The sequence below is a fragment of the Caloenas nicobarica genome, unplaced genomic scaffold (genome assembly GCF_036013445.1).
Source record: "Caloenas nicobarica isolate bCalNic1 unplaced genomic scaffold, bCalNic1.hap1 Scaffold_93, whole genome shotgun sequence".
Classification (NCBI taxonomy): domain Eukaryota; kingdom Metazoa; phylum Chordata; class Aves; order Columbiformes; family Columbidae; genus Caloenas; species Caloenas nicobarica.
The window spans coordinates 929,237-1,000,111 of NW_027017722.1; positions in this window are offsets into that span (position 1 = coordinate 929,237).

Sequence of the window (70,875 nt, forward strand, 5' to 3'; positions counted from 1 at the left end):
GGCTAAACTGAAGAATGCCTCAGCCTACTCCTGGCTACACTTGGGCTTGAGCTAATGCTTGTGAGCCTGGGTTCTGAAACAGAGTCACAAAGGGAAAAAAAATGACACGAAGAAACATCACATGAATTAACATCAAATCAAGAAAATTAATAAATTAACAACAAAATAAAATAAAATTCATTGTGTTATGTGTCCTTGAAATTGATTTTGGAACTGAAACCCCTCTGTCCTTTCAGGCAAACAGTCTCTTAGATATTGGACTGGCGGACAGGAGAGAAGAGGAGAGGAGAGGAGAGGAGAGGAGAGGAGAGGAGAGGAGAGGAGAGGAGAGGAGAGGAGAGGAGAGGAGAGCAGTTCTGCTCTGTCAGGCCTGCAGTTCTGCGTGACAAGCCCTGAGCGAGCCCTGAGGCCTCCATACATGATACTACAGGCAGTATTGCTACTGGAAGGAAGGCTGCACTGGCAACAAATCCACACTGTCTTTTTGCAAAAAAGGGACTCTATTAGGTTGCTTACTCCCCTATTTTGTAGCTACAGGGACTGATTTGGAGCCAGCACCCCAAAGGCTTCCTCCAAAGGGCTGCACATATGCGGCTGTGTCAGCCCCATGTCACAATGCCAGCACCCGGCAACGCAGTGGTCACCAGGCCCCACGCAGGATCCAGAGGAGCAGCCTCCCGTGTCCACTGCCAGAGCTGGCCCGGGGGCAGCCCCAGCACATCTCACAGGAAGCACTTGAGGAGCTGCTGGAATCACAGGCCAGGGGCTGAGGGAAGAAAACCTTGCATGAGGCTGCTGGAGGTTCTCCGCTGCAAGACAATCTGCTGGCAGGGCCACCTTCCAAGCTCGGCTCATGGATGCAAATCCTTTTCAACTGGATAGCAGTGGCAAGACCAAGGCAATTCCTTCTTGAGGAGCACTGCACAGCTCAGCATCCTCATCTCCTACACAGCAACGCTCAGGAGCCGTAAGAGATAGGATGTCGAGGGCTTGCAAGGGCTTGCAAGGGCTTGCAGTGCTTTGGAACACCCACTGGTGTCCTACACAGGGACAGCAAGGATTCTTGCCCACAAAGTCTATCAGCTCAGAGGCAGTTGGGCACTCTGGCAAGTCCGCCAGATAGCTCCAGCTCAAGGGAGGATAGGGCTTGGGCAGCTCCTGGGAAGCATGAGCAGCCTGTGGGACAAGGAGCCAGGTCTGGCTCACATGCTCAGGGAACAGCCCATGGCCAGCACTGGGCTCAGCAAGGAACTTTTTCCCCCGCGGCACATTGGCACTGGTCCCCGGCGGTTTTTTGCCTTCCTCTGCACTTCTCAGCACCGCCCCTTGCCACCATTTCTTTGGGCCATTTGGCCTGGGAGCCGGCTGCTCATGCTCCACCATGCTGGCAGCCGCAGCTGCCACTTCTCAGCTCTCCCTGCAGCTAACACAAGCGCCTGGCAGGGACCAGAGCGCTTCTCATGCATCCCTGCCCAAGAAGCACAGCAGCCAAACAAGTTGTGCAAGGCAAAAAGTCTGCTCGTCATCGCTACATGTCACGCTTTGGAAGAGATGCCACAGTACCACTCACCTCTTCTTCCTCTTCTTCCTCTTCCTCTTCTTCTTCCTCTTCTTCTTCTTCTTCTTCTTCTTCCTCCTCTTTTGTGCATGGTCAGTCCCACAAGTCCTTGTCAAGGTTCTCCCTCTGCAGGAACCGCGCACAGCTTGGCCTCTATTCCTGCTGCTGCTCTCTGCAGCTCTGGGACTTGCCTTTGCCAGCCTGCAAGGGATCTTTTCTCAGGCTAAACTGAAGAATGCCTCAGCCTACTCCTGGCTACACTTGGGCTTGAGCTAATGCTTGTGAGCCTGGCTTCTGAAATAGAGTCACAAAGGGAAAAAAAATGACACGAAGAAACATCACATGAATTAACATCAAATCAAGAAAATTAATAAATTAACAACAAAATAAAATAAAATTCATTGTGTTATGTGTCCTTGAAATTGATTTTGGAACTGAAACCCCTCTGTCCTTTCAGGCAAACAGTCTCTTAGATATTGGACTGGCGGACAGGAGAGAAGAGGAGAGGAGAGGAGAGGAGAGCAGAGGAGAGGAGAGGAGAGGAGAGCAGTTCTGCTCTGTCAGGCCTGCAGTTCTGTGTGACAAGCCCTGAGCGAGCCCTGAGGCCTCCATACATGATACTACAGGCAGTATTGCTACTGGAAGGAAGGCTGCACTGGCAACAAATCCACACTGTCTTTTTGCAAAAAAGGGACTCTATTAGGTTGCTTACTCCCCTATTTTGTAGCTACAGGGACTGATTTGGAGCCAGCACCCCAAAGGCTTCCTCCAAAGGGCTGCACATATGCGGCTGTGTCAGCCCCATGTCACAATGCCAGCACCCGGCAACGCAGTGGTCACCAGGCCCCACGCAGGATCCAGAGGAGCAGCCTCCCGTGTCCACTGCCAGAGCTGGCCCGGGGGCAGCCCCAGCACATCTCACAGGAAGCACTTGAGGAGCTGCTGGAATCACAGGCCAGGGGCTGAGGGAAGAAAACCTTGCATGAGGCTGCTGGAGGTTCTCCGCTGCAAGACAATCTGCTGGCAGGGCCACCTTCCAAGCTCGGCTCATGGATGCAAATCCTTTTCAACTGGATAGCAGTGGCAAAACCAAGGCAATTCCTTCTTGAGGAGCACTGCACAGCTCACCATCCTCATCTCCTACAGAGCAACGCTCAGGAGCCGTAAGAGATAGGATGTCGAGGGCTTGCAAGGGCTTGCAAGGGCTTGCAGTGCTTTGGAACACCCACTGGTGTCCTACACAGGGACAGCAAGGATTCTTGCCCACAAGGTCTATCAGCTCAGAGGCACTTGGGCACTCTGGCAAGTCCGCGACATAGCTCCAGCTCAAGGGAGGATAGGGCTTGGGCAGCTCCTGGGAAGCATGAGCAGCCTGTGGGACAAGGAGCCAGGTCTGGCTCACATGCTCAGGGAACAGCCCATGGCCAGCACTGGGCTCAGCAAGGAACTTTTTCCCCCGCGGCACATTGGCACTGGTCCCCGGCGGTTTTTTGCCTTCCTCTGCAGTTCTCAGCACCGCCCCTTGCCACCATTTCTTTGGGCCATTTGGCCTGGGAGCCGGCTGCTCATGCTCCACCATGCTGGCAGCCGCAGCTGCCACTTCTCAGCTCTCCCTGCAGCTAACACAAGCGCCTGGCAGGGACCAGAGCGCTTCTCATGCATCCCTGCCCAAGAAGCACAGCAGCCAAACAAGTTGTGCAAGGCAAAACGTCTGCTCGTCATCGCTACATGTCACGCTTTGGAAGACATGCCACGGTACCACTCACCTCTTCTTCCTCTTCTTCCTCTTCTTCTTCTTCTTCTTCTTCTTCCTCCTCTTTTGTGCATGGTCAGTCCCACAACTCCTTGTCAAGGTTCTCCCTCTGCAGGAACCGCGCACAGCTTGGCCTCTATTCCTGCTGCTGCTCTCTGCAGCTCTGGGACTTGCCTTTGCCAGCCTGCAAGGGATCTTTTCTCCTGCTAAACTGAAGAATGCCTCAGCCTACTCCTGGCTACACTTGGGCTTGAGCTAATGCTTGTGAGCCTGGCTTCTGAAACAGAGTCACAAAGGGAAAAAAAATGACACGAAGAAACATCACATGAATTAACATCAAATCAAGAAAATGAATAAATTAACAACAAAATAAAATAAAATTCATTGTGTTATGTGTCCTTGAAATTGATTTTGGAACTGAAACCCCTCTGTCCTTTCAGGCAAACAGTCTCTTAGATATTGGACTGGCGGACAGGAGAGAAGAGGAGAGGAGAGGAGAGGAGAGGAGAGGAGAGCAGTTCTGCTCTGTCAGGCCTGCAGTTCTGCGTGACAAGCCCTGAGCGAGCCCTGAGGCCTCCATACATGATACTACAGGCAGTATTGCTACTGGAAGGAAGGCTGCACTGGCAACAAATCCACACTGTCTTTTTGCAAAAAAGGGACTCTATTAGGTTGCTTACTCCCCTATTTTGTAGCTACAGGGACTGATTTGGAGCCAGCACCCCAAAGGCTTCCTCCAAAGGGCTGCACATATGCGGCTGTGTCAGCCCCATGTCACAATGCCAGCACCCGGCAACGCAGTGGTCACCAGGCCCCACGCAGGATCCAGAGGAGCAGCCTCCCGTGTCCACTGCCAGAGCTGGCCCGGGGGCAGCCCCAGCACATCTGACAGGAAGCACTTGAGGAGCTGCTGGAATCACAGGCCAGGGGCTGAGGGAAGAAAACCTTGCATGAGGCTGCTGGAGGTTCTCCGCTGCAAGACAATCTGCTGGCAGGGCCACCTTCCAAGCTCGGCTCATGGATGGAAATCCTTTTCAACTGCATAGCAGTGGCAAAACCAAGGCAATTCCTTCTTGAGGAGCACTGCACAGCTGACCATCCTCATCTCCTACAGAGCAACGCTCAGGAGCCGTAAGAGATAGGATGTCGAGGGCTTGCAAGGGCTTGCAAGGGCTTGCAGTGCTTTGGAACACCCACTGGTGTCCTACACAGGGACAGCAAGGATTCTTGCCCACAAGGTCTATCAGCTCAGAGGCACTTGGGCACTCTGGCAAGTCCGCGACATAGCTCCAGCTCAAGGGAGGATAGGGCTTGGGCAGCTCCTGGGAAGCATGAGCAGCCTGTGGGACAAGGAGCCAGGTCTGGCTCACATGCTCAGGGAACAGCCCATGGCCAGCACTGGGCTCAGCAAGGAACTTTTTCCCCCGGGGCACATTGGCACTGGTCCCCGGCGGTTTTTTGCCTTCCTCTGCAGTTCTCAGCACCGCCCCTTGCCACCATTTCTTTGGGCCATTTGGCCTGGGAGCCGGCTGCTCATGCTCCACCATGCTGGCAGCCGCAGCTGCCACTTCTCAGCTCTCCCTGCAGCTAACACAAGCGCCTGGCAGGGACCAGAGCGCTTCTCATGCATCCCTGCCCAAGAAGCACAGCAGCCAAACAAGTTGTGCAAGGCAAAACGTCTGCTCGTCATCGCTACATGTCACGCTTTGGAAGAGATGCCACGGTACCACTCACCTCTTCTTCCTCTTCTTCCTCTTCTTCTTCTTCTTCTTCTTCTTCTTCTTCTTCTTCTTCTTCTTCCTCTTTTGTGCATGGTCAGTCCCACAAGTCCTTGTCAAGGTTCTCCCTCTGCAGGAACCGCGGACAGCTTGGCCTCTATTCCTGCCGCTGCTCTCTGCAGCTCTGGGACTTGCCTTTGCCAGCCTGCAAGGGATCTTTTCTCCTGCTAAACTGAAGAATGCCTCAGCCTACTCCTGGCTACACTTGGGCTTGAGCTAATGCTTGTGAGCCTGGCTTCTGAAACAGAGTCACAAAGGGAAAAAAAATGACACGAAGAAACATCACATGAATTAACATCAAATCAAGAAAATTAATAAATTAACAACAAAATAAAATAAAATTCATTGTGTTATGTGTCCTTGAAATTGATTTTGGAACTTAAACCCCTCTGTCCTTTCAGGCAAACAGTCTCTTAGATATTGGACTGGCGGACAGGAGAGAAGAGGAGAGGAGAGGAGAGGAGAGCAGAGGAGAGGAGAGGAGAGGAGAGCAGTTCTGCTCTGTCAGGCCTGCAGTTCTGCGTGACAAGCCCTGAGCGAGCCCTGAGGCCTCCATACATGATACTACAGGCAGTATTGCTACTGGAAGGAAGGCTGCACTGGCAACAAATCCACACTGTCTTTTTGCAAAAAAGGGACTCTATTAGGTTGCTTACTCCCCTATTTTGTAGCTACAGGGACTGATTTGGAGCCAGCACCCCAAAGGCTTCCTCCAAAGGGCTGCACATATGCGGCTGTGTCAGCCCCATGTCACAATGCCAGCACCCGGCAACGCAGTGGTCACGAGGCCCCACGCAGGATCCAGAGGAGCAGCCTCCCGTGTCCACTGCCAGAGCTGGCCCGGGGGCAGCCCCAGCACATCTGACAGGAAGCACTTGAGGAGCTGCTGGAATCACAGGCCAGGGGCTGAGGGAAGAAAACCTTGCATGAGGCTGCTGGAGGTTCTCCGCTGCAAGACAATGTGCTGGCAGGGCCACTTTCCAAGCTCGGCTCATGGATGCAAATCCTTTTCAACTGGATAGCAGTGGCAAGACCAAGGCAATTCCTTCTTGAGGAGCACTGCACAGCTGACCATCCTCATCTCCTACAGAGCAACGCTCAGGAGCCCTAAGAGATAGGATGTCGAGGGCTTGCAAGGGCTTGCAAGGGCTTGCAGTGCTTTGGAACACCCACTGGTGTCCTACACAGGGACAGCAAGGATTCTTGCCCACAAGGTCTATCAGCTCAGAGGCACTTGGGCACTCTGGCAAGTCCGCGACATAGCTCCAGCTCAAGGGAGGATAGGGCTTGGGCAGCTCCTGGGAAGCATGAGCAGCCTGTGGGACAAGGAGCCAGGTCTGGCTCACATGCTCAGGGAACAGCCCATGGCCAGCACTGGGCTCAGCAAGGAACTTTTTCCCCCGGGGCACATTGGCACTGGTCCCCGGCGGTTTTTTGCCTTCCTCTGCAGTTCTCAGCACCGCCCCTTGCCACCATTTCTTTGGGCCATTTGGCCTGGGAGCCGGCTGCTCATGCTCCACCATGCTGGCAGCCGCAGCTGCCACTTCTCAGCTCTCCCTGCAGCTAACACAAGCGCCTGGCAGGGACCAGAGCGCTTCTCATGCATCCCTGCCCAAGAAGCACAGCAGCCAAACAAGTTGTGCAAGGCAAAACGTCTGCTCGTCATCGCTACATGTCACGCTTTGGAAGAGATGCCACGGTACCACTCACCTCTTCTTCCTCTTCTTCCTCTTCTTCTTCTTCTTCTTCTTCTTCTTCTTCTTCTTCTTCTTCTTCCTCTTTTGTGCATGGTCAGTCCCACAAGTCCTTGTCAAGGTTCTCCCTCTGCAGGAACCGCGGACAGCTTGGCCTCTATTCCTGCCGCTGCTCTCTGCAGCTCTGGGACTTGCCTTTGCCAGCCTGCAAGGGATCTTTTCTCAGGCTAAACTGAACAATGCCTCAGCCTACTCCTGGCTACACTTGGGCTTGAGCTAATGCTTGTGAGCCTGGGTTCTGAAACAGAGTCACAAAGGGAAAAAAAATGACACGAAGAAACATCACATGAATTAACATCAAATCAAGAAAATTAATAAATTAACAACAAAATAAAATAAAATTCATTGTGTTATGTGTCCTTGAAATTGATTTTGGAACTGAAACCCCTCTGTCCTTTCAGGCAAACAGTCTCTTAGATATTGGACTGGCGGACAGGAGAGAAGAGGAGAGGAGAGGAGAGGAGAGCAGAGGAGAGGAGAGGAGAGGAGAGCAGTTCTGCTCTGTCAGGCCTGCAGTTCTGCGTGACAAGCCCTGAGCGAGCCCTGAGGCCTCCATACATGATACTACAGGCAGTATTGCTACTGGAAGGAAGGCTGCACTGGCAACAAATCCACACTGTCTTTTTGCAAAAAAGGGACTCTATTAGGTTGCTTACTCCCCTATTTTGTAGCTACAGGGACTGATTTGGAGCCAGCACCCCAAAGGCTTCCTCCAAAGGGCTGCACATATGCGGCTGTGTCAGCCCCATGTCACAATGCCAGCACCCGGCAACGCAGTGGTCACCAGGCCCCACGCAGGATCCAGAGGAGCAGCCTCCCGTGTCCACTGCCAGAGCTGGCCCGGGGGCAGCCCCAGCACATCTGACAGGAAGCACTTGAGGAGCTGCTGGAATCACAGGCCAGGGGCTGAGGGAAGAAAACCTTGCATGAGGCTGCTGGAGGTTCTCCGCTGCAAGACAATCTGCTGGCAGGGCCACCTTCCAAGCTCGGCTCATGGATGGAAATCCTTTTCAACTGCATAGCAGTGGCAAAACCAAGGCAATTCCTTCTTGAGGAGCACTGCACAGCTGACCATCCTCATCTCCTACAGAGCAACGCTCAGGAGCCGTAAGAGATAGGATGTCGAGGGCTTGCAAGGGCTTGCAAGGGCTTGCAGTGCTTTGGAACACCCACTGGTGTCCTACACAGGGACAGCAAGGATTCTTGCCCACAAGGTCTATCAGCTCAGAGGCACTTGGGCACTCTGGCAAGTCCGCGACATAGCTCCAGCTCAAGGGAGGATAGGGCTTGGGCAGCTCCTGGGAAGCATGAGCAGCCTGTGGGACAAGGAGCCAGGTCTGGCTCACATGCTCAGGGAACAGCCCATGGCCAGCACTGGGCTCAGCAAGGAACTTTTTCCCCCGCGGCACATTGGCACTGGTCCCCGGCGGTTTTTTGCCTTCCTCTGCAGTTCTCAGCACCGCCCCTTGCCACCATTTCTTTGGGCCATTTGGCCTGGGAGCCGGCTGCTCATGCTCCACCATGCTGGCAGCCGCAGCTGCCACTTCTCAGCTCTCCCTGCAGCTAACACAAGCGCCTGGCAGGGACCAGAGCGCTTCTCATGCATCCCTGCCCAAGAAGCACAGCAGCCAAACAAGTTGTGCAAGGCAAAACGTCTGCTCGTCATCGCTACATGTCACGCTTTGGAAGAGATGCCACGGTACCACTCACCTCTTCTTCCTCTTCTTCCTCTTCTTCTTCTTCTTCTTCTTCTTCTTCTTCTTCTTCTTCTTCTTCCTCTTTTGTGCATGGTCAGTCCCACAAGTCCTTGTCAAGGTTCTCCCTCTGCAGGAACCGCGGACAGCTTGGCCTCTATTCCTGCCGCTGCTCTCTGCAGCTCTGGGACTTGCCTTTGCCAGCCTGCAAGGGATCTTTTCTCCTGCTAAACTGAAGAATGCCTCAGCCTACTCCTGGCTACACTTGGGCTTGAGCTAATGCTTGTGAGCCTGGCTTCTGAAACAGAGTCACAAAGGGAAAAAAAATGACACGAAGAAACATCACATGAATTAACATCAAATCAAGAAAATTAATAAATTAACAACAAAATAAAATAAAATTCATTGTGTTATGTGTCCTTGAAATTGATTTTGGAACTTAAACCCCTCTGTCCTTTCAGGCAAACAGTCTCTTAGATATTGGACTGGCGGACAGGAGAGAAGAGGAGAGGAGAGGAGAGGAGAGCAGAGGAGAGGAGAGGAGAGGAGAGCAGTTCTGCTCTGTCAGGCCTGCAGTTCTGCGTGACAAGCCCTGAGCGAGCCCTGAGGCCTCCATACATGATACTACAGGCAGTATTGCTACTGGAAGGAAGGCTGCACTGGCAACAAATCCACACTGTCTTTTTGCAAAAAAGGGACTCTATTAGGTTGCTTACTCCCCTATTTTGTAGCTACAGGGACTGATTTGGAGCCAGCACCCCAAAGGCTTCCTCCAAAGGGCTGCACATATGCGGCTGTGTCAGCCCCATGTCACAATGCCAGCACCCGGCAACGCAGTGGTCACCAGGCCCCACGCAGGATCCAGAGGAGCAGCCTCCCGTGTCCACTGCCAGAGCTGGCCCGGGGGCAGCCCCAGCACATCTGACAGGAAGCACTTGAGGAGCTGCTGGAATCACAGGCCAGGGGCTGAGGGAAGAAAACCTTGCATGAGGCTGCTGGAGGTTCTCCGCTGCAAGACAATGTGCTGGCAGGGCCACTTTCCAAGCTCGGCTCATGGATGCAAATCCTTTTCAACTGGATAGCAGTGGCAAGACCAAGGCAATTCCTTCTTGAGGAGCACTGCACAGCTCACCATCCTCATCTCCTACAGAGCAACGCTCAGGAGCCCTAAGAGATAGGATGTCGAGGGCTTGCAAGGGCTTGCAAGGGCTTGCAGTGCTTTGGAACACCCACTGGTGTCCTACACAGGGACAGCAAGGATTCTTGCCCACAAGGTCTATCAGCTCAGAGGCACTTGGGCACTCTGGCAAGTCCGCGACATAGCTCCAGCTCAAGGGAGGATAGGGCTTGGGCAGCTCCTGGGAAGCATGAGCAGCCTGTGGGACAAGGAGCCAGGTCTGGCTCACATGCTCAGGGAACAGCCCATGGCCAGCACTGGGCTCAGCAAGGAACTTTTTCCCCCGGGGCACATTGGCACTGGTCCCCGGCGGTTTTTTGCCTTCCTCTGCAGTTCTCAGCACCGCCCCTTGCCACCATTTCTTTGGGCCATTTGGCCTGGGAGCCGGCTGCTCATGCTCCACCATGCTGGCAGCCGCAGCTGCCACTTCTCAGCTCTCCCTGCAGCTAACACAAGCGCCTGGCAGGGACCAGAGCGCTTCTCATGCATCCCTGCCCAAGAAGCACAGCAGCCAAACAAGTTGTGCAAGGCAAAACGTCTGCTCGTCATCGCTACATGTCACGCTTTGGAAGAGATGCCACGGTACCACTCACCTCTTCTTCCTCTTCTTCCTCTTCTTCTTCTTCTTCTTCTTCTTCTTCTTCTTCTTCTTCTTCTTCCTCTTTTGTGCATGGTCAGTCCCACAAGTCCTTGTCAAGGTTCTCCCTCTGCAGGAACCGCGGACAGCTTGGCCTCTATTCCTGCCGCTGCTCTCTGCAGCTCTGGGACTTGCCTTTGCCAGCCTGCAAGGGATCTTTTCTCAGGCTAAACTGAACAATGCCTCAGCCTACTCCTGGCTACACTTGGGCTTGAGCTAATGCTTGTGAGCCTGGGTTCTGAAACAGAGTCACAAAGGGAAAAAAAATGACACGAAGAAACATCACATGAATTAACATCAAATCAAGAAAATTAATAAATTAACAACAAAATAAAATAAAATTCATTGTGTTATGTGTCCTTGAAATTGATTTTGGAACTGAAACCCCTCTGTCCTTTCAGGCAAACAGTCTCTTAGATATTGGACTGGCGGACAGGAGAGAAGAGGAGAGGAGAGGAGAGGAGAGCAGAGGAGAGGAGAGGAGAGGAGAGGAGAGCAGTTCTGCTCTGTCAGGCCTGCAGTTCTGCGTGACAAGCCCTGAGCGAGCCCTGAGGCCTCCATACATGATACTACAGGCAGTATTGCTACTGGAAGGAAGGCTGCACTGGCAACAAATCCACACTGTCTTTTTGCAAAAAAGGGACTCTATTAGGTTGCTTACTCCCCTATTTTGTAGCTACAGGGACTGATTTGGAGCCAGCACCCCAAAGGCTTCCTCCAAAGGGCTGCACATATGCGGCTGTGTCAGCCCCATGTCACAATGCCAGCACCCGGCAACGCAGTGGTCACCAGGCCCCACGCAGGATCCAGAGGAGCAGCCTCCCGTGTCCACTGCCAGAGCTGGCCCGGGGGCAGCCCCAGCACATCTCACAGGAAGCACTTGAGGAGCTGCTGGAATCACAGGCCAGGGGCTGAGGGAAGAAAACCTTGCATGAGGCTGCTGGAGGTTCTCCGCTGCAAGACAATGTGCTGGCAGGGCCACTTTCCAAGCTCGGCTCATGGATGCAAATCCTTTTCAACTGGATAGCAGTGGCAAGACCAAGGCAATTCCTTCTTGAGGAGCACTGCACAGCTCACCATCCTCATCTCCTACAGAGCAACGCTCAGGAGCCGTAAGAGATAGGATGTCGAGGGCTTGCAAGGGCTTGCAAGGGCTTGCAGTGCTTTGGAACACCCACTGGTGTCCTACACAGGGACAACAAGGATTCTTGCCCACAAGGTCTATCAGCTCAGAGGCACTTGGGCACTCTGGCAAGTCCGCGACATAGCTCCAGCTCAAGGGAGGATAGGGCTTGGGCAGGTCCTGGGAAGCATGAGCAGCCTGTGGGACAAGGAGCCAGGTCTGGCTCACATGCTCAGGGAACAGCCCATGGCCAGCACTGGGCTCAGCAAGGAACTTTTTCCCCCGCGGCACATTGGCACTGGTCCCCGGCGGTTTTTTGCCTTCCTCTGCAGTTCTCAGCACCGCCCCTTGCCACCATTTCTTTGGGCCATTTGGCCTGGGAGCCGGCTGCTCATGCTCCACCATGCTGGCAGCCGCAGCTGCCACTTCTCAGCTCTCCCTGCAGCTAACACAAGCGCCTGGCAGGGACCAGAGCGCTTCTCATGCATCCCTGCCCAAGAAGCACAGCAGCCAAACAAGTTGTGCAAGGCAAAACGTCTGCTCGTCATCGCTACACGTCACACTTTGGAAGAGATGCCACGGTACCACTCACCTCTTCTTCCTCTTCTTCCTCTTCTTCTTCTTCTTCTTCTTCTTCTTCTTCTTCTTCTTCTTCTTCCTCCTCTTTTGTGCATGGTCAGTCCCACGACTCCTTGTCAAGGTTCTCCCTCTGCAGGAACCACGGACAGCTTGGCCTCTATTCCTGCTGCTGCTCTCTGCAGCTCTGGGACTTGCCTTTGCCAGCCTGCAAGGGATCTTTTCTCAGGCTAAACTGAACAATGCCTCAGCCTACTCCTGGCTACACTTGGGCTTGAGCTAATGCTTGTGAGCCTGGCTTCTGAAACAGAGTCACAAAGGGAAAAAAAATGACACGAAGAAACATCACATGAATTAACATCAAATCAAGAAAATTAATAAATTAACAACAAAATAAAATAAAATTCATTGTGTTATGTGTCCTTGAAATTGATTTTGGAACTTAAACCCCTCTGTCCTTTCAGGCAAACAGTCTCTTAGATATTGGACTGGCGGACAGGAGAGAAGAGGAGAGGAGAGGAGAGGAGAGCAGAGGAGAGGAGAGGAGAGGAGAGCAGTTCTGCTCTGTCAGGCCTGCAGTTCTGCGTGACAAGCCCTGAGCGAGCCCTGAGGCCTCCATACATGATACTACAGGCAGTATTGCTACTGGAAGTAAGGCTGCACTGGCAACAAATCCACACTGTCTTTTTGCAAAAAAGGGACTCTATTAGGTTGCTTACTCCCCTATTTTGTAGCTACAGGGACTGATTTGGAGCCAGCACCCCAAAGGCTTCCTCCAAAGGGCTGCACATATGCGGCTGTGTCAGCCCCATGTCACAATGCCAGCACCCGGCAACGCAGTGGTCACCAGGCCCCACGCAGGATCCAGAGGAGCAGCCTCCCGTGTCCACTGCCAGAGCTGGCCCGGGGGCAGCCCCAGCACATCTGACAGGAAGCACTTGAGGAGCTGCTGGAATCACAGGCCAGGGGCTGAGGGAAGAAAACCTTGCATGAGGCTGCTGGAGGTTCTCCGCTGCAAGACAATGTGCTGGCAGGGCCACTTTCCAAGCTCGGCTCATGGATGCAAATCCTTTTCAACTGGATAGCAGTGGCAAGACCAAGGCAATTCCTTCTTGAGGAGCACTGCACAGCTCACCATCCTCATCTCCTACAGAGCAACGCTCAGGAGCCGTAAGAGATAGGATGTCGAGGGCTTGCAAGGGCTTGCAAGGGCTTGCAGTGCTTTGGAACACCCACTGGTGTCCTACACAGGGACAACAAGGATTCTTGCCCACAAGGTCTATCAGCTCAGAGGCACTTGGGCACTCTGGCAAGTCCGCGACATAGCTCCAGCTCAAGGGAGGATAGGGCTTGGGCAGGTCCTGGGAAGCATGAGCAGCCTGTGGGACAAGGAGCCAGGTCTGGCTCACATGCTCAGGGAACAGCCCATGGCCAGCACTGGGCTCAGCAAGGAACTTTTTCCCCCGGGGCACATTGGCACTGGTCCCCGGCGGTTTTTTGCCTTCCTCTGCAGTTCTCAGCACCGCCCCTTGCCACCATTTCTTTGGGCCATTTGGCCTGGGAGCCGGCTGCTCATGCTCCACCATGCTGGCAGCCGCAGCTGCCACTTCTCAGCTCTCCCTGCAGCTAACACAAGCGCCTGGCAGGGACCAGAGCGCTTCTCATGCATCCCTGCCCAAGAAGCACAGCAGCCAAACAAGTTGTGCAAGGCAAAACGTCTGCTCGTCATCGCTACATGTCACGCTTTGGAAGAGATGCCACAGTACCACTCACCTCTTCTTCCTCTTCTTCCTCTTCTTCTTCCTCTTCTTCTTCTTCTTCTTCTTCTTCCTCCTCTTTTGTGCATGGTCAGTCCCACAACTCCTTGTCAAGGTTCTCCCTCTGCAGGAACCGCGGACAGCTTGGCCTCTATTCCTGCTGCTGCTCTCTGCAGCTCTGGGACTTGCCTCTGCCAGCCTGCAAGGGATCTTTTCTCAGGCTAAACTGAAGAATGCCTCGGCCTACTCCTGGCTACACTTGGGCTTGACCTAATGCTTGTGAGCCTGGCTTCTGAAACAGAGTCACAAAGGGAAAAAAAATGACACGAAGAAACATCACATGAATTAACATCAAATCAAGAAAATTAATAAATTAACAACAAAATAAAATAAAATTCATTGTGTTATGTGTCCTTGAAATTGATTTTGGAACTGAAACCCCTCTGTCCTTTCAGGCAAACAGTCTCTTAGATATTGGACTGGCGGACAGGAGAGAAGAGGAGAGGAGAGGAGAGGAGAGGAGAGGAGAGGAGAGGAGAGGAGAGCAGTTCTGCTCTGTCAGGCCTGCAGTTCTGCGTGACAAGCCCTGAGCGAGCCCTGAGGCCTCCATACATGATACTACAGGCAGTATTGCTACTGGAAGGAAGGCTGCACTGGCAACAAATCCACACTGTCTTTTTGCAAAAAAGGGACTCTATTAGGTTGCTTACTCCCCTATTTTGTAGCTACAGGGACTGATTCGGAGCCAGCACCCCAAAGGCTTCCTCCAAAGGGCTGCACATATGCGGCTGTGTCACCCCCATGTCACAATGCCAGCACCCGGCAACGCAGTGGTCACCAGGCCCCACGCAGGATCCAGAGGAGCAGCCTCCCATGTCCACTGCCAGAGCTGGCCCGGGGGCAGCCCCAGCACATCTGACAGGAAGCACTTGAGGAGCTGCTGGAATCACAGGCCAGGGGCTGAGGGAAGAAAACCTTGCATGAGGCTGCTGGAGGTTCTCCGCTGCAAGACAATGTGCTGGCAGGGCCACTTTCCAAGCTCGGCTCATGGATGCAAATCCTTTTCAACTGGATAGCAGTGGCAAGACCAAGGCAATTCCTTCTTGAGGAGCACTGCACAGCTCACCATCCTCATCTCCTACAGAGCAACGCTCAGGAGCCGTAAGAGATAGGATGTCGAGGGCTTGCAAGGGCTTGCAAGGGCTTGCAGTGCTTTGGAACACCCACTGGTGTCCTACACAGGGACAGCAAGGATTCTTGCCCACAAGGTCTATCAGCTCAGAGGCACTTGGGCACTCTGGCAAGTCCGCGACATAGCTCCAGCTCAAGGGAGGATAGGGCTTGGGCAGGTCCTGGGAAGCATGAGCAGCCTGTGGGACAAGGAGCCAGGTCTGGCTCACATGCTCAGGGAACAGCCCATGGCCAGCACTGGGCTCAGCAAGGAACTTTTTCCCCCGGGGCACATTGGCACTGGTCCCCGGCGGTTTTTTGCCTTCCTCTGCAGTTCTCAGCACCGCCCCTTGCCACCATTTCTTTGGGCCATTTGGCCTGGGAGCCGGCTGCTCATGCTCCACCATGCTGGCAGCCGCAGCTGCCACTTCTCAGCTCTCCCTGCAGCTAACACAAGCGCCTGGCAGGGACCAGAGCGCTTCTCATGCATCCCTGCCCAAGAAGCACAGCAGCCAAACAAGTTGTGCAAGGCAAAACGTCTGCTCGTCATCGCTACATGTCACACTTTGGAAGAGATGCCATGGTACCACTCACCTCTTCTTCCTCTTCTTCCTCTTCTTCTTCTTCTTCTTCTTCTTCCTCCTCTTTTGTGCATGGTCAGTCCCACAACTCCTTGTCAAGGTTCTCCCTCTGCAGGAACCGCGCACAGCTTGGCCTCTATTCCTGCTGCTGCTCTCTGCAGCTCTGGGACTTGCCTTTGCCAGCCTCCAAGGGATCTTTTCTCCTGCTAAACTGAAGAATGCCTCAGCCTACTCCTGGCTACACTTGGGCTTGACCTAATGCTTGTGAGCCTGGGTTCTGAAACAGAGTCACAAAGGGAAAAAAAATGACACGAAGAAACATCACATGAATTAACATAAAATCAAGAAAATGAATAAATTAACAACAAAATAAAATAAAATTCATTGTGTTATGTGTCCTTGAAATTGATTTTGGAACTGAAACCCCTCTGTCCTTTCAGGCAAACAGTCTCTTAGATATTGGACTGGCGGACAGGAGAGGAGAGGAGAGGAGAGGAGAGGAGAGGAGAGGAGAGGAGAGGAGAGGAGAGGAGAGCAGTTCTGCTCTGTCAGGCCTGCAGTTCTGCGTGACAAGCCCTGAGCGAGCCCTGAGGCCTCCATACATGATACTACAGGCAGTATTGCTACTGGAAGTAAGGCTGCACTGGCAACAAATCCACACTGTCTTTTTGCAAAAAAGGGACTCTATTAGGTTGCTTACTCCCCTATTTTGTAGCTACAGGGACTGATTTGGAGCCAGCACCCCAAAGGCTTCCTCCAAAGGGCTGCACATATGCGGCTGTGTCAGCCCCATGTCACAATGCCAGCACCCGGCAACGCAGTGGTCACCAGGCCCCACGCAGGATCCAGAGGAGCAGCCTCCCGTGTCCACTGCCAGAGCTGGCCCGGGGGCAGCCCCAGCACATCTGACAGGAAGCACTTGAGGAGCTGCTGGAATCACAGGCCAGGGGCTGAGGGAAGAAAACCTTGCATGAGGCTGCTGGAGGTTCTCCGCTGCAAGACAATGTGCTGGCAGGGCCACTTTCCAAGCTCGGCTCATGGATGCAAATCCTTTTCAACTGGATAGCAGTGGCAAGACCAAGGCAATTCCTTCTTGAGGAGCACTGCACAGCTCACCATCCTCATCTCCTACAGAGCAACGCTCAGGAGCCGTAAGAGATAGGATGTCGAGGGCTTGCAAGGGCTTGCAAGGGCTTGCAGTGCTTTGGAACACCCACTGGTGTCCTACACAGGGACAACAAGGATTCTTGCCCACAAGGTCTATCAGCTCAGAGGTACTTGGGCACTCTGGCAAGTCCGCGACATAGCTCCAGCTCAAGGGAGGATAGGGCTTGGGCAGCTCCTGGGAAGCATGAGCAGCCTGTGGGACAAGGAGCCAGGTCTGGCTCACATGCTCAGGGAACAGCCCATGGCCAGCACTGGGCTCAGCAAGGAACTTTTTCCCCCGCGGAACATTGGCACTGGTCCCCGGCGGTTTTTTGCCTTCCTCTGCAGTTCTCAGCACCGCCCCTTGCCACCATTTCTTTGGGCCATTTGGCCTGTGAGCCGGCTGCTCATGCTCCACCATGCTGGCAGCCGCAGCTGCCACTTCTCAGCTCTCCCTGCAGGTAACACAAGCGCCTGGCAGGGACCAGAGCGCTTCTCATGCATCCCTGCCCAAGAAGCACAGCAGCCAAACAAGTTGTGCAAGGCAAAACGTCTGCTCGTCATCGCTACATGTCACGCTTTGGAAGAGATGCCACGGTACCACTCACCTCTTCTTCCTCTTCTTCCTCTTCTTCTTCTTCTTCTTCTTCTTCTTCTTCTTCTTCTTCCTCCTCTTTTGTGCATGGTCAGTCCCACAACTCCTTGTCAAGGTTCTCCCTCTGCAGGAACCGCGGACAGCTTGGCCTCTATTCCTGCTGCTGCTCTCTGCAGCTCTGGGACTTGCCTTTGCCAGCCTGCAAGGGATCTTTTCTCAGGCTAAACTGAAGAATGCCTCAGCCTACTCCTGGCTACACTTGGGCTTGAGCTAATGCTTGTGAGCCTGGGTTCTGAAACAGAGTCACAAAGGGAAAAAAAATGACACGAAGAAACATCACATGAATTAACATCAAATCAAGAAAATGAATAAATTCACAACAAAATAAAATAAAATTCATTGTGTTATGTGTCCTTGAAATTGATTTTGGAACTGAAAACCCTCTGTCCTTTCAGGCAAACAGTCTCTTAGATATTGGACTGGCGGACAGGAGAGAAGAGGAGAGGAGAGGAGAGGAGAGGAGAGGAGAGGAGAGGAGAGGAGAGGAGAGGAGAGGAGAGCAGTTCTGCTCTGTCAGGCCTGCAGTTCTGCGTGACAAGCCCTGAGCGAGCCCTGAGGCCTCCATACATGATACTACAGGCAGTATTGCTACTGGAAGGAAGGCTGCACTGGCAACAAATCCACACTGTCTTTTTGCAAAAAAGGGACTCTATTAGGTTGCTTACTCCCCTATTTTGTAGCTACAGGGACTGATTTGGAGCCAGCACCCCAAAGGCTTCCTCCAAAGGGCTGCACATATGTGGCTGTGTCAGCCCCATGTCACAATGCCAGCACCCGGCAACGCAGTGGACACCAGGCCCCATGCAGGATCCAGAGGAGCAGCCTCCCGTGTCCACTGCCAGAGCTGGCCCGGGGGCAGCCCCAGCACATCTGACAGGAAGCACTTGAGGAGCTGCTGGAATCACAGGCCAGGGGCTGAGGGAAGAAAACCTTGCATGAGGCTGCTGGAGGTTCTCCGCTGCAAGACAATCTGCTGGCAGGGCCACTTTCCAAGCTCGGCTCATGGATGCAAATCCTTTTCAACTGGATAGCAGTGGCAAGACCAAGGCAATTCCTTCTTGAGGAGCACTGCACAGCTGACCATCCTAATCTCCTACAGAGCAACGCTCAGGAGCCGTAAGAGATAGGATGTCGAGGGCTTGCAAGGGCTTGCAAGGGCTTGCAGTGCTTTGGAACACCCACTGGTGTCCTACACAGGGACAGCAAGGATTCTTGCCCACAAGGTCTATCAGCTCAGAGGCACTTGGGCACTCTGGCAAGTCCGCGACATAGCTCCAGCTCAAGGGAGGATAGGGCTTGGGCAGGTCCTGGGAAGCATGAGCAGCCTGTGGGACAAGGAGCCAGGTCTGGCTCACATGCTCAGGGAACAGCCCATGGCCAGCACTGGGCTCAGCAAGGAACTTTTTCCCCCGGGGCACATTGGCACTGGTCCCCGGCGGTTTTTTGCCTTCCTCTGCAGTTCTCAGCACCGCCCCTTGCCACCATTTCTTTGGGCCATTTGGCCTGGGAGCCGGCTGCTCATGCTCCACCATGCTGGCAGCCGCAGCTGCCACTTCTCAGCTCTCCCTGCAGCTAACACAAGCGCCTGGCAGGGACCAGAGCGCTTCTCATGCATCCCTGCCCAAGAAGCACAGCAGCCAAACAAGTTGTGCAAGGCAAAACGTCTGCTCGTCATCGCTACATGTCACGCTTTGGAAGAGATGCCACAGTACCACTCACCTCTTCTTCCTCTTCTTCCTCTTCTTCTTCCTCTTCTTCTTCTTCTTCTTCTTCTTCCTCCTCTTTTGTGCATGGTCAGTCCCACAACTCCTTGTCAAGGTTCTCCCTCTGCAGGAACCGCGGACAGCTTGGCCTCTATTCCTGCTGCTGCTCTCTGCAGCTCTGGGACTTGCCTCTGCCAGCCTGCAAGGGATCTTTTCTCAGGCTAAACTGAAGAATGCCTCGGCCTACTCCTGGCTACACTTGGGCTTGACCTAATGCTTGTGAGCCTGGCTTCTGAAACAGAGTCACAAAGGGAAAAAAAATGACACGAAGAAACATCACATGAATTAACATCAAATCAAGAAAATTAATAAATTAACAACAAAATAAAATAAAATTCATTGTGTTATGTGTCCTTGAAATTGATTTTGGAACTGAAACCCCTCTGTCCTTTCAGGCAAACAGTCTCTTAGATATTGGACTGGCGGACAGGAGAGAAGAGGAGAGGAGAGGAGAGGAGAGGAGAGGAGAGGAGAGGAGAGGAGAGCAGTTCTGCTCTGTCAGGCCTGCAGTTCTGCGTGACAAGCCCTGAGCGAGCCCTGAGGCCTCCAGACATGATACTACAGGCAGTATTGCTACTGGAAGGAAGGCTGCACTGGCAACAAATCCACACTGTCTTTTTGCAAAAAAGGGACTCTATTAGGTTGCTTACTCCCCTATTTTGTAGCTACAGGGACTGATTCGGAGCCAGCACCCCAAAGGCTTCCTCCAAAGGGCTGCACATATGCGGCTGTGTCACCCCCATGTCACAATGCCAGCACCCGGCAACGCAGTGGTCACCAGGCCCCACGCAGGATCCAGAGGAGCAGCCTCCCATGTCCACTGCCAGAGCTGGCCCGGGGGCAGCCCCAGCACATCTGACAGGAAGCACTTGAGGAGCTGCTGGAATCACAGGCCAGGGGCTGAGGGAAGAAAACCTTGCATGAGGCTGCTGGAGGTTCTCCGCTGCAAGACAATGTGCTGGCAGGGCCACTTTCCAAGCTCGGCTCATGGATGCAAATCCTTTTCAACTGGATAGCAGTGGCAAGACCAAGGCAATTCCTTCTTGAGGAGCACTGCACAGCTCACCATCCTCATCTCCTACAGAGCAACGCTCAGGAGCCGTAAGAGATAGGATGTCGAGGGCTTGCAAGGGCTTGCAAGGGCTTGCAGTGCTTTGGAACACCCACTGGTGTCCTACACAGGGACAACAAGGATTCTTGCCCACAAGGTCTATCAGCTCAGAGGCACTTGGGCACTCTGGCAAGTCCGCGACATAGCTCCAGCTCAAGGGAGGATAGGGCTTGGGCAGGTCCTGGGAAGCATGAGCAGCCTGTGGGACAAGGAGCCAGGTCTGGCTCACATGCTCAGGGAACAGCCCATGGCCAGCACTGGGCTCAGCAAGGAACTTTTTCCCCCGGGGCACATTGGCACTGGTCCCCGGCGGTTTTTTGCCTTCCTCTGCAGTTCTCAGCACCGCCCCTTGCCACCATTTCTTTGGGCCATTTGGCCTGGGAGCCGGCTGCTCATGCTCCACCATGCTGGCAGCCGCAGCTGCCACTTCTCAGCTCTCCCTGCAGCTAACACAAGCGCCTGGCAGGGACCAGAGCGCTTCTCATGCATCCCTGCCCAAGAAGCACAGCAGCCAAACAAGTTGTGCAAGGCAAAACGTCTGCTCGTCATCGCTACATGTCACACTTTGGAAGAGATGCCACGGTACCACTCACCTCTTCTTCCTCTTCTTCCTCTTCTTCTTCTTCTTCTTCTTCTTCCTCCTCTTTTGTGCATGGTCAGTCCCACAACTCCTTGTCAAGGTTCTCCCTCTGCAGGAACCGCGCACAGCTTGGCCTCTATTCCTGCTGCTGCTCTCTGCAGCTCTGGGACTTGCCTTTGCCAGCCTCCAAGGGATCTTTTCTCCTGCTAAACTGAAGAACGCCTCAGCCTACTCCTGGCTACACTTGGGCTTGACCTAATGCTTGTGAGCCTGGGTTCTGAAACAGAGTCACAAAGGGAAAAAAAATGACACGAAGAAACATCACATGAATTAACATAAAATCAAGAAAATGAATAAATTAACAACAAAATAAAATAAAATTCATTGTGTTATGTGTCCTTGAAATTGATTTTGGAACTGAAACCCCTCTGTCCTTTCAGGCAAACAGTCTCTTAGATATTGGACTGGCGGACAGGAGAGGAGAGGAGAGGAGAGGAGAGGAGAGGAGAGGAGAGGAGAGGAGAGGAGAGCAGTTCTGCTCTGTCAGGCCTGCAGTTCTGCGTGACAAGCCCTGAGCGAGCCCTGAGGCCTCCATACATGATACTACAGGCAGTATTGCTACTGGAAGGAAGGCTGCACTGGCAACAAATCCACACTGTCTTTTTGCAAAAAAGGGACTCTATTAGGTTGCTTACTCCCCTATTTTGTAGCTACAGGGACTGATTTGGAGCCAGCACCCCAAAGGCTTCCTCCAAAGGGCTGCACATATGCGGCTGTGTCAGCCCCATGTCACAATGCCAGCACCCGGCAACGCAGTGGTCACCAGGCCCCACGCAGGATCCAGAGGAGCAGCCTCCCGTGTCCACTGCCAGAGCTGGCCCGGGGGCAGCCCCAGCACATCTGACAGGAAGCACTTGAGGAGCTGCTGGAATCACAGGCCAGGGGCTGAGGGAAGAAAACCTTGCATGAGGCTGCTGGAGGTTCTCCGCTGCAAGACAATGTGCTGGCAGGGCCACTTTCCAAGCTCGGCTCATGGATGCAAATCCTTTTCAACTGGATAGCAGTGGCAAGACCAAGGCAATTCCTTCTTGAGGAGCACTGCACAGCTCACCATCCTCATCTCCTACAGAGCAACGCTCAGGAGCCGTAAGAGATAGGATGTCGAGGGCTTGCAAGGGCTTGCAAGGGCTTGCAGTGCTTTGGAACACCCACTGGTGTCCTACACAGGGACAACAAGGATTCTTGCCCACAAGGTCTATCAGCTCAGAGGTACTTGGGCACTCTGGCAAGTCCGCGACATAGCTCCAGCTCAAGGGAGGATAGGGCTTGGGCAGCTCCTGGGAAGCATGAGCAGCCTGTGGGACAAGGAGCCAGGTCTGGCTCACATGCTCAGGGAACAGCCCATGGCCAGCACTGGGCTCAGCAAGGAACTTTTTCCCCCGCGGAACATTGGCACTGGTCCCCGGCGGTTTTTTGCCTTCCTCTGCAGTTCTCAGCACCGCCCCTTGCCACCATTTCTTTGGGCCATTTGGCCTGTGAGCCGGCTGCTCATGCTCCACCATGCTGGCAGCCGCAGCTGCCACTTCTCAGCTCTCCCTGCAGGTAACACAAGCGCCTGGCAGGGACCAGAGCGCTTCTCATGCATCCCTGCCCAAGAAGCACAGCAGCCAAACAAGTTGTGCAAGGCAAAACGTCTGCTCGTCATCGCTACATGTCACGCTTTGGAAGAGATGCCACAGTACCACTCACCTCTTCTTCCTCTTCTTCCTCTTCTTCTTCTTCTTCTTCTTCTTCTTCTTCTTCTTCTTCCTCCTCTTTTGTGCATGGTCAGTCCCACAACTCCTTGTCAAGGTTCTCCCTCTGCAGGAACCGCGGACAGCTTGGCCTCTATTCCTGCTGCTGCTCTCTGCAGCTCTGGGACTTGCCTTTGCCAGCCTGCAAGGGATCTTTTCTCAGGCTAAACTGAAGAATGCCTCAGCCTACTCCTGGCTACACTTGGGCTTGAGCTAATGCTTGTGAGCCTGGGTTCTGAAACAGAGTCACAAAGGGAAAAAAAATGACACGAAGAAACATCACATGAATTAACATCAAATCAAGAAAATGAATAAATTCACAACAAAATAAAATAAAATTCATTGTGTTATGTGTCCTTGAAATTGATTTTGGAACTGAAAACCCTCTGTCCTTTCAGGCAAACAGTCTCTTAGATATTGGACTGGCGGACAGGAGAGAAGAGGAGAGGAGAGGAGAGGAGAGGAGAGGAGAGGAGAGGAGAGGAGAGGAGAGCAGTTCTGCTCTGTCAGGCCTGCAGTTCTGCGTGACAAGCCCTGAGCGAGCCCTGAGGCCTCCATACATGATACTACAGGCAGTATTGCTACTGGAAGGAAGGCTGCACTGGCAACAAATCCACACTGTCTTTTTGCAAAAAAGGGACTCTATTAGGTTGCTTACTCCCCTATTTTGTAGCTACAGGGACTGATTTGGAGCCAGCACCCCAAAGGCTTCCTCCAAAGGGCTGCACATATGTGGCTGTGTCAGCCCCATGTCACAATGCCAGCACCCGGCAACGCAGTGGACACCAGGCCCCATGCAGGATCCAGAGGAGCAGCCTCCCGTGTCCACTGCCAGAGCTGGCCCGGGAGCAGCCCCAGCACATCTGACAGGAAGCACTTGAGGAGCTGCTGGAATCACAGGCCAGGGGCTGAGGGAAGAAAACCTTGCATGAGGCTGCTGGAGGTTCTCCGCTGCAAGACAATGTGCTGGCAGGGCCACTTTCCAAGCTCGGCTCATGGATGCAAATCCTTTTCAACTGCATAGCAGTGGCAAGACCAAGGCAATTCCTTCTTGAGGAGCACTGCACAGCTGACCATCCTCATCTCCTACAGAGCAACGCTCAGGAGCCGTAAGAGATAGGATGTCGAGGGCTTGCAAGGGCTTGCAAGGGCTTGCAGTGCTTTGGAACACCCACTGGTGTCCTACACAGGGACAGCAAGGATTCTTGCCCACAAGGTCTATCAGCTCAGAGGCACTTGGGCACTCTGGCAAGTCCGCGACATAGCTCCAGCTCAAGGGAGGATAGGGCTTGGGCAGCTCCTGGGAAGCATGAGCAGCCTGTGGGACAAGGAGCCAGGTCTGGCTCACATGCTCAGGGAACAGCCCATGGCCAGCACTGGGCTCAGCAAGGAACTTCTTCCCCCGGGGCACATTGGCACTGGTCCCCGGCGGTTTTTTGCCTTCCTCTGCAGTTCTCAGCACCGCCCCTTGCCACCATTTCTTTGGGCCATTTGGCCTGGGAGCCGGCTGCTCATGCTCCACCATGCTGGCAGCCGCAGCTGCCACTTCTCAGCTCTCCCTGCAGCTAACACAAGCGCCTGGCAGGGACCAGAGCGCTTCTCATGCATCCCTGCCCAAGAAGCACAGCAGCCAAACAAGTTGTGCAAGGCAAAACGTCTGCTCGTCATCGCTACATGTCACGCTTTGGAAGAGATGCCACGGTACCACTCACCTCTTCTTCCTCTTCTTCTTCCTCTTCTTCCTCTTCTTCTTCTTCTTCTTCTTCTTCCTCCTCTTTTGTGCATGGTCAGTCCCACAACTCCTTGTCAAGGTTCTCCCTCTGCAGGAACCGCGGACAGCTTGGCCTCTATTCCTGCTGCTGCTCTCTGCAGCTCTGGGACTTGCCTTTGCCAGCCTGCAAGGGATCTTTTCTCAGGCTAAACTGAAGAATGCCTCAGCCTACTCCTGGCTACACTTGGGCTTGAGCTAATGCTTGTGAGCCTGGCTTCTGAAACAGAGTCACAAAGGGAAAAAAAATGACACGAAGAAACATCACATGAATTAACATCAAATCAAGAAAATTAATAAATTAACAACAAAATAAAATAAAATTCATTGTGTTATGTGTCCTTGAAATTGATTTTGGAACTGAAACCCCTCTGTCCTTTCAGGCAAACAGTCTCTTAGATATTGGACTGGCGGACAGGAGAGAAGAGGAGAGGAGAGGAGAGGAGAGGAGAGGAGAGGAGAGGAGAGGAGAGGAGAGGAGAGCAGTTCTGCTCTGTCAGGCCTGCAGTTCTGCGTGACAAGCCCTGAGCGAGCCCTGAGGCCTCCATACGTGATACTACAGGCAGTATTGCTACTGGAAGGAAGGCTGCACTGGCAACAAATCCACACTGTCTTTTTGCAAAAAAGGGACTCTATTAGGTTGCTTACTCCCCTATGTTGTAGGTACAGGGACTGATTTGGAGCCAGCACCCCAAAGGCTTCCTCCAAAGGGCTGCACATATGCGGCTGTGTCAGCCCCATGTCACAATGCCAGCACCCGGCAACGCAGTGGTCACCAGGCCCCACGCAGGATCCAGAGGAGCAGCCTCCCGTGTCCACTGCCAGAGCTGGCCCGGGGGCAGCCCCAGCACATCTGACAGGAAGCACTTGAGGAGCTGCTGGAATCACAGGCCAGGGGCTGAGGGAAGAAAACCTTGCAGGAGGCTGCTGGAGGTTCTCCGCTGCAAGACAATGTGCTGGCAGGGCCACTTTCCAAGCTCGGCTCATGGATGCAAATCCTTTTCAACTGCATAGCAGTGGCAAGACCAAGGCAATTCCTTCTTGAGGAGCACTGCACAGCTGACCATCCTCATCTCCTACAGAGCAACGCTCAGGAGCCGTAAGAGATAGGATGTCGAGGGCTTGCAAGGGCTTGCAAGGGCTTGCAGTGCTTTGGAACACCCACTGGTGTCCTACACAGGGACAGCAAGGATTCTTGCCCACAAGGTCTATCAGCTCAGAGGCACTTGGGCACTCTGGCAAGTCCGCGACATAGCTCCAGCTCAAGGGAGGATAGGGCTTGGGCAGCTCCTGGGAAGCATGAGCAGCCTGTGGGACAAGGAGCCAGGTCTGGCTCACATGCTCAGGGAACAGCCCATGGCCAGCACTGGGCTCAGCAAGGAACTTCTTCCCCCGGGGCACATTGGCACTGGTCCCCGGCGGTTTTTTGCCTTCCTCTGCAGTTCTCAGCACCGCCCCTTGCCACCATTTCTTTGGGCCATTTGGCCTGGGAGCCGGCTGCTCATGCTCCACCATGCTGGCAGCCGCAGCTGCCACTTCTCAGCTCTCCCTGCAGCTAACACAAGCGCCTGGCAGGGACCAGAGCGCTTCTCATGCATCCCTGCCCAAGAAGCACAGCAGCCAAACAAGTTGTGCAAGGCAAAACGTCTGCTCGTCATCGCTACATGTCACGCTTTGGAAGAGATGCCACGGTACCACTCACCTCTTCTTCCTCTTCTTCTTCCTCTTCTTCCTCTTCTTCTTCTTCTTCTTCTTCTTCCTCCTCTTTTGTGCATGGTCAGTCCCACAACTCCTTGTCAAGGTTCTCCCTCTGCAGGAACCGCGGACAGCTTGGCCTCTATTCCTGCTGCTGCTCTCTGCAGCTCTGGGACTTGCCTTTGCCAGCCTGCAAGGGATCTTTTCTCAGGCTAAACTGAAGAATGCCTCAGCCTACTCCTGGCTACACTTGGGCTTGAGCTAATGCTTGTGAGCCTGGCTTCTGAAACAGAGTCACAAAGGGAAAAAAAATGACACGAAGAAACATCACATGAATTAACATCAAATCAAGAAAATTAATAAATTAACAACAAAATAAAATAAAATTCATTGTGTTATGTGTCCTTGAAATTGATTTTGGAACTGAAACCCCTCTGTCCTTTCAGGCAAACAGTCTCTTAGATATTGGACTGGCGGACAGGAGAGAAGAGGAGAGGAGAGGAGAGGAGAGGAGAGGAGAGGAGAGGAGAGGAGAGGAGAGGAGAGGAGAGGAGAGCAGTTCTGCTCTGTCAGGCCTGCAGTTCTGCGTGACAAGCCCTGAGCGAGCCCTGAGGCCTCCATACATGATACTACAGGCAGTATTGCTACTGGAAGGAAGGCTGCACTGGCAACAAATCCACACTGTCTTTTTGCAAAAAAGGGACTCTATTAGGTTGCTTACTCCCCTATGTTGTAGGTACAGGGACTGATTTGGAGCCAGCACCCCAAAGGCTTCCTCCAAAGGGCTGCACATATGCGGCTGTGTCAGCCCCATGTCACAATGCCAGCACCCGGCAACGCAGTGGTCACCAGGCCCCACGCAGGATCCAGAGGAGCAGCCTCCCGTGTCCACTGCCAGAGCTGGCCCGGGGGCAGCCCCAGCACATCTGACAGGAAGCACTTGAGGAGCTGCTGGAATCACAGGCCAGGGGCTGAGGGAAGAAAACCTTGCAGGAGGCTGCTGGAGGTTCTCCGCTGCAAGACAATGTGCTGGCAGGGCCACTTTCCAAGCTCGGCTCATGGATGCAAATCCTTTTCAACTGGATAGCAGTGGCAAGACCAAGGCAATTCCTTCTTGAGGAGCACTGCACAGCTCACCATCCTCATCTCCTACAGAGCAACGCTCAGGAGCCGTAAGAGATAGGATGTCGAGGGCTTGCAAGGGCTTGCAAGGGCTTGCAGTGCTTTGGAACACCCACTGGTGTCCTACACAGGGACAACAAGGATTCTTGCCCACAAGGTCTATCAGCTCAGAGGCACTTGGGCACTCTGGCAAGTCCGCGACATAGCTCCAGCTCAAGGGAGGATAGGGCTTGGGCAGCTCCTGGGAAGCATGAGCAGCCTGTGGGACAAGGAGCCAGGTCTGGCTCACATGCTCAGGGAACAGCCCATGGCCAGCACTGGGCTCAGCAAGGAACTTTTTCCCCCGCGGCACATTGGCACTGGTCCCCGGCGGTTTTTTGCCTTCCTCTGCAGTTCTCAGCACCGCCCCTTGCCACCATTTCTTTGGGCCATTTGGCCTGGGAGCCGGCTGCTCATGCTCCACCATGCTGGCAGCCGCAGCTGCCACTTCTCAGCTCTCCCTGCAGGTAACACAAGCGCCTGGCAGGGACCAGAGCGCTTCTCATGCATCCCTGCCCAAGAAGCACAGCAGCCAAACAAGTTGTGCAAGGCAAAACGTCTGCTCGTCATCGCTACATGTCACGCTTTGGAAGAGATGCCACGGTACCACTCACCTCTTCTTCCTCTTCTTCCTCTTCTTCTTCTTCTTCTTCTTCTTCTTCTTCTTCTTCTTCCTCCTCTTTTGTGCATGGTCAGTCCCACAACTCCTTGTCAAGGTTCTCCCTCTGCAGGAACCGCGGACAGCTTGGCCTCTATTCCTGCTGCTGCTCTCTGCAGCTCTGGGACTTGCCTTTGCCAGCCTGCAAGGGATCTTTTCTCAGGCTAAACTGAAGAATGCCTCAGCCTACTCCTGGCTACACTTGGGCTTGAGCTAATGCTTGTGAGCCTGGGTTCTGAAACAGAGTCACAAAGGGAAAAAAAATGACACGAAGAAACATCACATGAATTAACATCAAATCAAGAAAATGAATAAATTCACAACAAAATAAAATAAAATTCATTGTGTTATGTGTCCTTGAAATTGATTTTGGAACTGAAACCCCTCTGTCCTTTCAGGCAAACAGTCTCTTAGATATTGGACTGGCGGACAGGAGAGAAGAGGAGAGGAGAGGAGAGGAGAGGAGAGGAGAGGAGAGGAGAGGAGAGGAGAGGAGAGGAGAGGAGAGGAGAGCAGTTCTGCTCTGTCAGGCCTGCAGTTCTGCGTGACAAGCCCTGAGCGAGCCCTGAGGCCTCCATACATGATACTACAGGCAGTATTGCTACTGGAAGTAAGGCTGCACTGGCAACAAATCCACACTGTCTTTTTGCAAAAAAGGGACTCTATTAGGTTGCTTACTCCCCTATTTTGTAGCTACAGGGACTGATTTGGAGCCAGCACCCCAAAGGCTTCCTCCAAAGGGCTGCACATATGTGGCTGTGTCAGCCCCATGTCACAATGCCAGCACCCGGCAACGCAGTGGACACCAGGCCCCATGCAGGATCCAGAGGAGCAGCCTCCCGTGTCCACTGCCAGAGCTGGCCCGGGGGCAGCCCCAGCACATCTGACAGGAAGCACTTGAGGAGCTGCTGGAATCACAGGCCAGGGGCTGAGGGAAGAAAACCTTGCATGAGGCTGCTGGAGGTTCTCCGCTGCAAGACAATGTGCTGGCAGGGCCACTTTCCAAGCTCGGCTCATGGATGCAAATCCTTTTCAACTGCATAGCAGTGGCAAGACCAAGGCAATTCCTTCTTGAGGAGCACTGCACAGCTGACCATCCTCATCTCCTACAGAGCAACGCTCAGGAGCCGTAAGAGATAGGATGTCGAGGGCTTGCAAGGGCTTGCAAGGGCTTGCAGTGCTTTGGAACACCCACTGGTGTCCTACACAGGGACAGCAAGGATTCTTGCCCACAAGGTCTATCAGCTCAGAGGCACTTGGGCACTCTGGCAAGTCCGCGACATAGCTCCAGCTCAAGGGAGGATAGGGCTTGGGCAGCTCCTGGGAAGCATGAGCAGCCTGTGGGACAAGGAGCCAGGTCTGGCTCACATGCTCAGGGAACAGCCCATGGCCAGCACTGGGCTCAGCAAGGAACTTCTTCCCCCGGGGCACATTGGCACTGGTCCCCGGCGGTTTTTTGCCTTCCTCTGCAGTTCTCAGCACCGCCCCTTGCCACCATTTCTTTGGGCCATTTGGCCTGGGAGCCGGCTGCTCATGCTCCACCATGCTGGCAGCCGCAGCTGCCACTTCTCAGCTCTCCCTGCAGCTAACACAAGCGCCTGGCAGGGACCAGAGCGCTTCTCATGCATCCCTGCCCAAGAAGCACAGCAGCCAAACAAGTTGTGCAAGGCAAAACGTCTGCTCGTCATCGCTACATGTCACGCTTTGGAAGAGATGCCACGGTACCACTCACCTCTTCTTCCTCTTCTTCTTCCTCTTCTTCCTCTTCTTCTTCTTCTTCTTCTTCTTCCTCCTCTTTTGTGCATGGTCAGTCCCACAACTCCTTGTCAAGGTTCTCCCTCTGCAGGAACCGCGGACAGCTTGGCCTCTATTCCTGCTGCTGCTCTCTGCAGCTCTGGGACTTGCCTTTGCCAGCCTGCAAGGGATCTTTTCTCAGGCTAAACTGAACAATGCCTCAGCCTACTCCTGGCTACACTTGGGCTTGAGCTAATGCTTGTGAGCCTGGCTTCTGAAACAGAGTCACAAAGGGAAAAAAAATGACACGAAGAAACATCACATGAATTAACATCAAATCAAGAAAATTAATAAATTAACAACAAAATAAAATAAAATTCATTGTGTTATGTGTCCTTGAAATTGATTTTGGAACTGAAACCCCTCTGTCCTTTCAGGCAAACAGTCTCTTAGATATTGGACTGGCGGACAGGAGAGAAGAGGAGAGGAGAGGAGAGGAGAGGAGAGGAGAGGAGAGGAGAGGAGAGGAGAGCAGTTCTGCTCTGTCAGGCCTGCAGTTCTGCGTGACAAGCCCTGAGCGAGCCCTGAGGCCTCCATACATGATACTACAGGCAGTATTGCTACTGGAAGGAAGGCTGCACTGGCAACAAATCCACACTGTCTTTTTGCAAAAAAGGGACTCTATTAGGTTGCTTACTCCCCTATGTTGTAGGTACAGGGACTGATTTGGAGCCAGCACCCCAAAGGCTTCCTCCAAAGGGCTGCACATATGCGGCTGTGTCAGCCCCATGTCACAATGCCAGCACCCGGCAATGCAGTGGTCACCAGGCCCCACGCAGGATCCAGAGGAGCAGCCTCCCGTGTCCACTGCCAGAGCTGGCCCGGGGGCAGCCCCAGCACATCTGACAGGAAGCACTTGAGGAGCTGCTGGAATCACAGGCCAGGGGCTGAGGGAAGAAAACCTTGCATGAGGCTGCTGGAGGTTCTCCGCTGCAAGACAATGTGCTGGCAGGGCCACTTTCCAAGCTCGGCTCATGGATGCAAATCCTTTTCAACTGGATAGCAGTGGCAAGACCAAGGCAATTCCTTCTTGAGGAGCACTGCACAGCTGACCATCCTCATCTCCTACAGAGCAACGCTCAGGAGCCCTAAGAGATAGGATGTCGAGGGCTTGCAAGGGCTTGCAAGGGCTTGCAGTGCTTTGGAACACCCACTGGTGTCCTACACAGGGACAACAAGGATTCTTGCCCACAAGGTCTATCAGCTCAGAGGCACTTGGGCACTCTGGCAAGTCCGCGACATAGCTCCAGCTCAAGGGAGGATAGGGCTTGGGCAGCTCCTGGGAAGCATGAGCAGCCTGTGGGACAAGGAGCCAGGTCTGGCTCACATGCTCAGGGAACAGCCCATGGCCAGCACTGGGCTCAGCAAGGAACTTTTTCCCCCGCGGCACATTGGCACTGGTCCCCGGCGGTTTTTTGCCTTCCTCTGCAGTTCTCAGCACCGCCCCTTGCCACCATTTCTTTGGGCCATTTGGCCTGGGAGCCGGCTGCTCATGCTCCACCATGCTGGCAGCCGCAGCTGCCACTTCTCAGCTCTCCCTGCAGGTAACACAAGCGCCTGGCAGGGACCAGAGCGCTTCTCATGCATCCCTGCCCAAGAAGCACAGCAGCCAAACAAGTTGTGCAAGGCAAAACGTCTGCTCGTCATCGCTACATGTCACGCTTTGGAAGAGATGCCACGGTACCACTCACCTCTTCTTCCTCTTCTTCCTCTTCTTCTTCTTCTTCTTCTTCTTCTTCTTCTTCTTCTTCTTCCTCCTCTTTTGTGCATGGTCAGTCCCACAACTCCTTGTCAAGGTTCTCCCTCTGCAGGAACCGCGCACAGCTTGGCCTCTATTCCTGCTGCTGCTCTCTGCAGCTCTGGGACTTGCCTTTGCCAGCCTGCAAGGGATCTTTTCTCAGGCTAAACTGAAGAATGCCTCAGCCTACTCCTGGCTACACTTGGGCTTGAGCTAATGCTTGTGAGCCTGGCTTCTGAAACAGAGTCACAAAGGGAAAAAAAATGACACGAAGAAACATCACATGAATTAACATCAAATCAAGAAAATGAATAAATTCACAACAAAATAAAATAAAATTCATTGTGTTATGTGTCCTTGAAATTGATTTTGGAACTGAAACCCCTCTGTCCTTTCAGGCAAACAGTCTCTTAGATATTGGACTGGCGGACAGGAGAGAAGAGGAGAGGAGAGGAGAGGAGAGGAGAGGAGAGGAGAGGAGAGGAGAGGAGAGGAGAGCAGTTCTGCTCTGTCAGGCCTGCAGTTCTGCGTGACAAGCCCTGAGCGAGCCCTGAGGCCTCCATACATGATACTACAGGCAGTATTGCTACTGGAAGTAAGGCTGCACTGGCAACAAATCCACACTGTCTTTTTGCAAAAAAGGGACTCTATTAGGTTGCTTACTCCCCTATTTTGTAGCTACAGGGACTGATTTGGAGCCAGCACCCCAAAGGCTTCCTCCAAAGGGCTGCACATATGTGGCTGTGTCAGCCCCATGTCACAATGCCAGCACCCGGCAACGCAGTGGACACCAGGCCCCATGCAGGATCCAGAGGAGCAGCCTCCCGTGTCCACTGCCAGAGCTGGCCCGGGGGCAGCCCCAGCACATCTGACAGGAAGCACTTGAGGAGCTGCTGGAATCACAGGCCAGGGGCTGAGGGAAGAAAACCTTGCATGAGGCTGCTGGAGGTTCTCCGCTGCAAGACAATGTGCTGGCAGGGCCACTTTCCAAGCTCGGCTCATGGATGCAAATCCTTTTCAACTGCATAGCAGTGGCAAGACCAAGGCAATTCCTTCTTGAGGAGCACTGCACAGCTGACCATCCTCATCTCCTACAGAGCAACGCTCAGGAGCCGTAAGAGATAGGATGTCGAGGGCTTGCAAGGGCTTGCAAGGGCTTGCAGTGCTTTGGAACACCCACTGGTGTCCTACACAGGGACAACAAGGATTCTTGCCCACAAGGTCTATCAGCTCAGAGGCACTTGGGCACTCTGGCAAGTCCGCGACATAGCTCCAGCTCAAGGGAGGATAGGGCTTGGGCAGCTCCTGGGAAGCATGAGCAGCCTGTGGGACAAGGAGCCAGGTCTGGCTCACATGCTCAGGGAACAGCCCATGGCCAGCACTGGGCTCAGCAAGGAACTTTTTCCCCCGGGGCACATTGGCACTGGTCCCCGGCGGTTTTTTGCCTTCCTCTGCATTTCTTAGCACCGCCCCTTGCCACCATTTCTTTGGGCCATTTGGCCTGGGAGCCGGCTGCTCATGCTCCACCATGCTGGCAGCCGCAGCTGCCACTTCTCAGCTCTCCCTGCAGCTAACACAAGCGCCTGGCAGGGACCAGAGCGCTTCTCATGCATCCCTGCCCAAGAAGCACAGCAGCCAAACAAGTTGTGCAAGGCAAAACGTCTGCTCGTCATCGCTACATGTCACGCTTTGGAAGAGATGCCACGGTACCACTCACCTCTTCTTCCTCTTCTTCTTCCTCTTCTTCCTCTTCTTCTTCTTCTTCTTCTTCTTCCTCCTCTTTTGTGCATGGTCAGTCCCACAACTCCTTGTCAAGGTTCTCCCTCTGCAGGAACCGCGGACAGCTTGGCCTCTATTCCTGCTGCTGCTCTCTGCAGCTCTGGGACTTGCCTTTGCCAGCCTGCAAGGGATCTTTTCTCAGGCTAAACTGAAGAATGCCTCAGCCTACTCCTGGCTACACTTGGGCTTGAGCTAATGCTTGTGAGCCTGGCTTCTGAAACAGAGTCACAAAGGGAAAAAAAATGACACGAAGAAACATCACATGAATTAACATCAAATCAAGAAAATTAATAAATTAACAACAAAATAAAATAAAATTCATTGTGTTATGTGTCCTTGAAATTGATTTTGGAACTGAAACCCCTCTGTCCTTTCAGGCAAACAGTCTCTTAGATATTGGACTGGCGGACAGGAGAGAAGAGGAGAAGAGAGGAGAGGAGAGGAGAGGAGAGGAGAGGAGAGGAGAGCAGTTCTGCTCTGTCAGGCCTGCAGTTCTGCGTGACAAGCCCTGAGCGAGCCCTGAGGCCTCCATACATGATACTACAGGCAGTATTGCTACTGGAAGTAAGGCTGCACTGGCAACAAATCCACACTGTCTTTTTGCAAAAAAGGGACTCTATTAGGTTGCTTACTCCCCTATGTTGTAGGTACAGGGACTGATTTGGAGCCAGCACCCCAAAGGCTTCCTCCAAAGGGCTGCACATATGCGGCTGTGTCAGCCCCATGTCACAATGCCAGCACCCGGCAACGCAGTGGTCACCAGGCCCCACGCAGGATCCAGAGGAGCAGCCTCCCGTGTCCACTGCCAGAGCTGGCCCGGGGGCAGCCCCAGCACATCTGACAGGAAGCACTTGAGGAGCTGCTGGAATCACAGGCCAGGGGCTGAGGGAAGAAAACCTTGCATGAGGCTGCTGGAGGTTCTCCGCTGCAAGACAATGTGCTGGCAGGGCCACTTTCCAAGCTCGGCTCATGGATGCAAATCCTTTTCAACTGGATAGCAGTGGCAAGACCAAGGCAATTCCTTCTTGAGGAGCACTGCACAGCTGACCATCCTCATCTCCTACAGAGCAACGCTCAGGAGCCCTAAGAGATAGGATGTCGAGGGCTTGCAAGGGCTTGCAAGGGCTTGCAGTGCTTTGGAACACCCACTGGTGTCCTACACAGGGACAACAAGGATTCTTGCCCACAAGGTCTATCAGCTCAGAGGCACTTGGGCACTCTGGCAAGTCCGCGACATAGCTCCAGCTCAAGGGAGGATAGGGCTTGGGCAGCTCCTGGGAAGCATGAGCAGCCTGTGGGACAAGGAGCCAGGTCTGGCTCACATGCTCAGGGAACAGCCCATGGCCAGCACTGGGCTCAGCAAGGAACTTTTTCCCCCGGGGCACATTGGCACTGGTCCCCGGCGGTTTTTTGCCTTCCTCTGCAGTTCTCAGCACCGCCCCTTGCCACCATTTCTTTGGGCCATTTGGCCTGGGAGCCGGCTGCTCATGCTCCACCATGCTGGCAGCCGCAGCTGCCACTTCTCAGCTCTCCCTGCAGGTAACACAAGCGCCTGGCAGGGACCAGAGCGCTTCTCATGCATCCCTGCCCAAGAAGCACAGCAGCCAAACAAGTTGTGCAAGGCAAAACGTCTGCTCGTCATCGCTACATGTCACGCTTTGGAAGAGATGCCACGGTACCACTCACCTCTTCTTCCTCTTCTTCCTCTTCTTCTTCTTCTTCTTCTTCTTCTTCTTCTTCTTCTTCCTCCTCTTTTGTGCATGGTCAGTCCCACAACTCCTTGTCAAGGTTCTCCCTCTGCAGGAACCGCGGACAGCTTGGCCTCTATTCCTGCTGCTGCTCTCTGCAGCTCTGGGACTTGCCTTTGCCAGCCTGCAAGGGATCTTTTCTCAGGCTAAACTGAAGAATGCCTCAGCCTACTCCTGGCTACACTTGGGCTTGAGCTAATGCTTGTGAGCCTGGGTTCTGAAACAGAGTCACAAAGGGAAAAAAAATGACACGAAGAAACATCACATGAATTAACATCAAATCAAGAAAATTAATAAATTAACAACAAAATAAAATAAAATTCATTGTGTTATGTGTCCTTGAAATTGATTTTGGAACTGAAACCCCTCTGTCCTTTCAGGCAAACAGTCTCTTAGATATTGGACTGGCGGACAGGAGAGAAGAGGAGAGGAGAGGAGAGGAGAGGAGAGGAGAGGAGAGGAGAGGAGAGGAGAGCAGTTCTGCTCTGTCAGGCCTGCAGTTCTGCGTGACAAGCCCTGAGCGAGCCCTGAGGCCTCCATACATGATACTACAGGCAGTATTGCTACTGGAAGGAAGGCTGCACTGGCAACAAATCCACACTGTCTTTTTGCAAAAAAGGGACTCTATTAGGTTGCTTACTCCCCTATGTTGTAGGTACAGGGACTGATTTGGAGCCAGCACCCCAAAGGCTTCCTCCAAAGGGCTGCACATATGCGGCTGTGTCAGCCCCATGTCACAATGCCAGCACCCGGCAACGCAGTGGTCACCAGGCCCCACGCAGGATCCAGAGGAGCAGCCTCCCGTGTCCACTGCCAGAGCTGGCCCGGGGGCAGCCCCAGCACATCTGACAGGAAGCACTTGAGGAGCTGCTGGAATCACAGGCCAGGGGCTGAGGGAAGAAAACCTTGCATGAGGCTGCTGGAGGTTCTCCGCTGCAAGACAATGTGCTGGCAGGGCCACTTTCCAAGCTCGGCTCATGGATGCAAATCCTTTTCAACTGGATAGCAGTGGCAAGACCAAGGCAATTCCTTCTTGAGGAGCACTGCACAGCTCACCATCCTCATCTCCTACAGAGCAACGCTCAGGAGCCCTAAGAGATAGGATGTCGAGGGCTTGCAAGGGCTTGCAAGGGCTTGCAGTGCTTTGGAACACCCACTGGTGTCCTACACAGGGACAACAAGGATTCTTGCCCACAAGGTCTATCAGCTCAGAGGCACTTGGGCACTCTGGCAAGTCCGCGACATAGCTCCAGCTCAAGGGAGGATAGGGCTTGGGCAGCTCCTGGGAAGCATGAGCAGCCTGTGGGACAAGGAGCCAGGTCTGGCTCACATGCTCAGGGAACAGCCCATGGCCAGCACTGGGCTCAGCAAGGAACTTTTTCCCCCGCGGCACATTGGCACTGGTCCCCGGCGGTTTTTTGCCTTCCTCTGCAGTTCTCAGCACCGCCCCTTGCCACCATTTCTTTGGGCCATTTGGCCTGGGAGCCGGCTGCTCATGCTCCACCATGCTGGCAGCCGCAGCTGCCACTTCTCAGCTCTCCCTGCAGGTAACACAAGCGCCTGGCAGGGACCAGAGCGCTTCTCATGCATCCCTGCCCAAGAAGCACAGCAGCCAAACAAGTTGTGCAAGGCAAAACGTCTGCTCGTCATCGCTACATGTCACGCTTTGGAAGAGATGCCACGGTACCACTCACCTCTTCTTCCTCTTCTTCCTCTTCTTCTTCTTCTTCTTCTTCTTCTTCTTCTTCTTCTTCCTCCTCTTTTGTGCATGGTCAGTCCCACAACTCCTTGTCAAGGTTCTCCCTCTGCAGGAACCGCGGACAGCTTGGCCTCTATTCCTGCTGCTGCTCTCTGCAGCTCTGGGACTTGCCTTTGCCAGCCTGCAAGGGATCTTTTCTCAGGCTAAACTGAAGAATGCCTCAGCCTACTCCTGGCTACACTTGGGCTTGAGCTAATGCTTGTGAGCCTGGCTTCTGAAACAGAGTCACAAAGGGAAAAAAAATGACATGAAGAAACATCACATGAATTAACATAAAATCAAGAAAATGAATAAATTCACAACAAAATAAAATAAAATTCATTGTGTTATGTGTCCTTGAAATTGATTTTGGAACTGAAAACCCTCTGTCCTTTCAGGCAAACAGTCTCTTAGATATTGGACTGGCGGACAGGAGAGAAGAGGAGAGGAGAGGAGAGGAGAGGAGAGGAGAGGAGAGGAGAGGAGAGGAGAGGAGAGCAGTTCTGCTCTGTCAGGCCTGCAGTTCTGCGTGACAAGCCCTGAGCAAGCACTGAGGCCTCCATACATGATACTACAGGCAGTATTGCTACTGGAAGTAAGGCTGCACTGGCAACAAATCCACACTGTCTTTTTGCAAAAAAGGGACTCTATTAGGTTGCTTACTCCCCTATTTTGTAGCTACAGGGACTGATTTGGAGCCAGCACCCCAAAGGCTTCCTCCAAAGGGCTGCACATATGCGGCTGTGTCATCCCCATGTCACAATGCCAGCACCCGGCAACGCAGTGGTCACGAAGCCCCACGCAGGATCCAGAGGAGCAGCCTCCCGTGTCCACTGCCAGAGCTGGCCCGGGGGCAGCCCCAGCACATCTGACAGGAAGCACTTGAGGAGCTGCTGGAATCACAGGCCAGGGGCTGAGGGAAGAAAACCTTGCATGAGGCTGCTGGAGGTTCTCCGCTGCAAGACAATGTGCTGGCAGGGCCACTTTCCAAGCTCGGCTCATGGATGCAAATCCTTTTCAACTGGATAGCAGTGGCAAGACCAAGGCAATTCCTTCTTGAGGAGCACTGCACAGCTGACCATCCTCATCTCCTACAGAGCAACGCTCAGGAGCCGTAAGAGATAGGATGTCGAGGGCTTGCAAGGGCTTGCAAGGGCTTGCAGTGCTTTGGAACACCCACTGGTGTCCTACACAGGGACAGCAAGGATTCTTGCCCACAAGGTCTATCAGCTCAGAGGCACTTGGGCACTCTGGCAAGTCCGCGACATAGCTCCAGCTCAAGGGAGGATAGGGCTTGGGCAGCTCCTGGGAAGCATGAGCAGCCTGTGGGACAAGGAGCCAGGTCTGGCTCACATGCTCAGGGAACAGCCCATGGCCAGCACTGGGCTCAGCAAGGAACTTTTTCCCCCGGGGCACATTGGCACTGGTCCCCGGCGGTTTTTTGCCTTCCTCTGCAGTTCTCAGCACCGCCCCTTGCCACCATTTCTTTGGGCCATTTGGCCTGGGAGCCGGCTGCTCATGCTCCACCATGCTGGCAGCCGCAGCTGCCACTTCTCAGCTCTCCCTGCAGCTAACACAAGCGCCTGGCAGGGACCAGAGCGCTTCTCATGCATCCCTGGCCAAGAAGCACAGCAGCCAAACAAGTTGTGGAAGGCAAAAAGTCTGCTCGTCATCGCTACATGTCACGCTTTGGAAGAGATGCCATGGTACCACTCACCTCTTCTTCCTCTTCTTCCTCTTCTTCTTCTTCTTCTTCTTCTTCTTCTTCTTCTTCTTCTTCTTCCTCTTTTGTGCATGGTCAGTCCCACAAGTCCTTGTCAAGGTTCTCCCTCTGCAGGAACCGCGCACAGCTTGGCCTCTATTCCTGCCGCTGCTCTCTGCAGCTCTGGGACTTGCCTTTGCCAGCCTGCAAGGGATCTTTTCTCAGGCTAAACTGAAGAATGCCTCAGCCTACTCCTGGCTACACTTGGGCTTGAGCTAATGCTTGTGAGCCTGGCTTCTGAAACAGAGTCACAAAGGGAAAAAAAATGACACGAAGAAACATAACATGAATTAACATCAAATCAAGAAAATGAATAAATTAACAACAAAATAAAATAAAATTCATTGTGTTATGTGTCCTTGAAATTGATTTTGGAACTGAAACCCCTCTGTCCTTTCAGGCAAACAGTCTCTTAGATATTGGACTGGCGGACAGGAGAGAAGAGGAGAGGAGAGGAGAGGAGAGCAGTTCTGCTCTGTCAGGCCTGCAGTTCTGCGTGACAAGCCCTGAGCGAGCCCTGAGGCCTCCATACATGATACTACAGGCAGTATTGCTACTGGAAGTAAGGCTGCACTGGCAACAAATCCACACTGTCTTTTTGCAAAAAAGGGACTCTATTAGGTTGCTTACTCCCCTATTTTGTAGCTACAGGGACTGATTTGGAGCCAGCACCCCAAAGGCTTCCTCCAAAGGGCTGCACATATGCGGCTGTGTCACCCCCATGGCACAATGCCAGCACCCGGCAACGCAGTGGTCACCAGGCCCCACGCAGGATCCACAGGAGCAGCCTCCCGTGTCCACTGCCAGAGCTGGCCCGGGGGCAGCCCCAGCACATCTGACAGGAAGCACTTGAGGAGCTGCTGGAATCACAGGCCAGGGGCTGAGGGAAGAAAACCTTGCATGAGGCTGCTGGAGGTTCTCCGCTGCAAGACAATGTGCTGGCAGGGCCACTTTCCAAGCTCGGCTCATGGATGCAAATCCTTTTCAACTGGATAGCAGTGGCAAGACCAAGGCAATTCCTTCTTGAGGAGCACTGCACAGCTGACCATCCTAATCTCCTACAGAGCAACGCTCAGGAGCCGTAAGAGATAGGATGTCGAGGGCTTGCAAGGGCTTGCAAGGGCTTGCAGTGCTTTGGAACACCCACTGGTGTCCTACACAGGGACAGCAAGGATTCTTGCCCACAAGGTCTATCAGCTCAGAGGCACTTGGGCACTCTGGCAAGTCCGCGACATAGCTCCAGCTCAAGGGAGGATAGGGCTTGGGCAGCTCCTGGGAAGCATGAGCAGCCTGTGGGACAAGGAGCCAGGTCTGGCTCACATGCTCAGGGAACAGCCCATGGCCAGCACTGGGCTCAGCAAGGAACTTTTTCCCCCGGGGCACATTGGCACTGGTCCCCGGCGGTTTTTTGCCTTCTTCTGCAGTTCTCAGCACCTCCCCTTGCCACCATTTCTTTGGGCCATTTGGCCTGGGAGCCGGCTGCTCATGCTCCACCATGCTGGCAGCCGCAGCTGCCACTTCTCAGCTCTCCCTGCAGCTAACACAAGCGCCTGGCAGGGACCAGAGCGCTTCTCATGCATCCCTGCCCAAGAAGCACAGCAGCCAAACAAGTTGTGCAAGGCAAAACGTCTGCTCGTCATCGCTACATGTCACGCTTTGGAAGAGATGCCACAGTACCACTCACCTCTTCTTCCTCTTCTTCCTCTTCTTCTTCCTCTTCTTCTTCTTCTTCTTCTTCTTCCTCCTCTTTTGTGCATGGTCAGTCCCACAACTCCTTGTCAAGGTTCTCCCTCTGCAGGAACCGCGGACAGCTTGGCCTCTATTCCTGCTGCTGCTCTCTGCAGCTCTGGGACTTGCCTCTGCCAGCCTGCAAGGGATCTTTTCTCAGGCTAAACTGAAGAATGCCTCGGCCTACTCCTGGCTACACTTGGGCTTGAGCTAATGCTTGTGAGCCTGGCTTCTGAAACAGAGTCACAAAGGGAAAAAAAATGACACGAAGAAACATCACATGAATTAACATCAAATCAAGAAAATTAATAAATTAACAACAAAATAAAATAAAATTCATTGTGTTATGTGTCCTTGAAATTGATTTTGGAACTGAAACCCCTCTGTCCTTTCAGGCAAACAGTCTCTTAGATATTGGACTGGCGGACAGGAGAGAAGAGGAGAGGAGAGGAGAGGAGAGGAGAGGAGAGGAGAGGAGAGCAGTTCTGCTCTGTCCGGCCTGCAGTTCTGCGTGACAAGCCCTGAGCGAGCCCTGAGGCCTCCATACATGATACTACAGGCAGTATTGCTACTGGAAGGAAGGCTGCACTGGCAACAAATCCACACTGTCTTTTTGCAAAAAAGGGACTCTATTAGGTTGCTTACTCCCCTATTTTGTAGCTACAGGGACTGATTTGGAGCCAGCACCCCAAAGGCTTCCTCCAAAGGGCTGCACATATGCGGCTGTGTCACCTCCATGTCACAATGCCAGCACCCGGCAACGCAGTGGTCACCAGGCCCCACGCAGGATCCAGAGGAGCAGCCTCCCGTGTCCACTGCCAGAGCTGGCCCGGGGGCAGCCCCAGCACATCTGACAGGAAGCACTTGAGGAGCTGCTGGAATCACAGGCCAGGGGCTGAGGGAAGAAAACCTTGCATGAGGCTGCTGGAGGTTCTCCGCTGCAAGACAATGTGCTGGCAGGGCCACTTTCCAAGCTCGGCTCATGGATGCAAATCCTTTTCAACTGGATAGCAGTGGCAAGACCAAGGCAATTCCTTCTTGAGGAGCACTGCACAGCTCACCATCCTCATCTCCTACAGAGCAACGCTCAGGAGCCGTAAGAGATAGGATGTCGAGGGCTTGCAAGGGCTTGCAAGGGCTTGCAGTGCTTTGGAACACCCACTGGTGTCCTACACAGGGACAACAAGGATTCTTGCCCACAAGGTCTATCAGCTCAGAGGTACTTGGGCACTCTGGCAAGTCCGCGACATAGCTCCAGCTCAAGGGAGGATAGGGCTTGGGCAGCTCCTGGGAAGCATGAGCAGCCTGTGGGACAAGAAGCCAGGTCTGGCTCACATGCTCAGGGAACAGCCCATGGCCAGCACTGGGCTCAGCAAGGAACTTTTTCCCCCGCGGAACATTGGCACTGGTCCCCGGCGGTTTTTTGCCTTCCTCTGCAGTTCTCAGCACCGCCCCTTGCCACCATTTCTTTGGGCCATTTGGCCTGGGAGCCGGCTGCTCATGCTCCACCATGCTGGCAGCCGCAGCTGCCACTTCTCAGCTCTCCCTGCAGCTAACACAAGCGCCTGGCAGGGACCAGAGCGCTTCTCATGCATCCCTGCCCAAGAAGCACAGCAGCCAAACAAGTTGTGCAAGGCAAAACGTCTGCTCGTCATCGCTACATGTCACGCTTTGGAAGAGATGCCACGGTACCACTCACCTCTTCTTCCTCTTCTTCCTCTTCTTCTTCTTCTTCTTCTTCTTCTTCTTCTTCCTCCTCTTTTGTGCATGGTCAGTCCCACAACTCCTTGTCAAGGTTCTCCCTCTGCAGGAACCGCGGACAGCTTGGCCTCTATTCCTGCTGCTGCTCTCTGCAGCTCTGGGACTTGCCTTTGCCAGCCTGCAAGGGATCTTTTCTCAGGCTAAACTGAAGAATGCCTCAGCCTACTCCTGGCTACACTTGGGCTTGAGCTAATGCTTGTGAGCCTGGCTTCTGAAACAGAGTCACAAAGGGAAAAAAAATGACACGAAGAAACATCACATGAATTAACATCAAATCAAGAAAATGAATAAATTCACAACAAAATAAAATAAAATTCATTGTGTTATGTGTCCTTGAAATTGATTTTGGAACTGAAAACCCTCTGTCCTTTCAGGCAAACAGTCTCTTAGATATTGGACTGGCGGACAGGAGAGAAGAGGAGAGGAGAGGAGAGGAGAGGAGAGGAGAGGAGAGGAGAGGAGAGGAGAGCAGTTCTGCTCTGTCAGGCCTGCAGTTCTGCGTGACAAGCCCTGAGCGAGCCCTGAGGCCTCCATACATGATACTACAGGCAGTATTGCTACTGGAAGTAAGGCTGCACTGGCAACAAATCCACACTGTCTTTTTGCAAAAAAGGGACTCTATGAGGTTGCTTACTCCCCTATTTTGTAGCTACAGGGACTGATTTGGAGCCAGCACCCCAAAGGCTTCCTCCAAAGGGCTGCACATATGTGGCTGTGTCAGCCCCATGTCACAATGCCAGCACCCAGCAACGCAGTGGACACCAGGCCCCATGCAGGATCCAGAGGAGCAGCCTCCCGTGTCCACTGCCAGAGCTGGCCCGGGGGCAGCCCCAGCACATCTGACAGGAAGCACTTGAGGAGCTGCTGGAATCACAGGCCAGGGGCTGAGGGAAGAAAACCTTGCATGAGGCTGCTGGAGGTTCTCCGCTGCAAGACAATGTGCTGGCAGGGCCACCTTCCAAGCTCGGCTCATGGATGCAAATCCTTTTCAACTGCATAGCAGTGGCAAGACCAAGGCAATTCCTTCTTGAGGAGCACTGCACAGCTGACCATCCTCATCTCCTACAGAGCAACGCTCAGGAGCCGTAAGAGATAGGATGTCGAGGGCTTGCAAGGGCTTGCAAGGGCTTGCAGTGCTTTGGAACACCCACTGGTGTCCTACACAGGGACAGCAAGGATTCTTGCCCACAAGGTCTATCAGCTCAGAGGCACTTGGGCACTCTGGCAAGTCCGCGACATAGCTCCAGCTCAAGGGAGGATAGGGCTTGGGCAGCTCCTGGGAAGCATGAGCAGCCTGTGGGACAAGGAGCCAGGTCTGGCTCACATGCTCAGGGAACAGCCCATGGCCAGCACTGGGCTCAGCAAGGAACTTCTTCCCCCGGGGCACATTGGCACTGGTCCCCGGCGGTTTTTTGCCTTCCTCTGCAGTTCTCAGCACCGCCCCTTGCCACCATTTCTTTGGGCCATTTGGCCTGGGAGCCGGCTGCTCATGCTCCACCATGCTGGCAGCCGCAGCTGCCACTTCTCAGCTCTCCCTGCAGCTAACACAAGTGCCTGGCAGGGACCAGAGCGCTTCTCATGCATCCCTGCCCAAGAAGCACAGCAGCCAAACAAGTTGTGCAAGGCAAAACGTCTGCTCGTCATCGCTACATGTCACGCTTTGGAAGAGATGCCACGGTACCACTCACCTCTTCTTCCTCTTCTTCCTCTTCTTCTTCCTCTTCTTCTTGTTCTTCTTCTTCTTCCTCCTCTTTTGTGCATGGTCAGTCCCACAACTCCTTGTCAAGGTTCTCCCTCTGCAGGAACCGCGGACAGCTTGGCCTCTATTCCTGCTGCTGCTCTCTGCAGCTCTGGGACTTGCCTTTGCCAGCCTGCAAGGGATCTTTTCTCAGGCTAAACTGAAGAATGCCTCAGCCTACTCCTGGCTACACTTGGGCTTGAGCTAATGCTTGTGAGCCTGGCTTCTGAAACAGAGTCACAAAGGGAAAAAAAATGACACGAAGAAACATCACATGAATTAACATCAAATCAAGAAAATTAATAAATTAACAACAAAATAAAATAAAATTCATTGTGTTATGTGTCCTTGAAATTGATTTTGGAACTGAAACCCCTCTGTCCTTTCAGGCAAACAGTCTCTTAGATATTGGACTGGCGGACAGGAGAGAAGAGGAGAGGAGAGGAGAGGAGAGGAGAGGAGAGGAGAGGAGAGGAGAGCAGTTCTGCTCTGTCAGGCCTGCAGTTCTGCGTGACAAGCCCTGAGCGAGCCCTGAGGCCTCCATACATGATACTACAGGCAGTATTGCTACTGGAAGTAAGGCTGCACTGGCAACAAATCCACACTGTCTTTTTGCAAAAAAGGGACTCTATTAGGTTGCTTACTCCCCTATTTTGTAGCTACAGGGACTGATTTGGAGCCAGCACCCCAAAGGCTTCCTCCAAAGGGCTGCACATATGCGGCTGTGTCAGCCCCATGTCACAATGCCAGCACCCGGCAACGCAGTGGTCACCAGGCCCCACGCAGGATCCAGAGGAGCCAGCCTCCCGTGTCCACTGCCAGAGCTGGCCCGGGGGCAGCCCCAGCACATCTGACAGGAAGCACTTGAGGAGCTGCTGGAATCACAGGCCAGGGGCTGAGGGAAGAAAACCTTGCATGAGGCTGCTGGAGGTTCTCCGCTGCAAGACAATGTGCTGGCAGGGCCACTTTCCAAGCTCGGCTCATGGATGCAAATCCTTTTCAACTGGATAGCAGTGGCAAGACCAAGGCAATTCCTTCTTGAGGAGCACTGCACAGCTCACCATCCTCATCTCCTACAGAGCAACGCTCAGGAGCCCTAAGAGATAGGATGTCGAGGGCTTGCAAGGGCTTGCAAGGGCTTGCAGTGCTTTGGAACACCCACTGGTGTCCTACACAGGGACAACAAGGATTCTTGCCCACAAGGTCTATCAGCTCAGAGGCACTTGGGCACTCTGGCAAGTCCGCGACATAGCTCCAGCTCAAGGGAGGATAGGGCTTGGGCAGCTCCTGGGAAGCATGAGCAGCCTGTGGGACAAGGAGCCAGGTCTGGCTCACATGCTCAGGGAACAGCCCATGGCCAGCACTGGGCTCAGCAAGGAACTTTTTCCCCCGCGGCACATTGGCACTGGTCCCCGGCGGTTTTTTGCCTTCCTCTGCAGTTCTCAGCACCGCCCCTTGCCACCATTTCTTTGGGCCATTTGGCCTGGGAGCCGGCTGCTCATGCTCCACCATGCTGGCAGCCGCAGCTGCCACTTCTCAGCTCTCCCTGCAGGTAACACAAGCGCCTGGCAGGGACCAGAGCGCTTCTCATGCATCCCTGCCCAAGAAGCACAGCAGCCAAACAAGTTGTGCAAGGCAAAACGTCTGCTCGTCATCGCTACATGTCACGCTTTGGAAGAGATGCCACGGTACCACTCACCTCTTCTTCCTCTTCTTCCTCTTCTTCTTCTTCTTCTTCTTCTTCTTCTTCTTCTTCTTCCTCCTCTTTTGTGCATGGTCAGTCCCACAACTCCTTGTCAAGGTTCTCCCTCTGCAGGAACCGCGGACAGCTTGGCCTCTATTCCTGCTGCTGCTCTCTGCAGCTCTGGGACTTGCCTTTGCCAGCCTGCAAGGGATCTTTTCTCAGGCTAAACTGAAGAATGCCTCAGCCTACTCCTGGCTACACTTGGGCTTGAGCTAATGCTTGTGAGCCTGGGTTCTGAAACAGAGTCACAAAGGGAAAAAAAATGACATGAAGAAACATCACATGAATTAACATCAAATCAAGAAAATGAATAAATTCACAACAAAATAAAATAAAATTCATTGTGTTATGTGTCCTTGAAATTGATTTTGGAACTGAAACCCCTCTGTCCTTTCAGGCAAACAGTCTCTTAGATATTGGACTGGCGGACAGGAGAGAAGAGGAGAGGAGAGGAGAGGAGAGGAGAGGAGAGGAGAGGAGAGGAGAGGAGAGGAGAGGAGAGGAGAGGAGAGCAGTTCTGCTCTGTCAGGCCTGCAGTTCTGCGTGACAAGCCCTGAGCGAGCCCTGAGGCCTCCATACATGATACTACAGGCAGTATTGCTACTGGAAGGAAGGCTGCACTGGCAACAAATCCACACTGTCTTTTTGCAAAAAAGGGACTCTATTAGGTTGCTTACTCCCCTATTTTGTAGCTACAGGGACTGATTTGGAGCCAGCACCCCAAAGGCTTCCTCCAAAGGGCTGCACATATGTGGCTGTGTCAGCCCCATGTCACAATGCCAGCACCCGGCAACGCAGTGGACACCAGGCCCCATGCAGGATCCAGAGGAGCAGCCTCCCGTGTCCACTGCCAGAGCTGGCCCGGGGGCAGCCCCAGCACATCTGACAGGAAGCACTTGAGGAGCTGCTGGAATCACAGGCCAGGGGCTGAGGGAAGAAAACCTTGCATGAGGCTGCTGGAGGTTCTCCGCTGCAAGACAATGTGCTGGCAGGGCCACTTTCCAAGCTCGGCTCATGGATGCAAATCCTTTTCAACTGCATAGCAGTGGCAAGACCAAGGCAATTCCTTCTTGAGGAGCACTGCACAGCTGACCATCCTCATCTCCTACAGAGCAACGCTCAGGAGCCGTAAGAGATAGGATGTCGAGGGCTTGCAAGGGCTTGCAAGGGCTTGCAGTGCTTTGGAACACCCACTGGTGTCCTACACAGGGACAACAAGGATTCTTGCCCACAAGGTCTATCAGCTCAGAGGCACTTGGGCACTCTGGCAAGTCCGCGACATAGCTCCAGCTCAAGGGAGGATAGGGCTTGGGCAGCTCCTGGGAAGCATGAGCAGCCTGTGGGACAAGGAGCCAGGTCTGGCTCACATGCTCAGGGAACAGCCCATGGCCAGCACTGGGCTCAGCAAGGAACTTTTTCCCCCGGGGCACATTGGCACTGGTCCCCGGCGGTTTTTTGCCTTCCTCTGCATTTCTTAGCACCGCCCCTTGCCACCATTTCTTTGGGCCATTTGGCCTGGGAGCCGGCTGCTCATGCTCCACCATGCTGGCAGCCGCAGCTGCCACTTCTCAGCTCTCCCTGCAGCTAACACAAGCGCCTGGCAGGGACCAGAGCGCTTCTCATGCATCCCTGCCCAAGAAGCACAGCAGCCAAACAAGTTGTGCAAGGCAAAACGTCTGCTCGTCATCGCTACATGTCACGCTTTGGAAGAGATGCCACGGTACCACTCACCTCTTCTTCCTCTTCTTCCTCTTCTTCTTCTTCTTCTTCTTCTTCCTCCTCTTTTGTGCATGGTCAGTCCCACAACTCCTTGTCAAGGTTCTCCCTCTGCAGGAACCGCGGACAGCTTGGCCTCTATTCCTGCTGCTGCTCTCTGCAGCTCTGGGACTTGCCTTTGCCAGCCTGCAAGGGATCTTTTCTCAGGCTAAACTGAAGAATGCCTCAGCCTACTCCTGGCTACACTTGGGCTTGAGCTAATGCTTGTGAGCCTGGCTTCTGAAACAGAGTCACAAAGGGAAAAAAAATGACACGAAGAAACATCACATGAATTAACATCAAATCAAGAAAATGAATAAATTCACAACAAAATAAAATAAAATTCATTGTGTTATGTGTCCTTGAAATTGATTTTGGAACTGAAACCCCTCTGTCCTTTCAGGCAAACAGTCTCTTAGATATTGGACTGGCGGACAGGAGAGAAGAGGAGAGGAGAGGAGAGGAGAGGAGAGGAGAGGAGAGGAGAGGAGAGGAGAGGAGAGGAGAGCAGTTCTGCTCTGTCAGGCCTGCAGTTCTGCGTGACAAGCCCTGAGCGAGCCCTGAGGCCTCCATACATGATACTACAGGCAGTATTGCTACTGGAAGTAAGGCTGCACTGGCAACAAATCCACACTGTCTTTTTGCAAAAAAGGGACTCTATTAGGTTGCTTACTCCCCTATTTTGTAGCTACAGGGACTGATTTGGAGCCAGCACCCCAAAGGCTTCCTCCAAAGGGCTGCACATATGTGGCTGTGTCAGCCCCATGTCACAATGCCAGCACCCGGCAACGCAGTGGACACCAGGCCCCATGCAGGATCCAGAGGAGCAGCCTCCCGTGTCCACTGCCAGAGCTGGCCCGGGGGCAGCCCCAGCACATCTGACAGGAAGCACTTGAGGAGCTGCTGGAATCACAGGCCAGGGGCTGAGGGAAGAAAACCTTGCATGAGGCTGCTGGAGGTTCTCCGCTGCAAGACAATGTGCTGGCAGGGCCACTTTCCAAGCTCGGCTCATGGATGCAAATCCTTTTCAACTGCATAGCAGTGGCAAGACCAAGGCAATTCCTTCTTGAGGAGCACTGCACAGCTGACCATCCTCATCTCCTACAGAGCAACGCTCAGGAGCCGTAAGAGATAGGATGTCGAGGGCTTGCAAGGGCTTGCAAGGGCTTGCAGTGCTTTGGAACACCCACTGGTGTCCTACACAGGGACAACAAGGATTCTTGCCCACAAGGTCTATCAGCTCAGAGGCACTTGGGCACTCTGGCAAGTCCGCGACATAGCTCCAGCTCAAGGGAGGATAGGGCTTGGGCAGCTCCTGGGAAGCATGAGCAGCCTGTGGGACAAGGAGCCAGGTCTGGCTCACATGCTCAGGGAACAGCCCATGGCCAGCACTGGGCTCAGCAAGGAACTTTTTCCCCCGGGGCACATTGGCACTGGTCCCCGGCGGTTTTTTGCCTTCCTCTGCATTTCTTAGCACCGCCCCTTGCCACCATTTCTTTGGGCCATTTGGCCTGGGAGCCGGCTGCTCATGCTCCACCATGCTGGCAGCCGCAGCTGCCACTTCTCAGCTCTCCCTGCAGCTAACACAAGCGCCTGGCAGGGACCAGAGCGCTTCTCATGCATCCCTGCCCAAGAAGCACAGCAGCCAAACAAGTTGTGCAAGGCAAAACGTCTGCTCGTCATCGCTACATGTCACGCTTTGGAAGAGATGCCACGGTACCACTCACCTCTTCTTCCTCTTCTTCTTCCTCTTCTTCCTCTTCTTCTTCTTCTTCTTCTTCTTCCTCCTCTTTTGTGCATGGTCAGTCCCACAACTCCTTGTCAAGGTTCTCCCTCTGCAGGAACCGCGGACAGCTTGGCCTCTATTCCTGCTGCTGCTCTCTGCAGCTCTGGGACTTGCCTTTGCCAGCCTGCAAGGGATCTTTTCTCAGGCTAAACTGAAGAATGCCTCAGCCTACTCCTGGCTACACTTGGGCTTGAGCTAATGCTTGTGAGCCTGGCTTCTGAAACAGAGTCACAAAGGGAAAAAAAATGACACGAAGAAACATCACATGAATTAACATCAAATCAAGAAAATTAATAAATTAACAACAAAATAAAATAAAATTCATTGTGTTATGTGTCCTTGAAATTGATTTTGGAACTGAAACCCCTCTGTCCTTTCAGGCAAACAGTCTCTTAGATATTGGACTGGCGGACAGGAGAGAAGAGGAGAAGAGAGGAGAGGAGAGGAGAGGAGAGGAGAGGAGAGGAGAGCAGTTCTGCTCTGTCAGGCCTGCAGTTCTGCGTGACAAGCCCTGAGCGAGCCCTGAGGCCTCCATACATGATACTACAGGCAGTATTGCTACTGGAAGTAAGGCTGCACTGGCAACAAATCCACACTGTCTTTTTGCAAAAAAGGGACTCTATTAGGTTGCTTACTCCCCTATGTTGTAGGTACAGGGACTGATTTGGAGCCAGCACCCCAAAGGCTTCCTCCAAAGGGCTGCACATATGCGGCTGTGTCAGCCCCATGTCACAATGCCAGCACCCGGCAACGCAGTGGTCACCAGGCCCCACGCAGGATCCAGAGGAGCAGCCTCCCGTGTCCACTGCCAGAGCTGGCCCGGGGGCAGCCCCAGCACATCTGACAGGAAGCACTTGAGGAGCTGCTGGAATCACAGGCCAGGGGCTGAGGGAAGAAAACCTTGCATGAGGCTGCTGGAGGTTCTCCGCTGCAAGACAATGTGCTGGCAGGGCCACTTTCCAAGCTCGGCTCATGGATGCAAATCCTTTTCAACTGGATAGCAGTGGCAAGACCAAGGCAATTCCTTCTTGAGGAGCACTGCACAGCTGACCATCCTCATCTCCTACAGAGCAACGCTCAGGAGCCCTAAGAGATAGGATGTCGAGGGCTTGCAAGGGCTTGCAAGGGCTTGCAGTGCTTTGGAACACCCACTGGTGTCCTACACAGGGACAACAAGGATTCTTGCCCACAAGGTCTATCAGCTCAGAGGCACTTGGGCACTCTGGCAAGTCCGCGACATAGCTCCAGCTCAAGGGAGGATAGGGCTTGGGCAGCTCCTGGGAAGCATGAGCAGCCTGTGGGACAAGGAGCCAGGTCTGGCTCACATGCTCAGGGAACAGCCCATGGCCAGCACTGGGCTCAGCAAGGAACTTTTTCCCCCGGGGCACATTGGCACTGGTCCCCGGCGGTTTTTTGCCTTCCTCTGCAGTTCTCAGCACCGCCCCTTGCCACCATTTCTTTGGGCCATTTGGCCTGGGAGCCGGCTGCTCATGCTCCACCATGCTGGCAGCCGCAGCTGCCACTTCTCAGCTCTCCCTGCAGGTAACACAAGCGCCTGGCAGGGACCAGAGCGCTTCTCATGCATCCCTGCCCAAGAAGCACAGCAGCCAAACAAGTTGTGCAAGGCAAAACGTCTGCTCGTCATCGCTACATGTCACGCTTTGGAAGAGATGCCACGGTACCACTCACCTCTTCTTCCTCTTCTTCCTCTTCTTCTTCTTCTTCTTCTTCTTCTTCTTCTTCTTCTTCCTCCTCTTTTGTGCATGGTCAGTCCCACAACTCCTTGTCAAGGTTCTCCCTCTGCAGGAACCGCGGACAGCTTGGCCTCTATTCCTGCTGCTGCTCTCTGCAGCTCTGGGACTTGCCTTTGCCAGCCTGCAAGGGATCTTTTCTCAGGCTAAACTGAAGAATGCCTCAGCCTACTCCTGGCTACACTTGGGCTTGAGCTAATGCTTGTGAGCCTGGGTTCTGAAACAGAGTCACAAAGGGAAAAAAAATGACACGAAGAAACATCACATGAATTAACATCAAATCAAGAAAATTAATAAATTAACAACAAAATAAAATAAAATTCATTGTGTTATGTGTCCTTGAAATTGATTTTGGAACTGAAACCCCTCTGTCCTTTCAGGCAAACAGTCTCTTAGATATTGGACTGGCGGACAGGAGAGAAGAGGAGAGGAGAGGAGAGGAGAGGAGAGGAGAGGAGAGGAGAGGAGAGGAGAGCAGTTCTGCTCTGTCAGGCCTGCAGTTCTGCGTGACAAGCCCTGAGCGAGCCCTGAGGCCTCCATACATGATACTACAGGCAGTATTGCTACTGGAAGGAAGGCTGCACTGGCAACAAATCCACACTGTCTTTTTGCAAAAAAGGGACTCTATTAGGTTGCTTACTCCCCTATGTTGTAGGTACAGGGACTGATTTGGAGCCAGCACCCCAAAGGCTTCCTCCAAAGGGCTGCACATATGCGGCTGTGTCAGCCCCATGTCACAATGCCAGCACCCGGCAACGCAGTGGTCACCAGGCCCCACGCAGGATCCAGAGGAGCAGCCTCCCGTGTCCACTGCCAGAGCTGGCCCGGGGGCAGCCCCAGCACATCTGACAGGAAGCACTTGAGGAGCTGCTGGAATCACAGGCCAGGGGCTGAGGGAAGAAAACCTTGCATGAGGCTGCTGGAGGTTCTCCGCTGCAAGACAATGTGCTGGCAGGGCCACTTTCCAAGCTCGGCTCATGGATGCAAATCCTTTTCAACTGGATAGCAGTGGCAAGACCAAGGCAATTCCTTCTTGAGGAGCACTGCACAGCTCACCATCCTCATCTCCTACAGAGCAACGCTCAGGAGCCCTAAGAGATAGGATGTCGAGGGCTTGCAAGGGCTTGCAAGGGCTTGCAGTGCTTTGGAACACCCACTGGTGTCCTACACAGGGACAACAAGGATTCTTGCCCACAAGGTCTATCAGCTCAGAGGCACTTGGGCACTCTGGCAAGTCCGCGACATAGCTCCAGCTCAAGGGAGGATAGGGCTTGGGCAGCTCCTGGGAAGCATGAGCAGCCTGTGGGACAAGGAGCCAGGTCTGGCTCACATGCTCAGGGAACAGCCCATGGCCAGCACTGGGCTCAGCAAGGAACTTTTTCCCCCGCGGCACATTGGCACTGGTCCCCGGCGGTTTTTTGCCTTCCTCTGCAGTTCTCAGCACCGCCCCTTGCCACCATTTCTTTGGGCCATTTGGCCTGGGAGCCGGCTGCTCATGCTCCACCATGCTGGCAGCCGCAGCTGCCACTTCTCAGCTCTCCCTGCAGCTAACACAAGCGCCTGGCAGGGACCAGAGCGCTTCTCATGCATCCCTGCCCAAGAAGCACAGCAGCCAAACAAGTTGTGCAAGGCAAAACGTCTGCTCGTCATCGCTACATGTCACGCTTTGGAAGAGATGCCACGGTACCACTCACCTCTTCTTCCTCTTCTTCCTCTTCTTCTTCTTCTTCTTCTTCTTCTTCTTCTTCTTCTTCCTCCTCTTTTGTGCATGGTCAGTCCCACAACTCCTTGTCAAGGTTCTCCCTCTGCAGGAACCGCGGACAGCTTGGCCTCTATTCCTGCTGCTGCTCTCTGCAGCTCTGGGACTTGCCTTTGCCAGCCTGCAAGGGATCTTTTCTCAGGCTAAACTGAAGAATGCCTCAGCCTACTCCTGGCTACACTTGGGCTTGAGCTAATGCTTGTGAGCCTGGCTTCTGAAACAGAGTCACAAAGGGAAAAAAAATGACATGAAGAAACATCACATGAATTAACATAAAATCAAGAAAATGAATAAATTCACAACAAAATAAAATAAAATTCATTGTGTTATGTGTCCTTGAAATTGATTTTGGAACTGAAAACCCTCTGTCCTTTCAGGCAAACAGTCTCTTAGATATTGGACTGGCGGACAGGAGAGAAGAGGAGAGGAGAGGAGAGGAGAGGAGAGGAGAGGAGAGGAGAGGAGAGGAGAGGAGAGCAGTTCTGCTCTGTCAGGCCTGCAGTTCTGCGTGACAAGCCCTGAGCAAGCACTGAGGCCTCCATACATGATACTACAGGCAGTATTGCTACTGGAAGTAAGGCTGCACTGGCAACAAATCCACACTGTCTTTTTGCAAAAAAGGGACTCTATTAGGTTGCTTACTCCCCTATTTTGTAGCTACAGGGACTGATTTGGAGCCAGCACCCCAAAGGCTTCCTCCAAAGGGCTGCACATATGCGGCTGTGTCATCCCCATGTCACAATGCCAGCACCCGGCAACGCAGTGGTCACGAAGCCCCACGCAGGATCCAGAGGAGCAGCCTCCCGTGTCCACTGCCAGAGCTGGCCCGGGGGCAGCCCCAGCACATCTGACAGGAAGCACTTGAGGAGCTGCTGGAATCACAGGCCAGGGGCTGAGGGAAGAAAACCTTGCATGAGGCTGCTGGAGGTTCTCCGCTGCAAGACAATGTGCTGGCAGGGCCACTTTCCAAGCTCGGCTCATGGATGCAAATCCTTTTCAACTGGATAGCAGTGGCAAGACCAAGGCAATTCCTTCTTGAGGAGCACTGCACAGCTGACCATCCTCATCTCCTACAGAGCAACGCTCAGGAGCCGTAAGAGATAGGATGTCGAGGGCTTGCAAGGGCTTGCAAGGGCTTGCAGTGCTTTGGAACACCCACTGGTGTCCTACACAGGGACAGCAAGGATTCTTGCCCACAAGGTCTATCAGCTCAGAGGCACTTGGGCACTCTGGCAAGTCCGCGACATAGCTCCAGCTCAAGGGAGGATAGGGCTTGGGCAGCTCCTGGGAAGCATGAGCAGCCTGTGGGACAAGGAGCCAGGTCTGGCTCACATGCTCAGGGAACAGCCCATGGCCAGCACTGGGCTCAGCAAGGAACTTCTTCCCCCGGGGCACATTGGCACTGGTCCCCGGCGGTTTTTTGCCTTCCTCTGCAGTTCTCAGCACCGCCCCTTGCCACCATTTCTTTGGGCCATTTGGCCTGGGAGCCGGCTGCTCATGCTCCACCATGCTGGCAGCCGCAGCTGCCACTTCTCAGCTCTCCCTGCAGCTAACACAAGCGCCTGGCAGGGACCAGAGCGCTTCTCATGCATCCCTGGCCAAGAAGCACAGCAGCCAAACAAGTTGTGGAAGGCAAAAAGTCTGCTCGTCATCGCTACATGTCACGCTTTGGAAGAGATGCCATGGTACCACTCACCTCTTCTTCCTCTTCTTCCTCTTCTTCTTCTTCTTCTTCTTCTTCTTCTTCTTCTTCTTCTTCTTCCTCTTTTGTGCATGGTCAGTCCCACAAGTCCTTGTCAAGGTTCTCCCTCTGCAGGAACCGCGCACAGCTTGGCCTCTATTCCTGCCGCTGCTCTCTGCAGCTCTGGGACTTGCCTTTGCCAGCCTGCAAGGGATCTTTTCTCAGGCTAAACTGAAGAATGCCTCAGCCTACTCCTGGCTACACTTGGGCTTGAGCTAATGCTTGTGAGCCTGGCTTCTGAAACAGAGTCACAAAGGGAAAAAAAATGACACGAAGAAACATAACATGAATTAACATCAAATCAAGAAAATGAATAAATTAACAACAAAATAAAATAAAATTCATTGTGTTATGTGTCCTTGAAATTGATTTTGGAACTGAAACCCCTCTGTCCTTTCAGGCAAACAGTCTCTTAGATATTGGACTGGCGGACAGGAGAGAAGAGGAGAGGAGAGGAGAGGAGAGCAGTTCTGCTCTGTCAGGCCTGCAGTTCTGCGTGACAAGCCTGAGCGAGCCCTGAGGCCTCCATACATGATACTACAGGCAGTATTGCTACTGGAAGTAAGGCTGCACTGGCAACAAATCCACACTGTCTTTTTGCAAAAAAGGGGACTCTATTAGGTTGCTTACTCCCCTATTTTGTAGCTACAGGGACTGATTTGGAGCCAGCACCCCAAAGGCTTCCTCCAAAGGGCTGCACATATGCGGCTGTGTCACCCCCATGGCACAATGCCAGCACCCGGCAACGCAGTGGTCACCAGGCCCCACGCAGGATCCACAGGAGCAGCCTCCCGTGTCCACTGCCAGAGCTGGCCCGGGGGCAGCCCCAGCACATCTGACAGGAAGCACTTGAGGAGCTGCTGGAATCACAGGCCAGGGCTGAGGGAAGAAAACCTTGCATGAGGCTGCTGGAGGGTCTCCGCTGCAAGACAATGTAGCTGGCAGGGGCCACTTTCCAACTCGGCTCATGGATGCAAATCCTTTTCAACTGGATAGCAGTGGCAAGACCAAGGCAATTCCTTCTTGAGGAGCACTGCACAGCTGACCATCCTAATCTCCTACAGAGCAACGCTCAGGAGCCGTAAGAGATAGGATGTCGAGGGCTTGCAAGGGCTTGCAAGGGCTTGCAGTGCTTTGGAACACCCACTGGTGTCCTACACAGGGACAGCAAGGATTCTTGCCCACAAGGTCTATCAGCTCAGAGGCACTTGGGCACTCTGGCAAGTCCGCGACATAGCTCCAGCTCAAGGGAGGATAGGGCTTGGGCAGCTCCTGGGAAGCATGAGCAGCCTGTGGGACAAGGAGCCAGGTCTGGCTCACATGCTCAGGGAACAGCCCATGGCCAGCACTGGGCTCAGCAAGGAACTTTTTCCCCCGGGGCACATTGGCACTGGTCCCCGGCGGTTTTTTGCCTTCTTCTGCAGTTCTCAGCACCTCCCCTTGCCACCATTTCTTTGGGCCATTTGGCCTGGGAGCCGGCTGCTCATGCTCCACCATGCTGGCAGCCGCAGCTGCCACTTCTCAGCTCTCCCTGCAGCTAACACAAGCGCCTGGCAGGGACCAGAGCGCTTCTCATGCATCCCTGCCCAAGAAGCACAGCAGCCAAACAAGTTGTGCAAGGCAAAACGTCTGCTCGTCATCGCTACATGTCACGCTTTGGAAGAGATGCCACAGTACCACTCACCTCTTCTTCCTCTTCTTCCTCTTCTTCTTCCTCTTCTTCTTCTTCTTCTTCTTCTTCCTCCTCTTTTGTGCATGGTCAGTCCCACAACTCCTTGTCAAGGTTCTCCCTCTGCAGGAACCGCGGACAGCTTGGCCTCTATTCCTGCTGCTGCTCTCTGCAGCTCTGGGACTTGCCTCTGCCAGCCTGCAAGGGATCTTTTCTCAGGCTAAACTGAAGAATGCCTCGGCCTACTCCTGGCTACACTTGGGCTTGAGCTAATGCTTGTGAGCCTGGCTTCTGAAACAGAGTCACAAAGGGAAAAAAAATGACACGAAGAAACATCACATGAATTAACATCAAATCAAGAAAATTAATAAATTAACAACAAAATAAAATAAAATTCATTGTGTTATGTGTCCTTGAAATTGATTTTGGAACTGAAACCCCTCTGTCCTTTCAGGCAAACAGTCTCTTAGATATTGGACTGGCGGACAGGAGAGAAGAGGAGAGGAGAGGAGAGGAGAGGAGAGGAGAGGAGAGGAGAGCAGTTCTGCTCTGTCCGGCCTGCAGTTCTGCGTGACAAGCCCTGAGCGAGCCCTGAGGCCTCCATACATGATACTACAGGCAGTATTGCTACTGGAAGGAAGGCTGCACTGGCAACAAATCCACACTGTCTTTTTGCAAAAAAGGGACTCTATTAGGTTGCTTACTCCCCTATTTTGTAGCTACAGGGACTGATTTGGAGCCAGCACCCCAAAGGCTTCCTCCAAAGGGCTGCACATATGCGGCTGTGTCACCTCCATGTCACAATGCCAGCACCCGGCAACGCAGTGGTCACCAGGCCCCACGCAGGATCCAGAGGAGCAGCCTCCCGTGTCCACTGCCAGAGCTGGCCCGGGGGCAGCCCCAGCACATCTGACAGGAAGCACTTGAGGAGCTGCTGGAATCACAGGCCAGGGGCTGAGGGAAGAAAACCTTGCATGAGGCTGCTGGAGGTTCTCCGCTGCAAGACAATGTGCTGGCAGGGCCACTTTCCAAGCTCGGCTCATGGATGCAAATCCTTTTCAACTGGATAGCAGTGGCAAGACCAAGGCAATTCCTTCTTGAGGAGCACTGCACAGCTCACCATCCTCATCTCCTACAGAGCAACGCTCAGGAGCCGTAAGAGATAGGATGTCGAGGGCTTGCAAGGGCTTGCAAGGGCTTGCAGTGCTTTGGAACACCCACTGGTGTCCTACACAGGGACAACAAGGATTCTTGCCCACAAGGTCTATCAGCTCAGAGGTACTTGGGCACTCTGGCAAGTCCGCGACATAGCTCCAGCTCAAGGGAGGATAGGGCTTGGGCAGCTCCTGGGAAGCATGAGCAGCCTGTGGGACAAGAAGCCAGGTCTGGCTCACATGCTCAGGGAACAGCCCATGGCCAGCACTGGGCTCAGCAAGGAACTTTTTCCCCCGCGGAACATTGGCACTGGTCCCCGGCGGTTTTTTGCCTTCCTCTGCAGTTCTCAGCACCGCCCCTTGCCACCATTTCTTTGGGCCATTTGGCCTGGGAGCCGGCTGCTCATGCTCCACCATGCTGGCAGCCGCAGCTGCCACTTCTCAGCTCTCCCTGCAGCTAACACAAGCGCCTGGCAGGGACCAGAGCGCTTCTCATGCATCCCTGCCCAAGAAGCACAGCAGCCAAACAAGTTGTGCAAGGCAAAACGTCTGCTCGTCATCGCTACATGTCACGCTTTGGAAGAGATGCCACGGTACCACTCACCTCTTCTTCCTCTTCTTCCTCTTCTTCTTCTTCTTCTTCTTCTTCTTCTTCTTCCTCCTCTTTTGTGCATGGTCAGTCCCACAACTCCTTGTCAAGGTTCTCCCTCTGCAGGAACCGCGGACAGCTTGGCCTCTATTCCTGCTGCTGCTCTCTGCAGCTCTGGGACTTGCCTTTGCCAGCCTGCAAGGGATCTTTTCTCAGGCTAAACTGAAGAATGCCTCAGCCTACTCCTGGCTACACTTGGGCTTGAGCTAATGCTTGTGAGCCTGGCTTCTGAAACAGAGTCACAAAGGGAAAAAAAATGACACGAAGAAACATCACATGAATTAACATCAAATCAAGAAAATGAATAAATTCACAACAAAATAAAATAAAATTCATTGTGTTATGTGTCCTTGAAATTGATTTTGGAACTGAAAACCCTCTGTCCTTTCAGGCAAACAGTCTCTTAGATATTGGACTGGCGGACAGGAGAGAAGAGGAGAGGAGAGGAGAGGAGAGGAGAGGAGAGGAGAGGAGAGGAGAGGAGAGCAGTTCTGCTCTGTCAGGCCTGCAGTTCTGCGTGACAAGCCCTGAGCGAGCCCTGAGGCCTCCATACATGATACTACAGGCAGTATTGCTACTGGAAGTAAGGCTGCACTGGCAACAAATCCACACTGTCTTTTTGCAAAAAAGGGACTCTATGAGGTTGCTTACTCCCCTATTTTGTAGCTACAGGGACTGATTTGGAGCCAGCACCCCAAAGGCTTCCTCCAAAGGGCTGCACATATGTGGCTGTGTCAGCCCCATGTCACAATGCCAGCACCCAGCAACGCAGTGGACACCAGGCCCCATGCAGGATCCAGAGGAGCAGCCTCCCGTGTCCACTGCCAGAGCTGGCCCGGGGGCAGCCCCAGCACATCTGACAGGAAGCACTTGAGGAGCTGCTGGAATCACAGGCCAGGGGCTGAGGGAAGAAAACCTTGCATGAGGCTGCTGGAGGTTCTCCGCTGCAAGACAATGTGCTGGCAGGGCCACCTTCCAAGCTCGGCTCATGGATGCAAATCCTTTTCAACTGCATAGCAGTGGCAAGACCAAGGCAATTCCTTCTTGAGGAGCACTGCACAGCTGACCATCCTCATCTCCTACAGAGCAACGCTCAGGAGCCGTAAGAGATAGGATGTCGAGGGCTTGCAAGGGCTTGCAAGGGCTTGCAGTGCTTTGGAACACCCACTGGTGTCCTACACAGGGACAGCAAGGATTCTTGCCCACAAGGTCTATCAGCTCAGAGGCACTTGGGCACTCTGGCAAGTCCGCGACATAGCTCCAGCTCAAGGGAGGATAGGGCTTGGGCAGCTCCTGGGAAGCATGAGCAGCCTGTGGGACAAGGAGCCAGGTCTGGCTCACATGCTCAGGGAACAGCCCATGGCCAGCACTGGGCTCAGCAAGGAACTTCTTCCCCCGGGGCACATTGGCACTGGTCCCCGGCGGTTTTTTGCCTTCCTCTGCAGTTCTCAGCACCGCCCCTTGCCACCATTTCTTTGGGCCATTTGGCCTGGGAGCCGGCTGCTCATGCTCCACCATGCTGGCAGCCGCAGCTGCCACTTCTCAGCTCTCCCTGCAGCTAACACAAGTGCCTGGCAGGGACCAGAGCGCTTCTCATGCATCCCTGCCCAAGAAGCACAGCAGCCAAACAAGTTGTGCAAGGCAAAACGTCTGCTCGTCATCGCTACATGTCACGCTTTGGAAGAGATGCCACGGTACCACTCACCTCTTCTTCCTCTTCTTCCTCTTCTTCTTCCTCTTCTTCTTGTTCTTCTTCTTCTTCCTCCTCTTTTGTGCATGGTCAGTCCCACAACTCCTTGTCAAGGTTCTCCCTCTGCAGGAACCGCGGACAGCTTGGCCTCTATTCCTGCTGCTGCTCTCTGCAGCTCTGGGACTTGCCTTTGCCAGCCTGCAAGGGATCTTTTCTCAGGCTAAACTGAAGAATGCCTCAGCCTACTCCTGGCTACACTTGGGCTTGAGCTAATGCTTGTGAGCCTGGCTTCTGAAACAGAGTCACAAAGGGAAAAAAAATGACACGAAGAAACATCACATGAATTAACATCAAATCAAGAAAATTAATAAATTAACAACAAAATAAAATAAAATTCATTGTGTTATGTGTCCTTGAAATTGATTTTGGAACTGAAACCCCTCTGTCCTTTCAGGCAAACAGTCTCTTAGATATTGGACTGGCGGACAGGAGAGAAGAGGAGAGGAGAGGAGAGGAGAGGAGAGGAGAGGAGAGGAGAGGAGAGCAGTTCTGCTCTGTCAGGCCTGCAGTTCTGCGTGACAAGCCCTGAGCGAGCCCTGAGGCCTCCATACATGATACTACAGGCAGTATTGCTACTGGAAGTAAGGCTGCACTGGCAACAAATCCACACTGTCTTTTTGCAAAAAAGGGACTCTATTAGGTTGCTTACTCCCCTATTTTGTAGCTACAGGGACTGATTTGGAGCCAGCACCCCAAAGGCTTCCTCCAAAGGGCTGCACATATGCGGCTGTGTCAGCCCCATGTCACAATGCCAGCACCCGGCAACGCAGTGGTCACCAGGCCCCACGCAGGATCCAGAGGAGCCAGCCTCCCGTGTCCACTGCCAGAGCTGGCCCGGGGGCAGCCCCAGCACATCTGACAGGAAGCACTTGAGGAGCTGCTGGAATCACAGGCCAGGGGCTGAGGGAAGAAAACCTTGCATGAGGCTGCTGGAGGTTCTCCGCTGCAAGACAATGTGCTGGCAGGGCCACTTTCCAAGCTCGGCTCATGGATGCAAATCCTTTTCAACTGGATAGCAGTGGCAAGACCAAGGCAATTCCTTCTTGAGGAGCACTGCACAGCTCACCATCCTCATCTCCTACAGAGCAACGCTCAGGAGCCCTAAGAGATAGGATGTCGAGGGCTTGCAAGGGCTTGCAAGGGCTTGCAGTGCTTTGGAACACCCACTGGTGTCCTACACAGGGACAACAAGGATTCTTGCCCACAAGGTCTATCAGCTCAGAGGCACTTGGGCACTCTGGCAAGTCCGCGACATAGCTCCAGCTCAAGGGAGGATAGGGCTTGGGCAGCTCCTGGGAAGCATGAGCAGCCTGTGGGACAAGGAGCCAGGTCTGGCTCACATGCTCAGGGAACAGCCCATGGCCAGCACTGGGCTCAGCAAGGAACTTTTTCCCCCGCGGCACATTGGCACTGGTCCCCGGCGGTTTTTTGCCTTCCTCTGCAGTTCTCAGCACCGCCCCTTGCCACCATTTCTTTGGGCCATTTGGCCTGGGAGCCGGCTGCTCATGCTCCACCATGCTGGCAGCCGCAGCTGCCACTTCTCAGCTCTCCCTGCAGGTAACACAAGCGCCTGGCAGGGACCAGAGCGCTTCTCATGCATCCCTGCCCAAGAAGCACAGCAGCCAAACAAGTTGTGCAAGGCAAAACGTCTGCTCGTCATCGCTACATGTCACGCTTTGGAAGAGATGCCACGGTACCACTCACCTCTTCTTCCTCTTCTTCCTCTTCTTCTTCTTCTTCTTCTTCTTCTTCTTCTTCTTCTTCCTCCTCTTTTGTGCATGGTCAGTCCCACAACTCCTTGTCAAGGTTCTCCCTCTGCAGGAACCGCGGACAGCTTGGCCTCTATTCCTGCTGCTGCTCTCTGCAGCTCTGGGACTTGCCTTTGCCAGCCTGCAAGGGATCTTTTCTCAGGCTAAACTGAAGAATGCCTCAGCCTACTCCTGGCTACACTTGGGCTTGAGCTAATGCTTGTGAGCCTGGGTTCTGAAACAGAGTCACAAAGGGAAAAAAAATGACATGAAGAAACATCACATGAATTAACATCAAATCAAGAAAATGAATAAATTCACAACAAAATAAAATAAAATTCATTGTGTTATGTGTCCTTGAAATTGATTTTGGAACTGAAACCCCTCTGTCCTTTCAGGCAAACAGTCTCTTAGATATTGGACTGGCGGACAGGAGAGAAGAGGAGAGGAGAGGAGAGGAGAGGAGAGGAGAGGAGAGGAGAGGAGAGGAGAGGAGAGGAGAGGAGAGGAGAGGAGAGCAGTTCTGCTCTGTCAGGCCTGCAGTTCTGCGTGACAAGCCCTGAGCGAGCCCTGAGGCCTCCATACATGATACTACAGGCAGTATTGCTACTGGAAGGAAGGCTGCACTGGCAACAAATCCACACTGTCTTTTTGCAAAAAAGGGACTCTATTAGGTTGCTTACTCCCCTATTTTGTAGCTACAGGGACTGATTTGGAGCCAGCACCCCAAAGGCTTCCTCCAAAGGGCTGCACATATGTGGCTGTGTCAGCCCCATGTCACAATGCCAGCACCCGGCAACGCAGTGGACACCAGGCCCCATGCAGGATCCAGAGGAGCAGCCTCCCGTGTCCACTGCCAGAGCTGGCCCGGGGGCAGCCCCAGCACATCTGACAGGAAGCACTTGAGGAGCTGCTGGAATCACAGGCCAGGGGCTGAGGGAAGAAAACCTTGCATGAGGCTGCTGGAGGTTCTCCGCTGCAAGACAATGTGCTGGCAGGGCCACTTTCCAAGCTCGGCTCATGGATGCAAATCCTTTTCAACTGCATAGCAGTGGCAAGACCAAGGCAATTCCTTCTTGAGGAGCACTGCACAGCTGACCATCCTCATCTCCTACAGAGCAACGCTCAGGAGCCGTAAGAGATAGGATGTCGAGGGCTTGCAAGGGCTTGCAAGGGCTTGCAGTGCTTTGGAACACCCACTGGTGTCCTACACAGGGACAACAAGGATTCTTGCCCACAAGGTCTATCAGCTCAGAGGCACTTGGGCACTCTGGCAAGTCCGCGACATAGCTCCAGCTCAAGGGAGGATAGGGCTTGGGCAGCTCCTGGGAAGCATGAGCAGCCTGTGGGACAAGGAGCCAGGTCTGGCTCACATGCTCAGGGAACAGCCCATGGCCAGCACTGGGCTCAGCAAGGAACTTTTTCCCCCGGGGCACATTGGCACTGGTCCCCGGCGGTTTTTTGCCTTCCTCTGCATTTCTTAGCACCGCCCCTTGCCACCATTTCTTTGGGCCATTTGGCCTGGGAGCCGGCTGCTCATGCTCCACCATGCTGGCAGCCGCAGCTGCCACTTCTCAGCTCTCCCTGCAGCTAACACAAGCGCCTGGCAGGGACCAGAGCGCTTCTCATGCATCCCTGCCCAAGAAGCACAGCAGCCAAACAAGTTGTGCAAGGCAAAACGTCTGCTCGTCATCGCTACATGTCACGCTTTGGAAGAGATGCCACGGTACCACTCACCTCTTCTTCCTCTTCTTCCTCTTCTTCTTCTTCTTCTTCTTCTTCCTCCTCTTTTGTGCATGGTCAGTCCCACAACTCCTTGTCAAGGTTCTCCCTCTGCAGGAACCGCGGACAGCTTGGCCTCTATTCCTGCTGCTGCTCTCTGCAGCTCTGGGACTTGCCTTTGCCAGCCTGCAAGGGATCTTTTCTCAGGCTAAACTGAAGAATGCCTCAGCCTACTCCTGGCTACACTTGGGCTTGAGCTAATGCTTGTGAGCCTGGCTTCTGAAACAGAGTCACAAAGGGAAAAAAAATGACACGAAGAAACATCACATGAATTAACATCAAATCAAGAAAATGAATAAATTCACAACAAAATAAAATAAAATTCATTGTGTTATGTGTCCTTGAAATTGATTTTGGAACTGAAAACCCTCTGTCCTTTCAGGCAAACAGTCTCTTAGATATTGGACTGGCGGACAGGAGAGAAGAGGAGAGGAGAGGAGAGGAGAGGAGAGGAGAGGAGAGGAGAGGAGAGGAGAGGAGAGGAGAGGAGAGGAGAGCAGTTCTGCTCTGTCAGGCCTGCAGTTCTGCGTGACAAGCCCTGAGCGAGCCCTGAGGCCTCCATACATGATACTACAGGCAGTATTGCTACTGGAAGTAAGGCTGCACTGGCAACAAATCCACACTGTCTTTTTGCAAAAAAGGGACTCTATTAGGTTGCTTACTCCCCTATTTTGTAGCTACAGGGACTGATTTGGAGCCAGCACCCCAAAGGCTTCCTCCAAAGGGCTGCACATATGTGGCTGTGTCAGCCCCATGTCACAATGCCAGCACCCGGCAACGCAGTGGACACCAGGCCCCATGCAGGATCCAGAGGAGCAGCCTCCCGTGTCCACTGCCAGAGCTGGCCCGGGGGCAGCCCCAGCACATCTGACAGGAAGCACTTGAGGAGCTGCTGGAATCACAGGCCAGGGGCTGAGGGAAGAAAACCTTGCATGAGGCTGCTGGAGGTTCTCCGCTGCAAGACAATCTGCTGGCAGGGCCACCTTCCAAGCTCGGCTCATGGATGCAAATCCTTTTCAACTGCATAGCAGTGGCAAGACCAAGGCAATTCCTTCTTGAGGAGCACTGCACAGCTGACCATCCTCATCTCCTACAGAGCAACGCTCAGGAGCCGTAAGAGATAGGATGTCGAGGGCTTGCAAGGGCTTGCAAGGGCTTGCAGTGCTTTGGAACACCCACTGGTGTCCTACACAGGGACAGCAAGGATTCTTGCCCACAAGGTCTATCAGCTCAGAGGCACTTGGGCACTCTGGCAAGTCCGCGACATAGCTCCAGCTCAAGGGAGGATAGGGCTTGGGCAGCTCCTGGGAAGCATGAGCAGCCTGTGGGACAAGGAGCCAGGTCTGGCTCACATGCTCAGGGAACAGCCCATGGCCAGCACTGGGCTCAGCAAGGAACTTCTTCCCCCGGGGCACATTGGCACTGGTCCCCGGCGGTTTTTTGCCTTCCTCTGCAGTTCTCAGCACCGCCCCTTGCCACCATTTCTTTGGGCCATTTGGCCTGGGAGCCGGCTGCTCATGCTCCACCATGCTGGCAGCCGCAGCTGCCACTTCTCAGCTCTCCCTGCAGCTAACACAAGCGCCTGGCAGGGACCAGAGCGCTTCTCATGCATCCCTGCCCAAGAAGCACAGCAGCCAAACAAGTTGTGCAAGGCAAAACGTCTGCTCGTCATCGCTACATGTCACGCTTTGGAAGAGATGCCACGGTACCACTCACCTCTTCTTCCTCTTCTTCCTCTTCTTCTTCCTCTTCTTCTTGTTCTTCTTCTTCTTCCTCCTCTTTTGTGCATGGTCAGTCCCACAACTCCTTGTCAAGGTTCTCCCTCTGCAGGAACCGCGGACAGCTTGGCCTCTATTCCTGCTGCTGCTCTCTGCAGCTCTGGGACTTGCCTTTGCCAGCCTGCAAGGGATCTTTTCTCAGGCTAAACTGAAGAATGCCTCAGCCTACTCCTGGCTACACTTGGGCTTGAGCTAATGCTTGTGAGCCTGGCTTCTGAAACAGAGTCACAAAGGGAAAAAAAATGACACGAAGAAACATCACATGAATTAACATCAAATCAAGAAAATTAATAAATTAACAACAAAATAAAATAAAATTCATTGTGTTATGTGTCCTTGAAATTGATTTTGGAACTGAAACCCCTCTGTCCTTTCAGGCAAACAGTCTCTTAGATATTGGACTGGCGGACAGGAGAGAAGAGGAGAGGAGAGGAGAGGAGAGGAGAGGAGAGGAGAGGAGAGGAGAGCAGTTCTGCTCTGTCAGGCCTGCAGTTCTGCGTGACAAGCCCTGAGCGAGCCCTGAGGCCTCCATACATGATACTACAGGCAGTATTGCTACTGGAAGTAAGGCTGCACTGGCAACAAATCCACACTGTCTTTTTGCAAAAAAGGGACTCTATTAGGTTGCTTACTCCCCTATTTTGTAGCTACAGGGACTGATTTGGAGCCAGCACCCCAAAGGCTTCCTCCAAAGGGCTGCACATATGCGGCTGTGTCAGCCCCATGTCACAATGCCAGCACCCGGCAACGCAGTGGTCACCAGGCCCCACGCAGGATCCAGAGGAGCAGCCTCCCGTGTCCACTGCCAGAGCTGGCCCGGGGGCAGCCCCAGCACATCTGACAGGAAGCACTTGAGGAGCTGCTGGAATCACAGGCCAGGGGCTGAGGGAAGAAAACCTTGCATGAGGCTGCTGGAGGTTCTCCGCTGCAAGACAATGTGCTGGCAGGGCCACTTTCCAAGCTCGGCTCATGGATGCAAATCCTTTTCAACTGGATAGCAGTGGCAAGACCAAGGCAATTCCTTCTTGAGGAGCACTGCACAGCTCACCATCCTCATCTCCTACAGAGCAACGCTCAGGAGCCCTAAGAGATAGGATGTCGAGGGCTTGCAAGGGCTTGCAAGGGCTTGCAGTGCTTTGGAACACCCACTGGTGTCCTACACAGGGACAACAAGGATTCTTGCCCACAAGGTCTATCAGCTCAGAGGCACTTGGGCACTCTGGCAAGTCCGCGACATAGCTCCAGCTCAAGGGAGGATAGGGCTTGGGCAGCTCCTGGGAAGCATGAGCAGCCTGTGGGACAAGGAGCCAGGTCTGGCTCACATGCTCAGGGAACAGCCCATGGCCAGCACTGGGCTCAGCAAGGAACTTTTTCCCCCGCGGCACATTGGCACTGGTCCCCGGCGGTTTTTTGCCTTCCTCTGCAGTTCTCAGCACCGCCCCTTGCCACCATTTCTTTGGGCCATTTGGCCTGGGAGCCGGCTGCTCATGCTCCACCATGCTGGCAGCCGCAGCTGCCACTTCTCAGCTCTCCCTGCAGGTAACACAAGCGCCTGGCAGGGACCAGAGCGCTTCTCATGCATCCCTGCCCAAGAAGCACAGCAGCCAAACAAGTTGTGCAAGGCAAAACGTCTGCTCGTCATCGCTACATGTCACGCTTTGGAAGAGATGCCACGGTACCACTCACCTCTTCTTCCTCTTCTTCCTCTTCTTCTTCTTCTTCTTCTTCTTCTTCTTCTTCTTCTTCCTCCTCTTTTGTGCATGGTCAGTCCCACAACTCCTTGTCAAGGTTCTCCCTCTGCAGGAACCGCGGACAGCTTGGCCTCTATTCCTGCTGCTGCTCTCTGCAGCTCTGGGACTTGCCTTTGCCAGCCTGCAAGGGATCTTTTCTCAGGCTAAACTGAAGAATGCCTCAGCCTACTCCTGGCTACACTTGGGCTTGAGCTAATGCTTGTGAGCCTGGGTTCTGAAACAGAGTCACAAAGGGAAAAAAAATGACACGAAGAAACATCACATGAATTAACATCAAATCAAGAAAATGAATAAATTCACAACAAAATAAAATAAAATTCATTGTGTTATGTGTCCTTGAAATTGATTTTGGAACTGAAACCCCTCTGTCCTTTCAGGCAAACAGTCTCTTAGATATTGGACTGGCGGACAGGAGAGAAGAGGAGAGGAGAGGAGAGGAGAGGAGAGGAGAGGAGAGGAGAGGAGAGGAGAGGAGAGCAGTTCTGCTCTGTCAGGCCTGCAGTTCTGCGTGACAAGCCCTGAGCGAGCCCTGAGGCCTCCATACATGATACTACAGGCAGTATTGCTACTGGAAGTAAGGCTGCACTGGCAACAAATCCACACTGTCTTTTTGCAAAAAAGGGACTCTATTAGGTTGCTTACTCCCCTATTTTGTAGCTACAGGGACTGATTTGGAGCCAGCACCCCAAAGGCTTCCTCCAAAGGGCTGCACATATGTGGCTGTGTCAGCCCCATGTCACAATGCCAGCACCCGGCAACGCAGTGGACACCAGGCCCCATGCAGGATCCAGAGGAGCAGCCTCCCGTGTCCACTGCCAGAGCTGGCCCGGGGGCAGCCCCAGCACATCTGACAGGAAGCACTTGAGGAGCTGCTGGAATCACAGGCCAGGGGCTGAGGGAAGAAAACCTTGCATGAGGCTGCTGGAGGTTCTCCGCTGCAAGACAATGTGCTGGCAGGGCCACTTTCCAAGCTCGGCTCATGGATGCAAATCCTTTTCAACTGCATAGCAGTGGCAAGACCAAGGCAATTCCTTCTTGAGGAGCACTGCACAGCTGACCATCCTCATCTCCTACAGAGCAACGCTCAGGAGCCGTAAGAGATAGGATGTCGAGGGCTTGCAAGGGCTTGCAAGGGCTTGCAGTGCTTTGGAACACCCACTGGTGTCCTACACAGGGACAACAAGGATTCTTGCCCACAAGGTCTATCAGCTCAGAGGCACTTGGGCACTCTGGCAAGTCCGCGACATAGCTCCAGCTCAAGGGAGGATAGGGCTTGGGCAGCTCCTGGGAAGCATGAGCAGCCTGTGGGACAAGGAGCCAGGTCTGGCTCACATGCTCAGGGAACAGCCCATGGCCAGCACTGGGCTCAGCAAGGAACTTTTTCCCCCGGGGCACATTGGCACTGGTCCCCGGCGGTTTTTTGCCTTCCTCTGCATTTCTTAGCACCGCCCCTTGCCACCATTTCTTTGGGCCATTTGGCCTGGGAGCCGGCTGCTCATGCTCCACCATGCTGGCAGCCGCAGCTGCCACTTCTCAGCTCTCCCTGCAGCTAACACAAGCGCCTGGCAGGGACCAGAGCGCTTCTCATGCATCCCTGCCCAAGAAGCACAGCAGCCAAACAAGTTGTGCAAGGCAAAACGTCTGCTCGTCATCGCTACATGTCACGCTTTGGAAGAGATGCCACGGTACCACTCACCTCTTCTTCCTCTTCTTCCTCTTCTTCTTCTTCTTCTTCTTCTTCCTCCTCTTTTGTGCATGGTCAGTCCCACAACTCCTTGTCAAGGTTCTCCCTCTGCAGGAACCGCGGACAGCTTGGCCTCTATTCCTGCTGCTGCTCTCTGCAGCTCTGGGACTTGCCTTTGCCAGCCTGCAAGGGATCTTTTCTCAGGCTAAACTGAACAATGCCTCAGCCTACTCCTGGCTACACTTGGGCTTGAGCTAATGCTTGTGAGCCTGGCTTCTGAAACAGAGTCACAAAGGGAAAAAAAATGACATGAAGAAACATCACATGAATTAACATCAAATCAAGAAAATTAATAAATTCACAACAAAATAAAATAAAATTCATTGTGTTATGTGTCCTTGAAATTGATTTTGGAACTGAAACCCCTCTGTCCTTTCAGGCAAACAGTCTCTTAGATATTGGACTGGCGGACAGGAGAGAAGAGGAGAGGAGAGGAGAGGAGAGGAGAGGAGAGGAGAGGAGAGGAGAGGAGAGCAGTTCTGCTCTGTCAGGCCTGCAGTTCTGCGTGACAAGCCCTGAGCAAGCACTGAGGCCTCCATACATGATACTACAGGCAGTATTGCTACTGGAAGTAAGGCTGCACTGGCAACAAATCCACACTGTCTTTTTGCAAAAAAGGGACTCTATTAGGTTGCTTACTCCCCTATTTTGTAGCTACAGGGACTGATTTGGAGCCAGCACCCCAAAGGCTTCCTCCAAAGGGCTGCACATATGCGGCTGTGTCAGCCCCATGTCACAATGCCAGCACCCGGCAACGCAGTGGTCACCAGGCCCCACGCAGGATCCAGAGGAGCAGCCTCCCGTGTCCACTGCCAGAGCTGGCCCGGGGGCAGCCCCAGCACATCTGACAGGAAGCACTTGAGGAGCTGCTGGAATCACAGGCCAGGGGCTGAGGGAAGAAAACCTTGCAGGAGGCTGCTGGAGGTTCTCCGCTGCAAGACAATCTGCTGGCAGGGCCACCTTCCAAGCTCGGCTCATGGATGCAAATCCTTTTCAACTGGATAGCAGTGGCAAGACCAAGGCAATTCCTTCTTGAGGAGCACTGCACAGCTCACCATCCTCATCTCCTACAGAGCAACGCTCAGGAGCCGTAAGAGATAGGATGTCGAGGGCTTGCAAGGGCTTGCAAGGGCTTGCAGTGCTTTGGAACACCCACTGGTGTCCTACACAGGGACAGCAAGGATTCTTGCCCACAAGGTCTATCAGCTCAGAGGCACTTGGGCACTCTGGCAAGTCCGCCAGATAGCTCCAGCTCAAGGGAGGATAGGGCTTGGGCAGCTCCTGGGAAGCATGAGCAGCCTGTGGGACAAGGAGCCAGGTCTGGCTCACATGCTCAGGGAACAGCCCATGGCCAGCACTGGGCTCAGCAAGGAACTTTTTCCCCCGCGGCACATTGGCACTGGTCCCCGGCGGTTTTTTGCCTTCCTCTGCACTTCTCAGCACCGCCCCTTGCCACCATTTCTTTGGGCCATTTGGCCTGGGAGCCGGCTGCTCATGCTCCACCATGCTGGCAGCCGCAGCTGCCACTTCTCAGCTCTCCCTGCAGGTAACACAAGCACCTGGCAGGGACCAGAGTGCTTCTCATGCATCCCTGCCCAAGAAGCACAGCAGCCAAACAAATTGTGGAAGGCAAAATTCTGCTCGTCATCGCTACATGTCACGCTTTGGAAGAGATGCCACGGTACCACTCACCTCTTCTTCCTCTTCTTCCTCTTCTTCTTCTTCTTCTTCTTCTTCCTCCTCTTTTGTGCATGGTCAGTCCCACAACTCCTTGTCAAGGTTCTCCCTCTGCAGGAACCGCGGACAGCTTGGCCTCTATTCCTGCTGCTGCTCTCTGCAGCTCTGGGACTTGCCTTTGCCAGCCTGCAAGGGATCTTTTCTCAGGCTAAACTGAAGAATGCCTCAGCCTACTCCTGGCTACACTTGGGCTTGAGCTAATGCTTGTGAGCCTGGGTTCTGAAACAGAGTCACAAAGGGAAAAAAAATGACACGAAGAAACATCACATGAATTAACATCAAATCAAGAAAATGAATAAATTCACAACAAAATAAAATAAAATTCATTGTGTTATGTGTCCTTGAAATTGATTTTGGAACTGAAAACCCTCTGTCCTTTCAGGCAAACAGTCTCTTAGATATTGGACTGGCGGACAGGAGAGAAGAGGAGAGGAGAGGAGAGGAGAGGAGAGGAGAGGAGAGGAGAGGAGAGCAGTTCTGCTCTGTCAGGCCTGCAGTTCTGCGTGACAAGCCCTGAGCGAGCCCTGAGGCCTCCATACATGATACTACAGGCAGTATTGCTACTGGAAGTAAGGCTGCACTGGCAACAAATCCACACTGTCTTTTTGCAAAAAAGGGACTCTATTAGGTTGCTTACTCCCCTATTTTGTAGCTACAGGGACTGATTTGGAGCCAGCACCCCAAAGGCTTCCTCCAAAGGGCTGCACATATGTGGCTGTGTCAGCCCCATGTCACAATGCCAGCACCCGGCAACGCAGTGGACACCAGGCCCCATGCAGGATCCAGAGGAGCAGCCTCCCGTGTCCACTGCCAGAGCTGGCCCGGGGGCAGCCCCAGCACATCTGACAGGAAGCACTTGAGGAGCTGCTGGAATCACAGGCCAGGGGCTGAGGGAAGAAAACC